The 72089-nt window shown below is 34.4% G+C and overlaps 2 protein-coding genes and 1 long non-coding RNA gene across 3 annotated transcripts in view; all 3 read right to left on the bottom strand.

The window, feature by feature from the left end:
- Positions 1-27561, bottom strand: part of LOC136041854 (uncharacterized) — a 28893-nt gene extending 1332 nt beyond the window's left edge. The window contains exons 1-4 of the mRNA XM_065726631.1: positions 27516-27561; positions 22187-22307; positions 13267-13341; positions 5982-6141 (exon numbers count right to left, since the gene is read on the bottom strand). Of these exons, the coding sequence (XP_065582703.1) occupies positions 5982-6141; positions 13267-13341; positions 22187-22307; positions 27516-27547 (388 nt within the window). The 5' untranslated portion in view covers positions 27548-27561. The remainder of the gene's footprint in view (positions 1-5981; positions 6142-13266; positions 13342-22186; positions 22308-27515) is intronic.
- A 14885-nt stretch (positions 27562-42446) lies between these two features.
- LOC136041853 (craniofacial development protein 2-like) lies at positions 42447-43298 on the bottom strand. Its single transcript, XM_065726630.1, has 2 exons — positions 42990-43298; positions 42447-42818 (listed from the first exon to the last, which is right to left on the bottom strand). The coding sequence occupies exons 1-2, from the start codon at positions 43296-43298 to the stop codon at positions 42447-42449; spliced, it is 681 nt and encodes a 226-aa protein (XP_065582702.1).
- Positions 43299-48259: 4961 nt separating this feature from the next.
- LOC136041856 (uncharacterized) lies at positions 48260-66298 on the bottom strand. The gene is made up of 3 exons (XR_010621116.1): positions 66160-66298; positions 54629-54852; positions 48260-48651 (listed from the first exon to the last, which is right to left on the bottom strand). It is a non-coding gene; the product is annotated as an uncharacterized LOC136041856 (long non-coding RNA).
- Positions 66299-72089: the final 5791 nt, after the last annotated feature.

Here is a 72089-nt window from a genome sequence, read left to right as displayed (position 1 = left end):
ATCATAAGAATATATGTGTAACCAGGTAGTCAAAAGAGCACATCTGCAATATCTTAGTAATTTCTAAGGGTATTAAGTTGAAACCTTCAATCATTGGTGAGGATGGTGTCGAACAAAATCAAAGTATACTATATACACCTAAGTAGTCGAAAGGGCGCGTCTGCAAAATTTCAAGAGCGGCTAAGAGTATTTAGTAGACGCTTTCAGAGGATGCTGGGGGAGGATTCTAAACTAAATCGAAAGACACTATGTGCATCCATTTCGTCAAAATGATGAACCTATAATATAACAAGAATTGCTTTAAGTATAAAGCTGAAACCTTCGGTGCATGTTGAGATGATTCCCGAACAAATTGTCAAAAGACAGTATCCGCAACATGCCACGAACAGCTTTTGATATGAAGTCTAACTTTCAAGGAATGATCAGAGAGCAAATTGAATTCAACGATAAAATACTACCTGCATTCAGGTTGAAAAAAGGGCATATCAAAAATATCTCAGCAACTTCTTAGGGTATTAAGGTGACTTTCAGATAATTGTACAGATGGTACTGATCAAAATCAAAACGCACTATGTGCATCAAGATTGCCAAAAAGACATATTGACAGTATCTCAGGTAGTTCCATGGACCACAGTAGACACTTTCAGGGAATAAACAAACATTGTACAACAAAGTCAAAAGCAACTGTGAACATAAAGGTAAAAAAAGGGCGCATTTATAATATTTCAGGAACAACTAACAGTATTAAGTAAAAATTTCGAGTGAATATCGAGAGGTATATTGAACTAATTCAGGAGACATTAAGTGCATTATGAATGTCAATATGGCATATATGCAATAACTCGGGAACATTTAAGAGTATTAAGTGGGAACTTTCACCGAAAGTTGAGAGAAATGTTAAACTAAATAAAAAAACACTCTGTCTTGAGGGAATGCCGATGGGGATATTGAACTAAATCGGTGAACTGTATGCATCCAGGGTGTCAAAATGGTTCATCTGCAATACGGCAGGAACGGCTAAGATATTTGAAACTTTCTGTAAATATTGAAGGTGATGTTGAGCTAAATCAAATGACACTATCTCCATCCCGGATATCAGAATGAGACGTCTTCAATAGTTCATATACGGTTAATGGTATAGATTAACGCCTTAAGTAACCTAGCTGAAACTGTGAGGGAATATTGGACGGAAAGGACAAGTAGATACTAAATTTTGATTTGTTGACCGAAGGGAGCTCATCAGCAACAAAGAATGTTAAAAAAAAATATGGTTGTATTGATTCTTAGTTTGAAAGTGTGTGTTATTAGTGTGTTATATTCTTAGTGTGATCTTTTTTTGATCTCATTAAAATTTCAGGCCGTGAAGACACCTCAATAAAAGTTTCTGAACCAAGGGAATCGCAACTGGAAACAACTAGGTGTTGGGGTGGCGCGAAGCGCCACCCCAATACCAACATATATATGTTGGTGTAACACCAACATATATATATATATATATATATATATATATATATATATATATATATATATATATATATATATATATATATATACATATATATATATATATATATATATATATATATATATATATATATATATATATATATATATATATATATATATATCTATATATATAAAAATAAGTTGTCTGTCTGTGGATGTGTGGGTCTGTCAGGTGACGTCATGTTTCTGTGTCGACTGACGTCATGAAGTTAGTTGTCGTCATTTTTGCTATGACGGTGACGTCATTAAAGATATTTAAGACATATATGTTCACGTAGAAATCTATTAATGTTTAAGTTTAAAATGACTGATGAACTTACAATGGCAAAAGCCGATGAAGATGCTCAAAGAGTCTATGCCAAAAAACTTGCTGCTGATAGAGAAAGTCAGAAAAGAAAGCGTGCCGAGGAATCAAAAGAACAGCAAGGAAACAGGCTTGAGGCTGATAGAGAAAGAAAGAACAGAAAGCGTGCCGAGGAACTACCAGAGCAACGCGAAAGCAGACTTGCTGCTAAAAGAGAAAGTGAAAAAAGAAGGCGTGCCGAGGAATCAAAAGAACAGCAAGGAAACAGGCTTGAGGCTGATAGAGAAAGAAAGAACAGAAAGCGTGCCGAGGAACTACCAGAGCAACGCGAAAGCAGACTTGCTGCTAAAAGAGAAAGTGAAAAAAGAAGGCGTGCCGAGGAATCACAAAAACAGCAAGAAATCAGGCTTGCTGCTGATAGAGAAAGTAAGAAAAGAAAGCGTGCCGAGGAGACAATGTCTAAAATTTGTCCCTATTGCAAGGCCTTGAAATTCAATGGTGAAACAATGGGAATAATAATATTTATTTCTAACCCACTTACATCAAAAAGATAAATAGTGGAGTAAAAACTTGAAGAACAACGGAAAACAAATAACAAATAAAAAAACAAATAACAAAAAAACGAGAGTCAACAATAGACATTAATCATACAAACGGATCAGACCGTGGTGAGGCGACAAACGCCGATACGCCGTTTCTGAGAGCTTTTTGTGTAGATCAGTCAGCTTCTCAGTAATGTTCGGAAGATGGAACTTTTTGATTATCTTTCGATTCTTATACCACAGAGGAAGATACAGAAGAAATTTACAGAAACGGAAATAAGAGGCTCGAATATCGCTAATATCTTTTTTCTTAAATATAGGGTAAAGCCCAGAAAGGTAAAGAACAGAATGATCTGAAAAAGTAGAATAAAGCTTACCAAGGGCAATACGATTGTATTTCCCTCGATTGGCTACAATTTTAGAGTAACCAATCTGGATTTTCACTCTAGCATCCCAGACAGCACGCTCCCGAAGAGTTTTAAGATTTTTTGTAAGTGTAATACCCAACCACCGGATCGAATCTACATGAGGGATAGAAAAATTTTGAAATAGGAATTTTGCCAATAGAGGAATTAACTTCCTCTATTGGCTGCACCACCAGAGCCATAATATTAATGCCAAGTAAAAAAATGAACTGAAAATCGAATTTATTTTGATAGGGAACGTTTTTTTTTTCTACACAGAAAATGTTAGTTTTTATATTGAAACGTACATTGAAATATATATATATATATATATATATATATATATATATATATATATATATATATATATATATATATATATATATACTAGCTGTTGGGGTGGCGCGAAGCCACCCCAACACCAAGTTAACGTCGGAACAAAAAGACATTTATGATACGATAATGCATTGTGTCGATAACAACGTTGGAGAAATTTTCTTTTTGGATGCGCCAGGAGGTACTGGTAAAACGTTTGTGATAAAACTGATTCTGGCATCAATTCGATCAAAAAATGATATAGCGTTGGCAATTGCGTCGTCCAGAATAGCCGCAACATTGCTGCCAGGTGGAAGAACTGCTCATTCCGCTTTGAAATTGCCTCTGAATTTGCATTCTACAGAAACTCCCACGTGCAATATTTCCAAATCATCTGGGATGGGTAAAGTATTGCAGAAATGCAAACTTATTATTTGGGATGAGTGCACAATGGCACACAAAAAATCACTCGAGGCTCTGGATCAATGCTTGAAAGATTTGCGAGGGAAGTCTAAACCCTTTGGCAGCACATTAATATTGCTTGCGGGAGATTTCAGGCAAACATTACCTATAATACCTAGATCAACTCCCGCAGACGAAATGAATGCTTGCCTGAAAAATTCTAATTTATGGGCACACGTAAAAATATTAAAATTAACTACAATTGCTGGCAATTGGAAACGGAAAGCTCCCAGTAGACTCAATTTCAGGACGTATACAACTACCTGCTGATTTCTGTAATTTAGTGACGTCCAAAAATGAATTGATTGAAAAAGTATTTCCGAATATTCTAAAAAATTATAAAAATAATAAATGGCTAAGTGAAAGAGCGATTCTCGCACCCAAAAATATAGACGTCCACGAAATCAACAATATTGTTTTGACCAAGATTCGAGACCAGGCAGTCCTTTACAAGTCAGTCGACACAGTTTTGGAACCAAATGAAGCGGTTAATTATCCATCTGAATTTTTAAATTCCATACCAATAATTTTTTAAATCCCCGTACCAATAATACTTTTAAGAAATATCAACCCACCAAAGCTTTGCAATGGCACGCGACTTGCCGTAAAAAAAAACAATGGAAAACCTAATAGAGGCCACAATCTTGACAGGGCCTTTTGAGGGTGAGGCTGTTCTTATTCCTCGCATTCCCATGATTCCAACGGATCTGCCTTTTCAATTTAAAAGATTGCAATTCCCAATTCGATTAGCATTTGCAATCACCATTAACAAAGCTCAAGGTCAATCATTAGAAAAATGTGGTATAGATCTTAATACTGATTGTTTTTCCCATGGACAATTGTACTTTGCATGTTCGAGGGTCGGTAAACCTGACAATCTATTTATATGCAGCGACAATTGGACAGCGAAGAATGTTGTATATTCGCAAGTTTTACGCAGTAAATTTGTATTGTATCTATCTATCTATCTATCTATATAAAAGCGAGTTGTGTGTAGGCATGTTTGTTTGTTTGTAAAAAGAGCGTTTGCATATGACGTCATTATTAGTACATACGGCTTTGTATATGCACAGACAGTATTTGTATATGCACAGACGGGTGACACGAAGCGCCACCCCAACAGCTAGTATATATATATGTATATATTTATGACCCACTTACATAAAATAAAAATAGTGGAGTAAACACAAGCGAAAATCAACAACAACATTACAGAAAAAAAAATAAATCAAACAGCATTAAGTCACCAAAAATAATTAAACGATAATAACGTTAAATAAATAATTTTAATGAAAAAAAAAAAAACAAATTAAGCCATGATGAGGCGACAATCGCCGATACGCTGTTTCCGAAATCTTTTTGTGTAAACCATTCTGCCAGTCAGCTAATAAAGGATTACAAAGAAAACCTGGATTGTGATATTTCACTGACATGGCAAATCGGGAATCCAGACTGCCAATAAAAACATTTCTTTTAAATCTCTTGTAGGAAGGATATAACAAGATATTTACTCCTTCCTTCAGACTCCTGACGCAAATAGACGAAATAATAGTAACTCAGGAGATTGAGCTCTCTAGTATTCTCAAAGATTCATGGGGAAACTACGTTTTTAACAACTTGTGACGCAAGTTAGGTTCCCATGAACTGATGTAGAGTTTTGGTTACATTCTAGGAACTCCGGATTTCAGAAATTAATCCCGCTCTGAAAAAATTAACTTGCTTCGACTGCTTTAGATTTGCTTGGACTGCAAGTTCAAGTAAGAAACGAAAAGCTAAAAAGTGCAAAGGAAAAGGCACAAACATGAAAGGTATAGAGAGAGAGAGAGAGAGAGAGAGAGAGAGAAAGAGAGAGAAGTGAGTCTGCATTACATTAAATTCTTTACCTTTTGAGACGCGACATAATATATTTTTTTTTTGAAATGGCAATTTTTTAAGAATGGATAGGGGCATGTCACATTTGTAAAGGTCTTGGCTACATTTTCAGTATAAGTCTATTTTTCTGTAATTGCAGATATTAAATACACCAGGAGTGGTACATCAGACTCAGTAAGAGCTCTCATTTGCGCAAAGGTTTCGTTATAAATACAACAAAAAACAAATAGCTATGTACAAGTTATTCATGAGCCAATGAGCTTTGGTGATACAATTTAAATTCGCGGATCGTAATTTAGACATGTCATAAATTAAAAAGTTGACTTATATACTCATACTACGCAAGTACGTTAAATTACACAAATACGTAAGCATGAACACCGATTAATATGTAGTAAGACTCCGTCCTAAATTCGAACAGCATTATAGTGCGCACAGGAGCCCAGATCTGAAAAATATATTTGGAGGCCAGATCTGAATCATGAACGTGGCACAGGTCACGCCATTATTGCTTTCTGGGGAAAAGGTTACGTTAGTGTGATGAAGTCCAAATATAAAATTTCCGCATCTACTTACCTGTTTGCCAAGGGTTTGCAATTAAAGCAAGTACAGTGAGTATTAGCGTTGCCAAAATAAATATGATTGAACAAAATATGGCCAGCCAATTAAAACGGTATTTATTAGGTTGCGTCAATCGAAGATACGGAATACAACATACTGCCAATCCGATACTAAGCTAGAATATAGGAATAGACAAATAAGAAAAGAAAAGAATAGAAGAAAAGAAAGGAACATATCGTGCTTCACTATGTCAATGGTTATATTCAACAGATCAGTTGTCATAAAGTACAAAAGGCTAAAAATCATCCAGAACCATTGATAGCACAAAGGGAGTTGACGATTTTTGACATTTTAGTTAGCTTTATTTTTCTTTTCTTTTTTTTAGAGATACTGGTAGCAACCCTTGCGACAACTGGAACAGAAACCCGGGTATAGGTATTTTGTATCATTAAAAGTGGAGATTGGTCTAGAATGTTAGATCCTTCGGAGAAAACAATCAATTCAGAGGCTAAATTTATTTTTATTTAACATTTTCCGTTGAAGGTAACAACAATTTATAGTCTTTAATGAGAATTAATTGATTAATATTATTCCCATTCCACAATGGATAATATAAACCATAAGCAACTTTTTTTTAATTATAAGTAGAAAAGGACTACATTCCATAAATTACATTCATTCCATCCATAAATACATTCCAAATATTTTATGGGCTAATTTTGCTGTTATCTGACATTTTCGACTGGAGGTAGTAACAAATAATTATGATCATTCGGAATAACTGATTATTGAGTATCATTCCCGTTTAACACAATGACTAACATAAAGTAATAGGCGATTTGTATGATTAAATGTGCATAACGGACAAGATGTTAGCCCCTTTTACATATTATGAGTGTTTTAGGGGCTAATATTTGCTGTTATCTGCAATTTTAGACTGAAGGTAATAACAATAGCTAATTATCATTCAGATTAATTAATTATTTGGTATGATTCCTGTTATAAGAAGAGGGTTCAGGTATTACTAAAAGTGCATAAAGGACTACAATGTTAGCCCGTTTAATATATTATAAGCGCTTTAGGGGTTCGATTTCTAAGTATTTTCCATTCTAGGCCGAAGGTCATAAAAATTATAAATGATCATTAAGGATTATTAACTATATGGTATCATTACTGTTCTAAGACAATAGATAACACAAAATATGGACGATTTGTAGAATTAAAAATACAAAAAGAAGCACAATGTTAGTCCATTTTATATAAAAGGGTCGTAAGGCTAAATTTGTCGTTATCTGTCATTCTAGGCCTATATAATGACAATCACAATAACTAATTATTTGGCATTCTTCCCATTCCAAGACAATGGTTGACATAAAATATGGGCTATTTGTATTATTAAAAATGCACATCAGACAAAATGTTATCCCCTTTATATGTTATAAGCATTTCATGGGCCAAATTCGTTGATACATTCCCATCAGGACTGAAGATAATAACAAATAATTAGTGATGTGCCGGGATAATTAATGATTTGGTATGATTTCCTTCCCCATATAATGGATAACATAAATATGGGCGACTTGTATTATTAAAAGTACAAAACTGACACAATGTTAGCCCTTTTTATATATTATAAGCATCTTAAGGACTAAACTTGTTGGTATCTGCTATCTTAGGCTGAATGTAATTATAAGCTAGAATAATTAATTATTCGGTATGATTTCCGTTTTAAGACGATGGATAACATAAAATATAGACGATTTGTATTTCAAAAATTTTAGAACGGAATACAATTTTAAATTTGTCAAAAGGGCTCAATTTGTTGTTAACTGCCAATTTAGACTGAAGGTTATAGGCTAATTGGATTCTGAAATACTCAACGTAAATAAAAACATAAAAATTATTAATGAAAGATCTAAAGCCGAGCTGAGCAACCATGAGAAGACTCGGACAATAAACAAGAGCTAAGAGCTATAAGATATCTGAGTTACGAGTTCCTTCTAAATATGAAGTTTCATGAAGATCCAATCACTCTTTCGTAAGTTAAAAATACGTCATTTTTTCTTATTTTTCAGAATTACCCCCCTTCCCAATTGAGCGGATCCGTTCCAATTATGTAAATCACGTATGCAAGACTTCTGCTTATTTTTCCAACCAAGTTTCACTCCAATCCCTCCAATCTAAGTGTTTCCATCATTTTAGGTTTCCCCACCCCAAACTTCCCCCAATGTCACCTGATCCGGTCAGGATTTAAAATAAAAGCTTTGAGACACGATATCCTTCTAAATATCAAATTTCATGGAGATCCGATCACCCGTTCGTAAGTTGAAAATACCTCATTTTTTCTAATTTTTAAGAATTACTCCCCCCCCCAACTACCCCAAAGAGAGCGAATCAGTTCCGATTATGTCAATCATGTATCTGGGACTTGCGCTTATTTTCCCCATCAAGTTTCATCCCGATCCCTCCACTCTAAGTGTTTTCCAAGATTTTAGGTTCCCCCCCCCCAGATGGTCAAATCAGGAAAACGACTATTTCTAATTTAATATGGTCCGGTCCCTGATACGCTTGCCAAATTTCATCGTCTTAGCTTACCTGGAAGTGCCTAAAGTAGCAAAACCGGGACCGACAGAATTGGCGACAGAATGTCACTTGGTTAATACCAAGTGCCATAAAAAACAAAGCCAAAAAACGGGGCACATTCACAGATGAAAAATGCATCACTAGTATTTCAACTACATATACAACAAGTTGACTTCACCGCAAGCAAAGAAGAATTAAAAAACAATAAGAAAACGGCAACAAGAATTTAATGAAAGTAGAACAAAAAAAAAGAATCGAAAATACATGCGAGTTATTCATTCGAAATTAATGACTGAAACGAACAAAAGTAACTCAATTTTGTATCTAATTTGTAACTCATTTTGAATTTTTTTTTTCTTCGGAAGGTTTACCTTTACTCGTATTTTATTTTTAGTCTTGAGAAATTTAAATATTTATATGTTGCAGATGAAAACAACTTTTTTTTGCTTTTTAGTGCATTTGGAGATTAAAGCACTAAAAAGGTTGTATATATATATATATATATATATTGATATTTGTTTGTATATATTGATATATTGATATTTCTTGATATTTGTTTGATCTATTAGGAAAGAAATGTATATCCTCTTTTATTTTATCCTAACAATTCCGATTCATGCTTCACACAAAGAGCTGGGGATGATGATGATAAATTTTATGTGGTGCCCAGAGGAAGTAGGATATCCCTGAGGGAAGTAGGCCTTGCTAAGACTTATCCAAAAATAAAATCCTACTAATGTTAATTTTAATCTTTACTCAAACATTGGCCGTCATGCCCAGTGTCTGGTGATGACACGGGGTATTTAGTCTAATACGCTACACAGACAAGATGAAATGAAAGTAGATGGCGTCGCGAAATGTGGCAAAGGATAATTATGACTGTGGGTGAAGATTAAGGGGAAGCGGACAATGGATAAAACTCGATAGTGACCGCACCTGGGGGCATAAACAGTGCAGGGGCCCAAACCTGTCCTAGCCAAAAAGCAGACTGCTTTATCATTTGCCGCATACTCTCGTACATTATCAATGTGCACTGACAAGCAAACCAGAAAGAGGGTTGAAATGACGCATAGGAGGCATCACCGAGTTGTACAAACGCGAGATATGAAAATATGCGTATACACACTTGTATAGCAGGAAAAACCTGACGATAGAAAACTGTAAATCAATGAATGATGTTAAAATCATGGACCCTCCACACCCAGGACGCTTGAGCATGAACTCTGATGTACTGCTGAACAGCGAAACATCTGGGTCAACAATTGTTGATCACATAGCATCACAACCGGTGCCCCTCAGGAAGGGTGCTATAAAGACCCAAGAGTAGCTAGCAATAGCTTCCAAAGTAATAGTCGGGACAGGAGGCAACAATCTCCGTGGACACGTGAAGCGCCGACATGGCGAAAGAAAAAAAATTATTGAAAAGAAATCTGAGGTGCTAGACAGATGTTATATTGCTGGTCCCTCTCTTTCTAGTGACGACTGTTACTTGCTTAAGCTGGTCCGAATCTTGCAGGTGGTACTCTCTATAAGAAATGGGAAAACAACAGCAGTGACCTTGAAACAAACAAGGAAGTCGTCTGTAGAAAGAGATAGGCAAGACCAATATAAAAACACCATGAGGGAGGGGACATCAATAGTTCATCGAACTAGGCTTGAAGATGAAAGGAATGCCCCTTTGAAGATGACCAGGGCAAAAAAACGAGTAAAACCTCATGTTGCCTGCCCAAAAATAAGCTTTTCACAAGCTGTAAACTCATCCAAACTTATACTCGGCGAACGTTCGAAGAAGAAGGACGTCCAAAGCATTGTATATGGCCTGGACGATAAAATCTAAAGTGGAACTGACTTCTGTCCTGATACTTCTCCACAAGACTGGGAGGAGCTTCATCAAGACACGAAGTCAGGACGATAAACCAGATGCATGGGTAAAAGATGTAACTAATGATGCTGGATTCTGGCATGAAGGATATGCACTTCCATAGAAGGATTTTTCTGTAAATGACCGGTCATACGAGGCATTGGAAAGGCTTATAAATCTTATTGTTTTCTGTAACAGAAGATTAATATATCGAGGCATTATATCAAGAGGGATGTCTCATAAACGCACATGGCCATTAGCGCGGATTTGATGAAAGAAATTATGAAGCAAGATTTCCAAGTCCCAAGTGAGATGAGGGAACATATGCTTCTCAGCCCGTTGTAAAAGAAAGTGGCGGAGATATCTTGTGTAAATTAGGGTATGGCTTTGCACTAAGGACAACCAAGTCGTATCTTCATCACAAACATTACTAAGTTCGTTAAATGCCGGAATAATTGTCACAAAGGCATCCTAATAAGGGTGCTGGCGAATATTCCAAAATTCATAGCAATAGTGCATAAGCCTTAGACTGTAGCAGAAATAGGCAAGGGAAACATCAAAGAAGCATGCTCCATAAACATAAAGAGGCAAGCACAAAAAAAATAAAGAATTTGAAAATAGTTGAAAAAACAAACAAAAAAACAATGACTCGAAGGATAATGAGGATTGTCATCCAAACAAATGATTCCGGGGATTTGGATGGATATCCAGAAGGATAGACACTCCTTAAGATTCCTCCAGGTCCACTTAGGGAACGTCTCGAAAGCAAATTCTATGTATAAAAGATTTTCTTCATTTTTAGCTTTATTTTCATCCTTTACACTCATTGAAAAAAAAATACATGCTGTATTTTTTCCATACTTATTTTTCATTAAAGCTCAAGTCGAACTTTAGCGTAAAGAGCAGGGATTGAAAAGAGGGGCTGACCATCCACGTATTTAGTACAATTTCTGTTTCAAGTTTTTCATTCGTTGTTTTAATTTCGAGTTTTAATTTCGTTGTTTACTTTTAGATGAAAAATACCTTTTTAATCTTAACTAGATACAACGGATAGATTCATCAAAAACTGAGTTTATACAAATATGCGCTGACATGTTTAAGTTTAATTTTCTCACTTAAAGTTTCAGACGGATTGGACATTTCTAGCACAAAATGTATATTTTTACTCATTCGACCTATTTTTTTTATTGCCAAAGATATCAGTCATGCATATGCATTGAACAACATTTAAAAAAAAATCGCCTACTGAGAATTCTAAATCACATACTGAAAATGCATAATGTCAAGTAGTTTCAGTTGGGCATTACTCCATCCATCAGCAAGTACTAAGTCACACTCCTACTTTTCCATTTCGAAATGTAGTAACAGCTTTTATCTCAATCACACGAGAGAGAAAGAGAGAGAGTGAGAAAGATAGATAGAAAGAGAGAGAGAGTAAACGTAGTTGAATAGTGACAATGAAGTAACTATAGATATAAAGCGACTGAAAAGTAACTAATCGAATTAACAGGTAGTAAGCTCTGTGATTTGCCACAATTGTTATTGCCCTGCACTTATAAACGAACTTGAAATAAGACAAAATAGAAAAAATAAGAGATGTTTTTTATAAGAATAATAGAAAGTAAAGAAACAAAACTCGACACAAAAGGTTGAAATACAATACCAAAGAAAATTTTGCTTTAATAATACGTTTAGGTCCAAGGGTATCTACAAAACTGGGGGTCAGGACAAGAAAAGACTTTCGAATCGGGTCCAAGGTTTTAGATAATACTTGTTAACTGGTAGGAGACACTGCCGGACAGTCAGTCAGTTCAAGTCCAATATCTCCAGAAATAGATGCTGTACACCCAAAGGGTTTAACAGTTAAAATAAACTTGTTGGACTCCAATAAAAAGGTTTGAGAGCCATAGCTAATTGGAGTAAAGCCAAGACAGATAGTCTGAGTGAGAGGCAAAGCTGCCATAACCCTTTTCCAGAATTGTATAAAAATTACGTCATTTCACTGGTTGATATGTAAAGAATTTTTTTTCACCTAGCGGTAAAAAGATTGGATGTAAACGCGAATTGAAACACCTTTCTCAACAACGTCATACATAGAATACGTAATGTAAAACAGTCTGATTTCGCCATTGTTCCATCAATATCGGTAAGTGCTAAACCAAATCTCTAATTATTCCAAATTGGCTCCTAAAGTGTTTTAAAGCTACTTTTAAAAGAGACCAGAATAATGCATAGGAATTAAAAAGAAAATGGAAAGAAATGAGTGTCCTAACACACAACGACATAGTAAGGTGGGGGAATAAAGACAAAGAGATAAACATAAGAAGATAATAGAGGTTTTTAAGAACAAAGCAAATAACAGGCAGAAAAAGCAAATCCGTCTAACAGGCAACAAACCAGAGATCTACCGCTATTTTAATAGTTTCATTCTTCGTAAATAGGTTTTTTTCTACATATCTCTTCGTGCTAATACTTTCCTTTGATTTAAAAAAAAAAAATACGGAAAAAATAGACTGTGCACATCATGCTTTTTTTTCTCTAATTTAAAAAATAGCCTTTATACATGAGGGATTTCCAGTTCAGATTAACCAGAAGGACCTCTGTCGTCTTGGCCAAAAAAATGGGGTATATAATTTCACACTTTTCTGAGCAACCTTGTGGCAGTCATAGCAACCCCAACTGAGAAAAGCAAAGTATGAATCTCTTACCCTGTTTCAAATGTGGATTTTTAACTGTTTTAACTAACTATTAAAAAATACTGGATAGAAGAAAAGGAGTAATAATACATATACATTAAAGCCTTCATAAAAAAGGGAAAAAAATACAGAGAGGAAAGAAAGACTAATTGTAACTTACCCAAGTTGCAGAGCCAATGGTGATTATCAGCAAATCTATATTTGTCATCGGAAGGTAGCATATTGACAGTAAAGCCTAAAAGATACACTCATAAGAAATTTGAATAAACAACGGAAACTAAAAGGCGACCCCTACCTATCACGAAATCATAGATACTCCATTCAACTTATCGCGATTTATGCTGCAGAGAAATTTGATCTTTGTTTTTTTCGTTTATAGTGGAGCATAATAGTCCCTACAAGTGTTTTAGCATACCTGCTAGGAAAACACTAAATATTATTTCAAAGGAGCTACCATTGGATCAATTTGGCCACATTGGGTTCTTTGTGGTGCTACTCGCTCTGATTGACAAAGTTGCCAACAAAAGGGGCGTAACATATCATTGTTCTTTCAGCCAAATTTCAACGCCAGATCGAAGATTCTTGACAACTCTCGAAGATGACCAGTCCCCTGCGAGAAATAGCTAATAGGCCCCTTGTCTTTGTGACAGTCAGCCGACACTGAGGCTCACAAAATGTTTTGAGAGATATTAAATCCTCTTAAAATCAAAATAAAAAATCTGAAGTTACTACAATATATGACTAATTTTACTTTTCCGTGTAAGCGAGCAGAACTGCAGCACAAGGCCAATTAAAATTAATATAACTATTTAGAATAATAATAAAAACAAAAATGATCCATCAGTAGAACAAGAGATGCAGTCGCGAAGAAAAAAAACTTTTAGATGCCTTTAACAGGAAACTGAATCGTTCTGTACACTATAAAAAATAATTACCAACATCTGTCGTATTTGGTGTCTATACAACCGAGTATTTATTAGTGTCTCCGTGAACTACTAAGAAACCATAAGGAGAAAAAGAAGGGGAAGGAAAGAACGTAAACCTTATGTTTTCATAAAGTACACCCGAAACATTGCTCGACACGCAACAATACTTAAGAAGTAAACATACTATTTAAATTTTTTTAAATTAAAATCTTCAAGCTCGGTACTAAGACCCAAAATCAGCAGGAAACACTAGTTATTAACTTTTGAGACATCCAGCATTACGATTAAAACGACATTCTTTATATATCCATTCCAAATGGAGTGCCCAATATGACCCTATACCCACTTCACTACCTGTCACTATACCATACTACCTGCCCTACACCATACCCATGTCATTCCAGACATCTATTAACAGCGAGAATTAACTTCCAAATACGTTTTCAAAGACTGATTATCAATCAACAGTAAGTGACATCGAGATCCCAGAATATACAGTCCTCAAGTGGTATTGATGTCACTGTTTAAGAATTCGAATTTACTTACTTATCTTTAAAAAAAAGCAAGTGAAACTTCGCAGTTATTACTGCAAGAAAGAGATTTGATAATATGCTCTACAGCTTCATCATAGTGTAAGAGAAGCAGTGCTTACTGATTTTCTTAGACAATTACTAGGTGAAGATCCTCTAAGCATGGTACATCGTTGACGAACAATCTGTAACATTTTTCATTCTGCGAACAGTTCGAAATATATATATTTGTTTGATTGGTTCATCACTCAGTAAACGAGAAAGTGTTTACTGGTTCTCGGCAACAGTTATCAAACGTAAATAGTGTAAGCATTTTGTTTTGAGGAGTGCGATCCATTCGAGAGAGTGGTCAACATTGTCAGTTCCTTCTAAAATTCTAGGCATATTAACAGCACCACTATGATTGGTTCTGAATTGTCAAGGTAAGCAGCAGTAAAGACGAACGATAGAGCTGTAGAACTACAGAGTAAGAGCCTTATTCGTAAAAAATAATGCACTAAATTTATTTTCAATATAAAAATCAATCATTGCCTATTTGGCAATGATTCAATGATCTCAAGCCGCCTTTTTGGCGGCTTGAAGTTCACAAAAAAAGAAATAAAAAATTTAAGTGCATAATCTATATGGAATATGGTGAATGTATATAAAGCCCGCATACAAAATCTTGAACTCAGTTCTTCCACAGAAGTATCATAGATACCCCCATTTTCCCCGAATGAAAATTGAGTTCCAAAATTTTTTTGAAAATTAACTGAAAATTTTTGAGAAATTAATATATTGTCAAAAAAAGTGAAAATCTTATCTTCTTATTTCATTCCTTCTGTTATATGTTGATAAATTGTTGCTTTATGGCATACCAAAACATTCATCAAACAAATTTGACAGTTTATTTTTGCCTATTTTTTTAGTTAGCGTTATATATACTTAATTTTGAATTCCTGGTTTAAATCCCGTTTTTTCTGTGTTATTACTTATTTATATTTTCCCCCTTTTACGGGTCGTCCAGAACACGCCCCCATGCAGCAGTGTCAATTTTTTTGCGTGCTAATGTTTTTTCTTCCTTTTTTTGCCTTCGCTCATATTTTTGTGACACGTTCTTAATCAAAGTAAAGTAATTTTATGTATTCTTTGTTGTATTTATGGATTCCTTTTACCTAGCTTTTCTGTTATACACTAAAAACTAGCGGATTTTTTTCTGTCTTTCTAATAAATAATTGTACAACAGAAGATTTAAAAATACGTTTACACAAAAAAGACCTTTCCACCACAACCTCCCTTTAATAGCTTCTAGAGATTTAGAGCAGATACACATCAGAGTGATTAAAAACTCTATATATATAAATATATATATAACACCCAATACAGACTGTAAAAAGGGGAGGATAAAAAAATACAAGCGAAAAGGATTTATATAAAAGGAGACACAGACAGACGCACACGCGTCAACTCAATACACACAAAAATCAACACTAAAACTCACATCAGAAAAAGGTAGAAAGGTAGCTCACATCAGAGAAAGACTATTCATCAGGGAATGAGTCGGATTAAATTATAAATCTAACAACTAAAGCATCCATTTAAACATAAATTTTAAAAACTTCAAAAAATCGTAATATGGACTTTTATCGTGTCCAAATACGAAAAAAAAAATGTTTAGAACATATCGATTTAGAATAAGAAGAGAATATTAACAAAAGTAAAAAACAGCGAAGAAATTTGTTTCCGTATAGAACCCATAAAAAACCTCTGAGCCGGAACCAGAAAAAAGAATCCTACTCCTCTCTATATCTCCCTAAAAGCACGGTTACGATAACTGCTCAAATCGAACTGATGGTCTAGAATATCGGAAGAAGGTTCTTTCAACCAAAATTGTAAGTGATATAGTATCCTCTTTATGAGCTGAAAATTAATGGCAGGAAACAAAGATTTGCCCTTTTAGTCCTGGGTTTTATAGTGGCGAAATATGATGTGAGATTAACATTCCAAATAATTTTTCTGATGAGGAATATTGTAATATAAAGACTTTTAGAGGACGACTTAATTAACTAAGAAGGAAAACTACGATTCCACAAGAAAAAGGCTATTCAAGACAACCTTTTCCTTCTAACAGCTTCTAAAGATTGATACTAATTGAGAAAACGAACAAAGGCTTTGACGCAAAAGGGATATATTTTTCTGACAGGATTTCTTGCCTGTATTCTGGAAAAAGATTTGATTTCCACTATGAAAAACAGATCTTGTTCTTTCTTTTTAATTTCAAGCTAGTCTTTCTACCATATGAATTTTTTTTCCACATGGGATTGAGGGTTGCCATTTTTAATTAGTTAGATTTGAATACAATAAAAAGACCCACTTTTGAATCAATTAGAACTACAATAAACCACCTTCCCACATACGTGCCTTAGTTTATTGGCACGACTTATTATACACAATTAATATTTTTAGATATATTCCTAAATACGATTTTCGAGTCAATATAAAAATGTCTTCAAGGGAGCAATTTTTTCAGCTTAGTTAAAAGGTCCAGTAACTATGCCTTTGAGGATAACATAACCCCATAGCCCCTAGGGAAATGTCTATAGGGCATGAAATTTACCCAGTGTTAACGTGTAGTATTTGCTATCCGAAGTACACAGACATTTTTCAGGAGGGGGAGGAGGAGAATTTTCTCCTGGGGAGAGCTTTCAAGGGGAGAATCTTCTGTTGGAAGGGAAGTTTCAGGGGGTGAACTTTTCAGGGTAAATTTTAAACTTGGTAGAATTTGCCAAAACTTCCTATGTGAAATAATTTTTGCTTTACTTTCTCTTTGCCGAATTAGTTATGCATGCGGAGTTGTTCAGGAGAATTGCCCGGGAAAACTTTCACCGGGTTAGAATTGTGTAGAGGACATTTCTGTAGGGAGGGATTTTCCATAGGTGAAATTCTTCATAGAGGAGTTTTACGCGGGGTAAGTTGATAAATATAAGCTTTTTCAACGGAAAGTAAGTATCAACATCAAAACTTAAAGCGAAAAAAAATTAATACGTATATGAGGGGGTTGTCCCCTCCTGAATACCTCGCTACTCACGTTAAAGTCAGACATTTGTCCCAATTCCTTAAGAACGAATCCTGAAACATAAGTGTCATTTAATAAAAACAATAAGAATTTTTCTGTTTTCAGAGAGAGGTTTTGAGAAAGGGGCAACCCCCTTCAAGTACGCAATAATTTCTGTTCGTTTTAAGTTTTGATGTTGCCCCTTACTTTCAGTTGAAAAAACAGGCTTTTTAAACAATTTAATTTCGACCCTCAAAATCAGTCCCAAGTATTATAGACTTGCTACTTGTTTTGTAATAATAATACTAATAATAATAACAGTAACAGAAACGTCGAATCGACACCCTTTGACGTCGATACGCGGGGGGGGGGGGGGGATATCTTTTTCTTTTATCCTTCTTCCATTAAAAGACAACAAGTTTCGATATAAATTTAAACGGACAGTATCAGTATGCTGACAGTAGCAAGTATGAGTTTTATTCACGGATCAAAAAAAAAAGAAGAGAAAATAAAGATGCGTTTGAAAAATTAAGCTTTTCAATCTTTTTAAGTTCAGTAAGATAGCTAAAATTGTCAACAAGATGACACAGAAATTTTCTCAGAAGAACAAGATAAAAATAAAATTTAGCAGCTAAAGACCACAAAAGCAGTAATTACAACCATATCGTGTAATGCACATGGAGTAATAGCCACCCTCAGCCAAAATGCTGAAAAAGCTGTTGTGAGTTATATTTTTCGTTGTTATCAAAAAGTTTACCACCATAGTCTCAATTCAAAAATAGATTTAATATCAATACAGGACTGAAAATGTTTCCCTTTGAGGAACTCCAAGATCTTAAAGGAGATAAAATAAAAGAAATGAAATTCGAGAATGGGTTTTTTAAGGCCATCGAAAATACTGGACGAAACCAATATTTCTGGAAGATAACTGCTTGCCTTTTTCAGCGCCGAGGTCACATTTTCTGAACGAAAACATAAAAAAAAATCGATTAAAAACAAACAACGCAGAAAGCCAAAAAAAAAAAGAATTGCAAGGATATAAACCTAAAAAAAGGTAAAACAAAAAAATAGAATAAATATTTAAAAGCTAAAAACCCTCATTTAAAAAGCAAACCACTGCCAATATCAACAATTTATAAGAAAAACAATTTATATTCCCTTTCATATACGGAGTAATTTCTGTTCGTTTTAAGTTTTAATGTCGCTCCTTACTTTCATTTCAAAAAACTTTTTTTTTTATTTAATTTCTGAAAGTTTTTGAATTAATACATATCTGATTTTGGCTCTCCGTGCATACATTATTAAAATGAAATTTGTATATTAATTCATTTTTTGGCTAAATGGCTTTCTCTTAGTTTTGATCAGACGATTTTGAGAAATGAGGGATGGGGAAGTAGGCCTATTTGCCCTCCAATTTTTCGATTACTTAAAAAGGCAACTAGAACTTTTAATTTTTAAAGAACGTTTTTATCAGTAAAAACTATACGTAACTTAACAAACTTTTATATTCTTATATTTTTGATTATATATATGAGGGGTTTTGACCCCTCGTTAATACCTCGCTCTTCACACTAAATCTTAAGTTTTGTCCCAATTCTTTAAGAATGACCCCTGAATCAGAAAGACCATAAAATAAATAGTTGAAATTACTAAAAAAAAAATTTAGCATAAAGAGCGAAGTATTTATCTCCTCCTAAATACCTCGCTCTTTATGTTAAAGTATTTTTAGAGCCCCTCATATGCGTAATAATCTCTGTTCGTTCTAAGTTTTAATGCTTCTTTACTTTCAATTAAAAAACTGTTTCATGTTTATATTTTCATTGTTTTTTTTTTAATAGTAATGCTAGAAAATCCTGCGCCCTTTTCATTGAATTTCTCTTCCCACATGAAATATTCCTCCAAGGAAAGATCCTCCCATATAGCCCCCTCTCCCGAGCCCCACGCCCAAACTAAAAGAATCCCCCTGAAAAAGTCGGTATACTTTCCAATAACCATTATTGTATATAAACATTGGTCAAAGTTTGTAACTTGCAACCCCTCTCCCAGGGACTATGGGGGGGGGTGTCATCCCCAAAGACATAGTTATTATGGTTTCCAACTATGGGGAACAAGATGGCTATCTCAAAATTTTGATCCGTTGACTTTGGGAAAAAATAAGCTTGGGAGGGGGCCTAGATGCCCTCCAATTTTTTTGGTCACTTAAAAAGGGCACTAGAACTTTTTATTTCCATTGGAATGAGCCCTCTTGCAACACTCTAGGACCACTTGGTCGATACGATGACTTCCTGTGGAAAGAAAAAACAAACAAACAATTAAACACGCACCCGTAATTTGTCTTCTGGCAAAAAATACGAAATCCCACATTTTTGTAGATTGGACCTTGAATTTTTTCTAGGGTTCTGTAATACGCCGAATGCGAAGGTGTGATTTTTGTTAAGATCCTATGATTTTTAGGGGGTGTTTCCTCCTATTTTCCCAAATAAGGCAACTTTTCTCGGGGTCGTAACTTTTGATGACAAAGACTACATTTGATAAAACGTATATATTTAAAATCATCATAAAAATTCAATTCTTTTGATATATCTTTTAGCATCGAAATTCCGTTTTTATGGAGTTTCGTTTACTATTGAGCCAGGTCGCTCCTTACTACAGTTCGTTACCACGAACTGTTTGAAATCTCTCGAGTGGAACGTTTCAAACGACGAAAAACCATAAAATTGGTTTTCGTAAAATTCGTTACTAAATTATTGGAAACAAACCATCGATTAACTGAGGTAACACTTATAGTCAGATTTTCAATCAATTTCGATGGATCCCTAGCTTTAACTGTTATAGCTGTATCATCTGCAAATAGAACTGCATGGCTAATATTCTCATGCAAACCTTGGGGAAGATCATTAATATAAAACAAAAATAAAAGTGGACCTAATACTGAGCCTTGGGGGACACCAATATCAATAAGACTTTTTAAATTGGTCATTTATCCACCGACATTTACTGTCATTTTGCGTCCACATAGGTATGATTTAATAATTTGTAATCCTTTCCCTCTTATTCCGGAATTTATCATTTTGTCAAGAAAAATTTCATAATTTAAAGTGTCAAATACTTTTTTTATATCATGGAAAACAGTAGCCACATGGAAATCATCATCTAAGCAATCATTTATTTCTAATAAAAGAGCTGCAACTGCAAATTGATATTTTATCTAAATAGCTAGAAATCCTTTCTTTTAAAATTTTTTCAAACACTTTAGATAATGGCTATAAAATTGCAATTGGACGATAATTACTTACATCAGATTTATTGCCATGTTTATACAACGGAATTACTCGGGCAATTTTCCATCTACTAGGGAACATACCTGAATTGATACTCAAATTCAAAATGTGGATAAGTGTGGATAAGTGGATAAAATGTGGAAAGTTGACTTAATCTATCTTCACTAAAATCAACAGCAGTAAAAACCAGCATTATACAATCAAGACCAATGGAAGTTGTCACATAATGTGCTACTACAAAAGTTTTCAGGTAGCAAGATCAATTTGACCAGCCGAAAACCAGAACATAATTTTGAGAAAAAAATAGAATTGTATAGAAAAGTTTAAGGATGTAAACCAATATACTAAATTATATTCTCAAAGCAGAAAATGTATTTTGTAGAATCTTCTTTAATTGGAAATATCACAAGATTCATTCAGTCTAAAGAAATATTAAAGATCTCCTTCATATTATTCTAGGTTTCAAAATAACATTTTTGTTGTTGAAATCTTAGCTTTCTCATGAAGCTAGAAAATTGTCATTTGAGCCACTCTTACATTCTTATGTGTAAAACTTACATACTGTTTTCTGACCTTGACTAACACAGACTCCTTGGTTTTTCACCGGAGTAAATACTGAAAGATCAATTGAAAGTGAATAACTTTCAGCCCCTGGAAATGAATCTTGCAAATAATACCACAAGAGTGGTAGAAAAATTATGGGTGGTATCACCTCAACTAATACAACTTGGCACAATTGAACCCTAACACTCACACATATTGATTTCTGTGACAATAGATAATGATTATATAAATTAAAATTTATAAAATAAACAATGCAAACCAATTGGTAACAACTTGCCCAATTTTACCCATTTGCCCTTTTTTAAGATCAATTTTTAATACAATTTGCCTATTTTTAAGATCTCTCTCCATCGCCCTCAAAACTTTTTATTTGCGTGTGTTGACTCTGAATTATTGATTAGGATATTATCAGCCCTGCGACACCCCACTCCGCGTAAAACAGATTTTTGAATGTTGAATTTTAAACCTTTCTTTCTTCTTTTTTTCTTTTTTTTTCAACTTTGCAACTCATGTGTTTTTGCTCGTTTTCCTTTATCAATCATTTAATAATTAAATTTTAATAGAAATTGATTTTCAGTTAGTGGTGAAGTTATTTGGTTTTGTATTAGATATTCAGCATTATTAATTAATATGACTAAATTATATTTATTTGGTAGTAACGCTAATGTTCAATGGTTGGAACGAACATTATCAAATAATAATTTGTAGCAAAAGAAAAGACGGTTTTAATACTCAAAAAACACACCTGGGCCTTGAACCATCCTGTCAGATTTCCAACCAAAAGGACGTTAAGAGGAATCCCAAGTAAAGTGTAAATATAAAAAAAGTTCTTCCACCAAGGGTGTCTGGAGAAATATGACGATAGCCTAAAAAGTATGTCTGAATCAAAACCCATGAAAAACTATTTCACGTAACCAGTTTCAATAGTTGGAGGCATATCAAGGTTTTAGAATTATGAAACTAATTTTCAGATTTAGCATCTATTTGGAATGAAAATAATGACAATATTTGGAAATGCAGTCATTTGCTTCCTCAAATAAGCACTTGTGAAAATTAAGAGTTTAGATGCAGCCTGTTTACAAGCTTTGCATTAACCAAGGTTGCCACCAGGTAAAAAAAAACACATCTAATATTTAAGAAAAATCACTAGGACTGGTAAACCTGAGGCTAACAGGAAACGACTGTGGATGTGGTGGCATTCAAAGCAGGTGCCCAGACCATCATAAAGTTTTCTCAGCTGCTTGAGTTGAATACTGAAACTGCTTTGTGAGCTGCAGAAGCTTCTTGTTGCTGACAAAGTTGGATCATTGTAGGCCCTTGATCCTCCTCATGCTATTCAACTGAAATACGTAAATTTCCCCAAGGGTTGCAGTTGATGGTTGCCATGTCTCAGCTCCCTAAATCATCACAGAGTTAACTAGAGTATTAAAGATCCACAGTTTTGTTGTACGACTGATGTTTGGTTTTTGCTGGAGGTGACAGTTCAGTCTGCCCATGGCAGAAGCCGCTTTGGATGATCTTGCTTGAAGCTTGGGGAGAAGCAAGCCATCTGTATAAATTATGGAGCCCAAGTATGTGAACTCTTGAACAACTCTGATGCCAGTGGTGCTGTCCAGGATTTTTTTTTTTTAGTTGGGTGTGCATAATAGGTTGCTTTGATAAACTTGCAAACAAACAAATACAAGTAATTTAAAGGGAACCTCAACAATTTTGTGTTGTAGGTAGGTAGTATGGTCACATATTTTATCTAAAATTTGGTCTTGGTTATAGTTCTAATAAATCTGTTGAAAAATTAATCTATAAAAGCCATTGAGTGAGCTAAGCTTTGTGTTGTCCAAAAAAACTGGTCTTGAACCATCTTTCAATGTCATTTATTCATTGTGACTTTTTTTAGAGGTCAACCCATAATAGTGGTAGTGATTATTTATTTTCAAATGCTACAGAGAAAATCCATTGGCAGCAATTGCAAGGATATACTACTACCAAAATAATCGTAAGAAATATAAGGTATAAGGAGTCGGGGAGTGAAAACATGTACCACAAACAATAAAAATGCACAATATTATGATCCTGGATCAAAAATTTTCATGTTCTTGATAACAATCACAAATAAATTAATAAACAAATTTAAGAAAAGATCTAATACCATTATTATCAATTTTATTTGTATTCAATTTCAATTCATCTCAGAGGTATAGTTACTGAGCAGCCTCCTTTTTAGCTCATGCTTGAATTGGTCAATCTGGACTTCCTTGATACTTGGTACTGATGCATCCAAGGAGAAAATACCCCCCCCCCCCCTCCCAAGATTTTTTTCCCAACCTCATTCATTTTTTTCTCTTGTAGATTCTTTTTTTAATAAATTTGTCAATTTTGTCAATTATTGGTGCCCAATTGCTTATTGACACCCTTGTCACATTACCCTCCAAGATTTCTCCACAAGATTTTGCTCTTGATCCCCTCCCTGATCCCAGTACCTAGGTTTAACCTAGCTTTAATCAGATCCCATACCTAGGACCAGTCGGGCTAGAGATCCTCCACCTGAAAATTAAGTGCTAAGAAAAGTGACAATTTAGCCTTTGATCTGGACTCCCTTTTGACCATTGTGCATCAATGGACATGTTGACAATGTCAGAAAGACTGACGGACTAAATCTTATAGATCAAAGGGGGCTATGAACAGCCACCTGGAATGTTTTGACTCTAAATGCACCTGCAAAAAGAACCTACTCTTTGAAGAACTATGCAAGAATAAAGTTTTGGTTGCAGGTCTTACAGAAACCCATCTTACCAGAAGCAGAGAAGAGCAAATAGGCAATAGTGACTCATTGCTCTGGTCTGGAGGAAGCACAAGAAGGAATGGTGTTGGCCTTTTTCTAAACAGCCTTGCAAGAAAAACCTTACTTTTACACAAAGTTGTAGCTGACAGATTAATAAAGGCCCGCTTTTGACACAAGCATGGCACAAGACAGTCATCTTGCCTAACTAGGCAACAGGGGCAAATACTACTATAACTGATACCCTGAACTTTTTAGTCATAAAATGAGCAATTAGTATTCTATCATTATTCATCAGCATTCTTATTATCATCAGCAGTAAAACTCTGAGTTTTACTGCTGATGATGAACACTGTATATGTGTTCGAAATATCCAGTTAAATAATTTTATATTTCACTGTCAATAAAAAGGTATCATCCCTATTTTGAACTGTTTTATTTTACCTGAGTAAACAAATTCTATGTCACCTAATTTCATGCTTCCTATCCTTGGGATATGAGTTTCTGAAACTCCTAATAAATCCAGTTCAAACTGTCTGAATTTGTCAGTCAAAATGTTGATGTGATAGTCATTTTTTAACATTGTAACATTCCTAGTTCCAATTTGATCCTGGATAATGATCCTGGATACCAGTGCAGGACAGGGACCAACATATCTTCTCAAGTATACACTGAAGCGCTTTAGCCAGCTTAGAACCAGATAGCAAGAAGTCCCTGGGACCTCCAGTAAGTTGGAGGCTTTGTGCAATCCTGGGCCCATCTTGGTTACAACATGGTTTTCAGCACTTGATGATACTCTTCTATCAACAAGAGTTGAAATCCTATACAGACAGTCCCAAGACTATTACCTCTGATTCATTATATATCCATGCCTACAAATATTATGCTACTACAGGGAGGCAACACATAGTAGATAAAATAGCTAGGACAAAGTTTTTCACCCCAAAAATGCCCATCAAAGCCAACCAAGCCAAGAAAAATATGCAATAATCAGAATCCTGTGTGAGTGCTGTGTTGTTTACTAGGCTATAATTTCCCTAAGGGGTGCCAGTCCTCAAGTGGGAAAAGTTGACCACAAGTTGGTATTCAATTTAATTGTGACCAATCAAAGCACAATGATAATATAAATTTAGTAAAATGGATTTTATTTTGAAATAGTAAGTTTTAAACCATTTGTTATAAGGCTGGGAGACCAGCAGTACATAAGGAAATATGTTAAGGAAACTATTCTTACTTCATAATATGCAGAGTAATTGTAGTTAACACATTTTGTAGAACCTTTATCTTAACTTCTTTCACTGTTTTAAATTTTCTTTACAAACTTTTGAAAAATAAACATGAATTTGACTGCATTTATCCATTCTCAAATAATAATAATAATTTATTTATGCCCTCTTTACATACAAAAGATGTACACAGAGGAGTATGGAAAGAAACTGAAAAATATAAAAATTACACTTCTAAAGAAAATCAAATATTTCATTATACAACATCTACCATGTAATAATTTATCACAAAATTAGAAAGAACAAAATCACATAGATCACAGCAAATGTTTACTTTATTTGTAGGTTCAGAATATAAACTACTCATTAAAAACTTGCCAAGCTTCCATTACAGCTACTTCTATTGAAAAAACAAAATTAAGCACTTTGTAAGCTATTAAAAATGATGAATTTTCAATTAAAGTATGAGTTGTTTATGATCAGCTGTTTTCTGACAAAATATTGCTGAAACCTAAATAAAAGTGAAACCATGGAAAGGGTGACCTTTGATGACCTTTAAAGATATGTGTTAAAAAAGTGAAACATTGCAAAATAGATCTTCTGCTTATTTTACTTCTTGCTATCTTGGAAAGGGTTAGGAAACTGAAACTTTCAGGGATGGGTCTACAGGCTAATGTATGTTCCAGGAAGTATTTTAAAGTACCCACATACACTCCTTCTCCCTCTAGAGGGCCCTGCAATTTGCCTACAGAACAGGTCTATACTTATTGAAATTTTGATAAAACAACATTTTACCTTAATTTTCAATTACTAGTTGCTTTTTCTCTGCCTTTTGTTCTGAAAATGTATAATTCCTGTTGTTTGAATAGAATTTTGAGCCATATTAATGTTTTTTTTTCGAAATTTAGGAAATGTATTTGCATGTCTTTAAAAACTTATAAAATAGAATTGAGCAAAGTTATGGAGCTGAAAACAATTTTGTTGTACTTTGAATAAGCAGAAGGTCTATTTTGCAAGGTTTCACTTTTATAACACACATTTTGAAAGGTCAGGGCCCTCTAGAGGGAGAAGGAGTGGAGGTAGTTACTTCAAAATACCTTCCTGGGTAAAATTTTAGTTAATTGACTTCTTGCTATCTCAGAAAGGATTAAGGTTAGGAGAATAAAACTTTCAGGGATGGGTCTATAGGCTAAATTATATCCCAAGAAGGTATTTAAAGTACCCACCTCCACTCCTTCACTTTAGAGGGCCCTGAAATTTGCCTGGGCTAAATGACAGGTCTATTGAAATTTTGACAAAACAAAATTTTACCTTAATTTTCAGTTACTAGTTGCTTTTTCTCTGCCTTTAGTACTAAAATACAATTCCTGTTATTTGGGTAGAATTTTGAGCCATATAAATGTTTTTTTTTTTAATTTAGGAAATGTATTTGCATATCTATAAAACCTTATAAAATGGAAAAAAGCAAAGTTATGAAGCTGAAACAATTTGGTTGTACTCCAATTAAGCAGAAGATCTATTTTGCAAAGTTTCACTTTTAAAACACACATATTTTTGAAGGTCATTGAAAGTCAGGGCCCTCTAGAGGGAGGAGTTGGGGTAGTTGCTTCAAAATACGTTCCCAGGACATACTTTAGTCTGTAGATTCATCCCTGAAAGTTTCATTTTCCTAACCTAAACCCTTTCTGAGCTAGCAAGAAGTCAATTAACTAGAATTTCACCCCTTCCTGGGACATAGGCTACTTTAACCTCTAGACCCATCCCTGAAAGTTTCATTTTACTTACCTAAGCCCTTTCCGAGATAGCAAAAAGTCAATTAACTAGAATTTTACCCTCATTTTGAGTAGCAGTACCTGAATACTAACATCCAACTCTAAGTTTTAACATCATTTACTAAAGAGGTGTAGGCTAAACAGACACCGTCAGTTTATTTTGAAATAGTTTATTTTGTTTATAAATAGTTTATTTTGAAAATAAAATCATTTATTTTGAAAGATTCCCTATCTTTCCCTTTAAAAAAATTAAGAAATGATAAACTCTAATCGACAAGGTCGAACAAGCATTCAACTTACAAAATAAGAATATTAAGAATGTGGCCTGCCATATCCTCCCGCCATTTTTCTTCCAAAAATTATGATGCTGCTGCTAGTGTTTCAACTTCGCAGGCTTTGGAATTCGGTGTGGCGTACCTAAAATTCGGTAGAAAACGGGTAGATGGCGTCCCGCTATCGGTAGAAAAATCAGTAGGGAACCCTCTAAGTGCATGTTAAGTTCGCAAAAATGCTCAATTTTCTGCTGAAGTCCCAGATCAATTTAGAATTAAACCATTCTACAACGGTCTATCGACTTTCGATTGATCATAAAACGATTTAAAGCAATATTTTCTTTAAAATTGCAAAAGTGTAATGAGGTGTTGTTTGATCTCGTGGTAATAATGACGGTTACAAAATATTGCAGTCGTTGCAAATGCAGAATTTGCAGTGGTTCTTGTAAATCGCTAGTATACCAATATGGTATACTCTTGAGATAGTGGCGATTCTAAATTATTGCAAAAGTGGCATTTGCAGTAGATACTGCAATTCTGCAGCACCTGTGAATCCGAATGCTCACATAAGGAAAGAACTATTTTCATGTATTAATTAAATTGGCATTTGGTTTTTATGCCTACGTTTGAACAAGATATGTTTAGACACGAGTATATTGCGTGACACGCGCGTAGACACACAAGCTAAGCTAGACGCGCAGGAGAACAGGGCTTAAGAAATACACTTTCAATATACTCAATTATTATTGATGGAATCCTATTCTACTTAATCAGGTACTGCTCCTCATAGTAAAGCACTTAAAATTGGACTTAAAACAAAAAATCAAATATTTGGTTAAAATGATTAAAGCAATTGATACGCATCTGCAAACGAAAGATACAAGCATAGGATCGCATCAGTAGAAAACGTTGATTTAAATCTAATCTATTGAATTCAGTACTTTTCATCACAATAAATCAATAAAGCATACTTTTGTCTTCAAACAACAATTCAGGAACAGCGGCAGTTTCAAATATCCAATGCAACTCAAAACAGAAACTTTTGATCTTCCACCGTAGACATATATCACTAACATTTTGAAGCATTAGCCTAGGATCGTATCGATTCATACATTGACTGAATTCTAATTTACTTAATTAGGTGCTTTTCATCACAATAAATCAACAAAACACACTTTGGTCTTCAAACTAGAATTCAGGAACAGTGGAAGTTTCAAATATCCAATGCAACACAAAACAGAAACTTTTCCTATTATAGACTAAATTTGATCACTCATGTACACTCTTCAAATGTCACAGATGCTCGTATTTCCTTCAGCCGTTTCTCTAGTTCATGATCAACTATCAGCAATGAAGAATGCATAATCAACCTCTTCGTCCCGCATTTGGGACGCAAGATGGCAGATAAGGTCAGCGTCGAAAATCTATTTTGTTTATTAGTCTTCACTTCTTTTAAAGTACTGAAAAGTTGTTCTGCAATATCATTCGAGATAGGCAATGAAAAGAAAAAGTAAATAACGTGCCTTAGATTTGCGAACCTTGGTCAGCCACTTGGGGTAACAATGGACAAAATTAATCTCCAACATTCTACTGGCGAGTGATACAGATCCTTCAGGACTTCATCAGATCTTTGTTCACACCATTCTGAGTCAATGGCAGCTCTAAGACATGTAGGAGGGAAACGCTTAACTAGAAGTGGTGCAAGACTAGAAGAATTGAGCTTAGCAGCATTTGAAGGCTCTACAAGACAGGACATCTCATTCAAATCATCATCATATTCGAGCCTGGTTTTGATCTATGGAACTGCTCCTTTGTAAAATTCTCTTACTGTGAGGTATACCTTCATCATTTCATTATGGTATACCTTAGGGTCACGCTCTACAAGCTCTAAAATACTTAGTCTAAGCCATTTAACTTACTATAAACATGTTAATAATTAATAAATAATTAATATAATTAGTTACTTAATTAACTACTACCTTTCCATTTGATTTGAGATGGTTGAAAAACAAAAAAAAATCGTTAAATTCCACCATTTTGAGTGAAATGAGAAAAGACAATGTTGGTTCTTTTGTTTCATATTCATGATGTTTTAGTTGAAGAGCAAATGCCACATAATTGAATGAATGAACTAGGTCTAAGTTGTGGCTCCGGGATTTTGATGAATGGTGTTGTTCGCAGTCACACCTATTATGTCCAATTAAAAAGAAAAAAAATTGGCAAAAAATCGCCAAAAATCGGTATTTCGGTAGGCTTGAAATTTATTCGGTTAAAAGTCTGAAAATCGGTAGATCTACCGATAAATCGGTAGAAGTGGCAACACTGGCTGCTGCTAATAATTACATTAAAATAAAGAGTACCATGAGATACGGAGAAAGAGAGTCATCTATTCTTTCTGTTAAAGGCCAGGAACTAGTTATTGAGAACAAGAAGTAAATTCTTACCAAAACTTAACGTATTTTATAATTTGTTGAAAATAAACGTCTATTTCAGTGATATCATTATTTGGGAGATAATGCCATTTTTCTTGAGCTGGAATGAAGGGTTAGGTTAGCTTTCCATTTTTATTCTCGTTATTTGCCTGATACTGTGAAGTGTCTCTGAATAGTGACTTTTAGCACACATTCAAATTATGACACTGACGACTATAACAAAACTTGGAGTTTTGACATTCTTCTTTGTTATCATAATTTTTTTTTAAAAATCAATACTGATATCGATCAATAACGCTGAATTATAGATAGAAAGTTATTATGATAATGGGAGCGTGGTCAATATTTTAAATATCGTCCTTTAACTGTCATTGTTCGCCACAAGTCTACAAATTTCACTAGCCAGTCTTACTTCCCTTCGTTTTTCTTCACGACTGGGACTTTGTCGTCGGTAAGACATTGATTTTTGCGATTAGCCCCTTTTATGCCTTAATCTCTGATAATAGGAATTGGACATTTTGGGAGTAGTTTTATGCCTTTCGCTTGAAAAATCATTTTTGTCTATAGCTAAATCCATTAGTAAGAATGGCATTTTCTATATGTATACATTTATCTAAATCCTCAAACAAAAATATGTTGCAGCAAAAGCTTAAAAACATATTTTATCAGTGCGATTGTTAATAACATCGAATCCCTCTACAGCAAAGCAATTTTGTTAAGTAGATGACAAAAACTGTGCGAACCTCTCCTAAATAAACTTTGCAGATGAACCTTTTGCTTATCTCCAAAAATTGTAAATTTAAATAGATGGTGAGTAAAGAACAAAAAACGATCTCGAGAGGACTTTGCTGCTAGTACCAGAGGGCTAATATATAATGATAGAGGTTTTATGAATGGATAGTAAAACGTAGTCTTAGAGATTTGCAGACAATGGGTTGCGGGATAATGAAGTTTGACTCCTTCACCTTAAAAAAATTAATTTGTTGAAAATATGACTGCACACAAGGATCAATTTCTGTGCGAGGGAGAGGGTGCTTATAAGTTGAATCATTTTAGCAGACAAAAAGTGCAAAAACTACTGTACATTATGAAGATAGTCTTAACAATGATATTTTGGCAAGCAGGGGAGTTTGAGCCTCTAAGCTCATGTATCTGACTGACGAAAGAGAGAGAAGTTTATTAATATTAAATAGAAGACAATACAAAATACAATTGAAAATCGAATTACAATACACTTAATTCCCCTCGAAAGGCTCCATGGGCAAGGATACAAGGGGAATAAGAAAAAAATAATATACAAGCAATAAATTCAATATAGGCAATATATTTATGGGGGATACAATATAAGCAACAAATAGGAGAAAAAAACATAGAGAACATACCTGAGGCCTAGGAGTCAAGTGCAGAGAAGACAACCATACACCACAAACAGAAAACAGGGGACATCAACTCCTCAGAGAAAAAATTTTTTATTCTATTTGATTCTTTATTAAATGATCCTTAAGAATCCTTTTAAAAGTCCCAAACGAGTTGTATATCTGCACTGAAGAAGGAAGTGAATTTCAGACCTGTTGACAAGCAATGTGGGAGTTAAAATCTGATCGAATGGTAGGGGTAGGCGGAATGCAGAGACATATAGTTGACAAGTTTATCTTATTTCAAAAGCAATCACACACCACTTTTTATATCTATTACCTAACTTAAGCATAACAGTTCAAAATAAGGTTGAAACCTTTTAATCAACAGTGAACAGATATAAAAAATTTTAACTGGATATTTCGAACATATATACAGTGTTCATCATCAGCACTAAAACCTACTTCAAAATATCCAGTTAAAAAATTCAATATCTGTTAATTAAAACGTCGATTAAAATATAATTTGTCTTGGAAAGGCAGTGTGGTCTTTGAAGTTATCTGATTATCTAACTTACAATTCCAAATTGGTTCTAACAATAAAATTCCAAATTGGACCAAAAATTCATATTTCAAATAAAAGAGCTTCCCTTTCGGTGAAATTTCAGAGCAGATCAATGACATACTTACCATAATCAAAAACAGTCAACACTTCCAAAACAGACTTGACTCTAACAGATTTAATTTAAAAAATATCCCGAAGAATACTGGTTTACTGTATTTAAATGCTAAGTGCATGTACACCAAGCCAACATTTGGTCTCAAAACAATCACATGGTGTCGTACGACAGATAACAGCTTTCAGGAGTACTTTTACAGTTGGGGTCAGTCAGTTGGTTTTAAGATGCTCACAGGAGAGCAAGAGTTTTTTTTGTTTATCAGTGAAGCCTAGAGGCAAGCGCGAACATTTAATTACTTAGATTGCATACAATCAGTAGATTTCATGGAAATATGACGAATTTTAAACGTAGTTTTTTAACTATAACCTGTTCTTTTTTCCAAATTTCAGACTGAGTTGAGACTTTTAGGATTTTTTTTGGGGGGGGGGGGAAGGGATAATCGGTAAAGGCACTTGTAGATTATTTTTGGGAGATGAGAGAAAGCTATGTTTCGGCTCTCACGAAACAGTATGCGCTATGTTTTTTTTTTCTTCTTTTTATGCCTGTCACCTGACAGGATCTTTTCCCTAGTCTTTTAGGAGACGTTATTGAACAATTCTTCATTTAGAATGAGTAATTTGCAGACAGATCCGAGAAATAACTAACAAAAATAATTTGTTTCGATAAATTACTTTTGACGAAAGTAATTCAAAAATATATTTCAATCGAAAGGAGCGGAACTATCAAGGGAGGTAAAATCGGAAAAAAATTGCACTTTTAAATTGACAGTTTAAAGGAAGCTTATACCCATTTTAACTCTTTAAAATCTAAATAACAGAATTTGACACAAAAACTCTTTATTTAACAACTAATAAAGCGTTATACGATCAAAAGCTAATAACATAAACTATTAGAACACAAATAAACAGAAAACTGGAAAGTCTTCAGAAGAACAATACAATCATTTTTAAATCTTTGTTTAACAGCCGATAATTTCAAAGCAGCTTCAATATACGTCTCTTGTCTGTAGGCGTACAAGGGGTGATATTATTTTGACTTATAAGCTCCTGAATTCTAACTTTCTTTTAAATAAGCCATTTCAACTTGACCAGTCTGCAAGAACTAGGGGGCATAGTCAGAAACCATATCAGAAGAGAGCTGCCACTAGACTACGCACTAGTTTCTTCACTAGCAAAATAGTGAGTTTATGGAATTCGCTCACCGAAGAAGCAATCACTACCCCAGTACTGCTGCCTTTAAAAGAGTCGGAGATGGAGAATGGTCATCAAAGCCGTAACGAACTGAGTGGGATGCCTTTGAGACACCCAACCATCGTCATCACTAACCAGCGATTCTACAGGATTCAATCCTTATTTCGCTGGACAATGCTATTTAAGGTAATTTAAGGTGAAATGTTCAGTGATAACCATCTTCCCTCGGGAGATTGACCCTGTAAGGTGTCATATTTCGTATCTTCCCTGTTGGATAAAGCGCATATGTGAACCGAAAATTTTCAATTTCTCCAACGGATCAGGGGTTGTTCAGACTAATATCAGGAGGAGTTCTCCCCCCCCCCCATTGAGAACAAATTTTAATATAATCCAGAAATTCAATAAGATTTAATTCAAAAAATAAATTTAATTTAAGGTGTTTAATGTGTCAGTAGTAGTAGCAGTGAAAAATAATCTTTATACAAAATTAAGTTTGCTGAAGGGGTTACAATTTGAATCTTTTCTAAGCATACGTTAAACTATATCCTAAGACCAAGTTGATGCTTCTCACCCAATTGTTAGTTAATTCAAGCTTTTAAATTCTAGCATCAAGCTCCTATTTCAGTTTCAGAGATCATACTTTCAGTAATTTCAGGAGAAACGGTGTATCCAGAATTTTTGTTGGGGAAGGAAGGTAATTTTTTTCGGGATGTGTTTTACAAAAAAAAACTAAAACATCAACAATTGGTTTTATGCCTTTTAATTACAATTTTACGAGTCTGACAAAATTCCAGGGAGGGATTCAGACCCATTAGCCCCCTCCCTCCTGGTTTCAAATTAATATAATTAATGAAAGTAAAGAGATTGAAAAAAAGAACCAAGCAAATACGAAACAAGGGAAGCCATTAAATTTTTATCTATCGTTTTCGCGACAGAACTCCAGCAAAATATCGATAAATATAATCAAAACTACGGTTTATATAGGAACACAAAAGAATCACGAGGGAACACGAAACACTCGACTAACACTTTAAATCTCAGAGCCTAACTGTGATTTAACTAAAATCCCTGTCTCTGAGGACAATTGGAGCCACCATTGACCAGGTGTAAAGGGCAAGGCAGGGCCAGCATTATCTAATTTTCACCCACAGAGAAGCCGCATGAGTAGCCAGGTCAGAATTAGTCCTAAAAATAAGAAAGTAAGAATTAGGTCTAAAAAAAAGAAGTCAGAATTAGGTCTAAAAATAAAAAAGTAAATAAGAAGTCAATTTCATATATTTTACGGAACTATGAAGAATTAAATAAATTTAACAATAAATTTTAAAAAGAGGTAGAATGCCAGTTCACAACTCCTGTTTAAAAACAGTCTAATATCATTACCAAACTCGCCTTGACCAGCCATTCCATAAATCCTAAATAAAATATGTGTCAACGAGCATTAACCGAGAAAGGTATTTTATAAAGACATATATTACACAAGGGATTTTTTCTAGGCAGTTAGTTCATAAGCATTTATAGTAAAAAATGAGAAACGAATATTTTTTAGTTGCTCGCCTTCCATCTTTTTATCCATGCACTGATACTTGAATTATTAGAACTAGGTCTAAAAATAAAAAGTAAGTATGAAGCCAACTTCAAATATTTTATGGAACTATGACGAATTAAATAAACTTAATAATAAATTTTAAAAGGAGGTAGCATGCCAGTTCACAACTCCTGTTTAAAAACAGTCTAATATCATTAACAAACTCGCCTTGATCAGCCAATCTATAAATCCTAAATAAAATATGTGTCAATGGGCATTAACCTGGATAGGTATTTTATAAAGACATAAATTGGTGGAAAAAATTAATTACTTTGGGAAAATCAACAGCTGAAAAACAGCAAAGGTTTAAAAAGGTCAAATTCGAAGGTGGATATAGTTTTTTTTTTTTTTTACAGACCATCTGTACCTGTGGAACCAATTTCATTACCAGTACTCATTCCAATTGAAGCAGCACCGACACGACCACCATTTACTGTTGCACCCACACCACAACCGTCACCCCCAGTTCCTCAACAAGTTCAGCCTTTGCCCATCCCACAGCCATCTTTACCTCCTGCTCAATTTGTATCACAATCACAACAGGCGGAACATACTGGACGAATTCAGATGGCACTGAAGGTAATGTAATATTATCAGAATTTGTCAAATTCATATGCTAACTTCCAATATTTGATGTCTTAAAGGTTTATATGAAGCTTTAGTTAACACAAATGGGGGTGAATTCTCTCCCCAAATCTCGATACGAAGAACCCTCAACATGAGTGCTGATAGTGAAGGCCTCAAAAACTGTGCTGTTTCAGTGTTTAGGACCTCCCCCATACGAGTCAAACCAAAATTTTGCAAATATTCTAACCCCATCACCCCCCTGGATACATCTTTGTTACGACACCTTTGCTTTTAGCTCGCTCATTATTAATAAACAAAACTAAGATAACTTTTTTTTCCTCTCACTCGTTGTCAAGGAGTGAACCTGCAAAGGAATTCTAGCATAAGAAAAAAACCACTTGTGGTTCTAATTCTGCAATTTACATTTCTATTTTTAGTTTATTTTGCCGGATCCTTCTTTCATGTAAGTCTTTGAATTTACCTCGTTGCAACAATGCTCCTTTAAACTAGCTATAGCATTATCTAAGCTTTCGACAAATCATCAAGCGTTTGAGCCTGATAAAACTTACATAATTTTAGAAAAAAGAGGAATTCACCTCCAAAATACAGAATAAGCTCGCTGAAAATTACATCATAAAATTCAGCATATTAAACACTTCGTGGTAACGAACTCAATAAGGAGTGACCCGGCTCAATATTAAGCAAAACTCTAAAAAATGGAATTTCGATATTAATAGGTACATCAAAAGAATCGTATTTTTATGTTGATTTTAAATATATAAGTCTCTTTACATTTAGTCAGATTCAGCGTATAAGAGAACCATACTGCAGAAGTTTTAAGCTCATATCGGAAAAAAATGTGGAATTTTATAAGAAAGATCACGAATGCGTGTTAATTTTTTTTCTCTCAGGGGCGATTATATCGACCCAGTGATCCTAGAATGCTGCGAAAGGACTCATTCGAACGGAAATTAAAAGTTTAGTATCTTTTAAGTGACCAAAAAAATTGGAGGGCAATTAGGCCCCCTTCCGCGTTAATTTATTCCCGAAGTCATCGGATCAAAATTTTGAGATAACCATATTGTTCAACATAGTCTAAAAGTCTAATAAATATGTATTTGAGGACGATTAAATCCCCTACAGTCCCCGAGGGATTGGCTGCAAGTTATGAACTTCGCCCATTGTTACATATAGTATTGGTTATTGGGAAGTATACAGATATTTTCAGGGGGATGGTTTCTGGTTGGTGTCGGGAGGGGAGGGTTACATGTGAGGTTCTTTACAAGGACAAATTTTCAATGTATGATGAGAATTTCCATGATTTCCCAGCTTTATTTAAAAAGCAACTAGAAGTTAATTAGAAAAAAAACAAGTTTTTTTAACTGAACGAAAGGAGCAGCATCAAAAGTTAAAACGTATAGAAATTATTACGTATATGAGGAGGTTCGCCCCCTTGTAAATATTTCGCTCTTTACACTAAAGTATTTTTAGTAGTTTCAAAAGACCTATTTATTCTAATTAAACGGCTTTTGGGATTCAGGAGGCATTCTTAAAGAATTGGAACAAAATTCGAACTTGAGCGTAAAGAGCGGGGTATTGACGAGTGGGAGAAGCGCCTCATATTACGTATATAGGGAGCTTTTTCCCCTTGTCAGTACGTCACTCTTTATGGTCAAGTTAGAGTTTTTTTTTTAAATAATGGCCAATATAAACAATTATTTATTTGTGTTATTTTTAGGCCAATCTTAGCATTGAATATTATCTTAAGCAGATTCCTAACTATGATTTTTATGTCATAATAAACCAAAGATATTGTATGTTTTTGGTTTGTGGTTCTTAATAAATAAAAAAACAAGATTTTTCCAACTGAAAGTAAGGAACAACATTAAAACTTAAACGAACAGAAATCATTAAGTATATGAGGGGGGTGTCCCTTTCTCAGTACCTCACTCCTTACGCTAATGTCTGACTTTTTATTCCAGTTTTTAAGAGTGACTCCTAACACAAAAGGATTGTTTAATTAGAATAATAAACTTTTTACAAATTCGCAACCATTTTAGCGTAAAGAGCGAGGTGCTCAGGAGGGGGCAACTTCCTCATATACGTAATAACAACCAAAAGAAAAATCTGAGAAAATTGTGGTTCAAACAATTCTTGGTAATGGATTGTAAGTATTGAGCGACTCAGCTCGATAGTAACCGAAACTCTAAAAAACGGTTAAAAAAAGGGATTTTGAAACAAATAGATATATTAAGAGAATCGCCTTTTATGCCGATATCAAATATGTAAATTTCATTACTTTAGTCTTACCCATCAAAGGTTACAAGCCATAGAAAATGTTCCTGATTTTAGAAAAAGGAGGAAACACCCCCTACAAGTCAATTAATCTTAATGAAAGTCACAACATCAGATTCAACGTGTCAGAAAACCCTACTGCATATGTTTCAAGGTCCTATCTTCAAAAATGTGGAAAATGTATTTTTTGCCAGAAGAAAGATAATGGATGTATTTGTTTTTCCCCCTTGGGTAATCGAATCAACCCAGTGGTCCTAGAATATCAGAAGAGGGCTCATTCAAACTGAAATTAAAAGTTCTAGAGTCCTTTTTAAGTGACCAAAAAAATTGGACTCACGAAAGAATAAAGCAGTCAAATGAAAACTAGTTTAATTTTTCGCGTCTCAAATGAAGCACTCCAAGGAGAAGGCGCTTCTCCGGAGAGCCGCCCCACTAACACACGTTTAACTACCGCATATATGGAATTTGTCGTCTGACTTTCTTAAGTGGCTGATGTGGTTTTTTGTATATTGATGATACGTATAATAAAAAGTGTGTCTCTCTCTCTATCAAAAAGCCGTATCTTCGAGTTGGAAAGGTGAGTTGGCTACAAGAATCAGCGTAAAATGATTGTAAATAGTTTTATTTACATACATTGATACCAAATTTTAAAATTAAATATCGAATCAAAATTTCGATGATTTTCAATTGAGTTCTTCGAGTAACCTATCCGAAATAAGAAATACTAAATATACAAATACCACACATATGAAATATAAAATCTTTTATCTGGCTATCAAAATGCCGTATCTTCGGTTTAGAATGATTAATTGACTAAAGGTGCTAGTCTAAAATGATTAAAAAAGCTTTTATTTGCATTATTTATGTCAATAGAGATCAAATTTCAAAGACTAATTTCTTGTCAAACTAATGACTTCCAGGCTTGTCAAGGTGAGTTCTTTGAATATCTGGGAAAAAGAAAGCCTAAATATCAAAATATCCGAACATATGGGATTTATAGTCTTTTACCAGACTATCAAGTTTTCAGTACTTTTAAAAAAGCTTCCTATAATTAAACAGCCCTTGTCTTTCTTGAGTCGATCTTTAAAAAATTGGGACAAACAGTCAAACTTTAACGCGAAGAGCAAGTTATTGAGGAAGGGGGCAATCTTTTCATATATGAAATAATTTCTGTTCGTTTTGAGGTTTAATGTTGCTTCTTAATTTCAGTTGAAAAAACTTGTTTTCTTATATTTAATTTATAATCGTCTTTCAAATAATGCTGGTGAAATCTAGCTCATCCTCCATGAAAGATTCCCTCTCCTCACTGGAAATGCCTCCGTGGAAGATTCCTCCCATGTTAAATACATCCCTTCCCTGTAAAATTTCCTACGGACTATTCCATCCTCCATGAAAATCTCCCCCTTCCCTCTGTAAAGTTTCTTGCGGACTATTCAGCCTGAAAAATTATCCTTAGCTTACTTTCATTTGAAAAAGAATAAGTTCTAGGTGTTTTTTCCGATGAATCTAGAAATCCCCTATTCCGTGGAAATTTCCCTGAAATCGAAACACGCTGATAATTTTGCATAACAATTCCCCCGGAACATCCCCACATGCGAAATTGAGAAGGCAAAGAGAAGGTAAGACAAATAAAAAGAATTTCGGAGAGAAATTTTGTCCAGTCCCCCCAGTGTGAAATTTCCCCTGTAAAGTTCATCCCTGGAAATCTCCCTCGACACGGAAAATTATGCCCAAGGAAACTTACCCCAAGAAACCCCCCCCCCCCCTCTGACAAATATCTGCATGCTTCCCAAAAACAAATACTATATGTAAACAATGGGCAAATTTTATAACTTACAGACATATATCCAGGGGAGGGGGAGGGTCAGGTTATTTGCAAAGGCATATCTTTGAGACTTTTAAACTATGTTGAACAAAATAGCTACCTGAAAATTTTGATGGGATGATTTTGGGAAAAAGGGCGTGGGAGGGAGCAAGTTGCCCTCCAATTTCTTTGGTCACTTGCAAGTCTTGATATGCATTTTAACTAACTAATCAGAAGAAATAATATTTTTCTTATCATTAAACTTCCTCCTAACTAGGTAGTAAATTGCGGAGTTACTTATAAATAAAAAATATTATTAAACGAGTCATAACATTACAGCAAAACCTTGGTATGTTGAGAAAAAGGAATCGCCAAACCTTACTTCAGGGGGAAAACAGTAAGACTTAGTTAAGTCTGTAATATGCATACAATTCTCAAGAACTAAACAATAAGCCATTTTTATAATGTAGCCTAGAAGAGATATGTACCTCCAAGACCTCCTTTGCCACCTTTAGCTAATAGAAGAAAATGTTTTCTAAAGCTCGCATTAACATCAAGCAGAAGTTTTTCAGGTTTACCTCCATTTCCTCCAGGTTTCCACCTTTTTCGCCAGGCATTGCATCAGTCGATGTATGATTAAAGCTTGTAATAGTATCATTTTTGACATAAAAAATCATATTAAAAGGAACAAAAAGACATATGACATTATTAAACAGCATTGGGGTTGGACAGGAAGTAATCCTTGAATGGCTCTCAATTGCATCATCCGCATGTTGAGAGGTTACGTTTATATCATCCTCATTTATAGTATCATAGTAGGAAATATTATAAAAACTAGAATTAATGGTTCCACTTTTTCCTTCAGCTCCCTGTGAACCAGTAAAACCATCTCCTCCTTCACCACCGTTTCCTCCACCTCCGATGATGCTCAACACACCACCACTGACTTTATAATGCACCTTTATTGATACGGTTCCTCTGCTAAAGCCAGTTCTCCCTACGTGACCAATACTTGACTTCAAAGGAGAGTTAGGGACTACTAAATAGAGAGTGGAACCCCTATCATCAATATTTAAATAAACTGTTTCGATTAACAGAAACTTTAAAGTTGTGTTGGTGTTGCCATAAATATTTAGACTTCGACTTAGACTTAGGTCCTCCCACACCTAAGGGCGCATAAGGCAGCAACAGTGGTTCGCCACGACGACCTGTCCTGAGCCTTCGACCAAAGCTCCTCCATCGAAGACCTCGCCAGCTTCGCCTCCTTCTCTAACATCCTGCCAACTGTCATTTTGGGTCTCCCTGACTTGCGGAGGCCGGGGGGTATCCAACACCATATGTCATGAGGTAGCCTTCCATCACCCATTCGCACCATGTGCCCCCAATACATCCATCGTTGCTTTCTAATAGTATCAAGGATGGGGGTATGATTTGTTATGGTATAAATCTCATCATTTCTTATTCCCTCAGTCCAATGTATATTCAAAATATATCTTAGGCAGTTATTATCCAATGCTCATAGTCGTTTTCCTAGTTGCGCAGTGATACTCCAAGTTTCACAACCATATGTAAGGACGGAGAGGACATTGCTATTATAAATTCTGAGTTTTAGCTTCTGGGAATATTTACTATTTCTCCAAACATTTCTGAGACAATTGAAGGCAGAGCCAGCCAATACTATTCGGCACAAAATTTCTCTTTCAGGATTGGCATCTTGCGTAAGAATGCTGCCTAGATATTTGAACTCTCTCACTACTTCAATTTCCTCATTGTTGACCAAAAGTCCCTCAGCTAAGTCAGGAATGACTGCATTTGACATTGATTTAGTCTTGTTAGCGTTTATGGAGAGTCCAACAGCATTTGCCACACGCTCAAGTTCATTTATATTGTGTTGTATATCTTCTGATTCGTGAGCGAAGAGTGCAATATCGTCCGCAAAAACACCATCATGGAGGGTTCTTAGTGGGTTTAATTGTAGACCCTCACTGAAGCTACATCCACGAAGCACAAAATCTATGACTATGGCAAATAACAGTGGCGATAGAATGCAGCCCTGCCTTACACCCGACAGAACGGTAAACCAGTCCGTTAGGCCACCCTCGGTTTGTACTGCACACTTAATATCGAGGTAATGCGCTTTAATTATATTTACAATTTTAATCGGGATCCCGTAATGTATTAAGATTTTCCACATGGTCTCGCGGTTTATCGAGTCGAAGGCCTTGAGAAAGTCGATAAATACTACGAGTAATTGAACCTGCCATTCGTTAGATTCTTCGAGCAGGATTCTCAGGCTAAATATTAGGTCACAACACGATCTGTTTTGGCGGAATCCATGTTGTTCATCTCTCAGAACTTTCTCCACTTTACTTTGAATTCTATTGAGAATAATTTGGCACAAAACCTTGCTGCCTACTGATTGTAAAGCGATGCCTCTCCAATTGTCACATTTATTCTTTTGTCCTTTTTTGAAGAGTTTTATAATTACTGCCTTTGACCATTCACTCGGGACTTTTTCATCTTCCCAAATACGAGACAAAAGTTCAAACATGGGCACTGCTTGGGCGTTTCTACCACATTTCAACAGTTCTGGGGGTATTCCATCGTTACCGGCTGCCTTTCTGTTTTTCAAAGTCATTAAAGCATCTTTTACTTCACTCAGCAAGAGAGGTCCGGAATATATTCCAAGATCAAACAGTGTTTCTTCAGGGATATTTAAAAAGGTCGTGGGAGGCACCTGATTTAATACCTCAGTGAAATGTTCCATCCAGCGTCGGTTTATGTCATCCGTCTGGGTTAAGAAGATGCCTTCTTTGTTTTCAACTTGAGTTGAAGAAACCTTCGAAATACCCGCAAGCTCTTTCGTTATAGCGTACACAGTACGACTATCTCCTCGCCTGGCGGCTACTTCAGCCTGATCAGCCATAGTTTCGAGGAACACCCTCTTATCATTCCTTGTCCGTGTTTTGACTTGTTTATTGAGACGCTTACACTGCGCTTTTAAATCATCAAGATATTCTCTAGAGCATGTCCTATTATGCTCATGTCTATCTACGAGAATTTTGGCTCTGCCCTTTGATCAATGATATCCCAGGTACTTTCAGATATCCACTGCTCTTTCTTCTTCCTGCTATATCCCACAACTTCTTGTGACACTTCTTTCAGGGACTCGACGATCTTTTCCCATTGATTATCAATTGACAACTCGTCCCTTAGCATGGAAAATTTATTTGACAAAGTAGATGTATACTTTTGTAATACATAAGGGTCCTGCAGCTTTCTTACATTAAACCTTTTTACTGACCGCTGGGGCTTTATGAAAGTTTTCAGTTTCAGCTTAAACTTAGCAACAGCAAGTTGATGGTCGGAATAGCAGTCGGCACCTCGAAAGGTCCTAACATCCTCTAAACAACGTCGCCTGTGCTTGGCAATTAAAATATGGTCTATTTCATTTCTTGTTACACCATCAGGCGAGTTCCAAGTATATTTATGTATTTATGTGAGGGAATAAAAGATTTTATATATATTTATGTGAGGGAACAAAGATGCGCCGACGATAAGTTCATGAGTCGCACAAAAGTCAATTAAACGTACGCCATTATCATTGATTTCCCCCTGTCCATGCCTACCAAGGATAGCTGGGGCATAGGAGGCATCACTTCCAACTTTAGCGTTAAAGTCCCCACACAAAGTCACAATATCATGCCGATGCGCTTTAGCAACAACATTTGACAACACGCGATAAAAATCATCCTTTGTCTGATCAACGGTATCATTGGTTGGGGCATACACAACAATAACTGTCAATTTGGCCTGAGAAGTGGCAAAGCGAGCCCGAAGGATTCGCTCGTAAATAGGTTCCCAGTCCACTAGGCATTTTTTGGCCCGACTACTTAATGCCATTCCAACACCTGCCTTTTTTCTAGTTTCAAGTCAAGAATAAAAAATATGGTATGTTTCACTATTCAAAGTACCAAAACCGGTAAGTCTGGTCTCAGAGAGTCCAGCAATGTCAATACGGAACTTATCAAGGGTCCTCATATCACTGTTGAGTTTTCCTGGCTGTTTCTTGATTAACTGTTCTAACATTCCAGTATCCAATACGAAAACACTCGGTCGTTTTCAAGAATCCTGTCCGGGGGCGTGCGTTAGTCATCATCAAAGAAGAAGTCAATCCGAGGCTATCTATTGCTGTTTCTTGAGTAATCAGTTTTACGGTGGTGGGTTACTAGCCCTCCGACCAACCCTCCTCCTTCTTCCAGGCTTGGGACTGGCTGTTAAACTGGCACATTCCTTATCAAATATTCTCGTTGTATTGCCGTTTAAAGTATTCCTTGGGGACAGGCTATTGAAATCGAATCGGGTTTCAGTTGAATCCATCCGTTCATGGACCATTCTTCCACTCTCTTGGAGAGTGGAATTTAATTAATTTATTTAAGTAAATAAGTGACAAAGAACTTTCACCTCTGCTGGATTTATATTTCCGAAAGAGTAGTCTCTGTGGCTAATATTTTTGAAAATTAAGCTTTGAAATCACTTCTTCTAATGTTCTAAAGGGTTAGGCTTTTTTGCATTTTTCGTCTTTTAGGATGGCAGATAGTTTAAATATTATATGTTATTTTTTTGTGATTTTGTGAAATTAAAAATTTTGGATCTGAATTATCTTGTTTGATTTGAATATATTATCTAGTATTTCTTCAAGGATGTTGGAGTGGTGGAGGTTTAATTCATAGGTCGTGTTGGTCATTTATCTGTAGAAGTTTGCCATAGACAATATTTATTGCGTGGACAATAGACAATATTTATGACAATATTTAATTGTCAATTTATGACAATAAATTGACAATCGAAAATATATGACTATATTTTATGTGTAAATTTTATGTCTAAAATTTATTTTATTTTCTAAAATTATTTTTTATTCTGTCTTACATTGCATATGCTGCATATTATCCTTCTAAGCCGGTCCAAGTCTAGTCTTGTTTCTAATTTTAATATTTTAATTAATTGTTTAAAAGGTTTGGGCCTTTATATCAGTTTTGAAAAATGTCAATTTTTTTTTTTATAATGTTTAGAGGATAATGTCAGGGCGACTCTCGATTGCGGCAATGGGGTTATTTTCAGTCATCGCCAATAGTCACTTATTTGTGATTACCTTATGCTGCTTCGAAAAGAGATTTTAAACCGGTCCTGGTTCAGCATATTCAGATGAAATTAAGCAAGGTATGTGGTCTATTAATTCGTTTTCGGGGTCTTTACCGTCGGAACATCCTTGGTCGTATGTATAGCGCTGTTGCTCTGCCTCGCGTATTGTTCCCGTCCCTCCTCTTCCGTAATTTCAGACCTTCTGATCTTTCGCCCATTAAAGTTTCTCATTTTAAATTTTGCAAATTTTTACTTGGTATCTCTTTCTTTTAGAAACACTGAGATTGTTTCAAAGATTCAAGATCTGTTCCTATTAACCCTAGGGACATCAGTGGGAGATTAATTGACCCAATTCTAGTACCGGATGCTTTTAATAATTATTTCACTAATATTCCAAATGCTAACTCCTGTTCCTTCTCACAGTCAGTACACCCTAGCAAGAATCCCAGATCCATGTTTTTCTCTCCAACTGATCGCAAAGAGATGCTTCAAGTTATCGAATCTCTCTCTAATAGTAGTACACCTGACTTCTTTGGCATAAGAAATAAGCTTCTTAGGATCGTATCTTCCTATATTTGTGAACCCATTGTGCACATAGCAAACCTGTCTATGACCAATGGAGTCTTCCCAGAAATATTTAAATCAGCAATTGTTATCCCGATTCATAAAAAAGGCGATCCGTCTGAGATAAGCAATTATCGTCCAATCTCACTTCTCCCAGTTATATCTAAGGTGCTCGAGAGAATTATATTCCGACGTCTTTCTCCCTTTGTATTTGGGAATCATTCATCAGATTCGTTGATTTCTCCTCATCAATATGGCTTCCGTGCCAAATTTTCAACTGCTCATGCACTAATAGACGCTACACAGTTTATACGTTCCCAACTTGACCTTAAAAATACTGTATTGGGCTTATTTCTGGATTTTTCAAAGGCCTTTGACATGTTTGATCACAGTGTTCTATTAAGTAAACTCAATAACCTAGGGATTCGCGGAGTTCCTTTCTCATGGTTCGGCTCTTATCTCTCTGGTAGAGTACAGAGTGTAAGACTGGGCGGGGTGACTTCACATCCCCTACCTGTCCGGAGGGGCGTCCCACAGGGCTCTGTTCTTGGTCCAATACTTTTTCTCCTTTATATTAATGATTTGATTACGGACCTGGGCCCATCAGTGCACCCAGTACTTTTTGCTGACGATAGCAACTTTTTCATCACCGGTCCTAATTTACCATCCGTCCTCACCTCTACTCAAACCCTTCTGAATAGAGTACAGGAGTGGTGTCTCGTTAACTGCATGACTATTAACAGCAAGAAAAGTCAGGTGGTATTATTTCAAACCCCTTACACAAAAAAAAGAAGTTCAGCCAGCACTTGGCCTAAAATATTCTACCAATCTCCTCCCGCAGGTCGAAGTTGCCAAGTTTTTTGGTGTCCACATAGACTCCTGCCTATCATTTGCAACACATGTGTCCTATATCAGAGCCGTAATTTTGCGACAGGTAAGGATAATTAATCGTGTGAATTATTTTCTTCCTCCCGATATCCTTGTCATCCTTTATTATTCTTTTATTTACCCATATATCTCATACTGCAGATCTGTTTGGTGCAATACTTATCCTTCAGTTACCAATAAATTAAAATCTGCTCAAAATCGTGCCGTCAAAGCAGTTTTTCGGTTGCCGCGACTATATCCCACCAAGGACTTGTGCTCCAATTTTGGTATTATCCCTTTTGAACGAATCATCAAAAAATTAAATCTATCCCTTGCATACTCCGCTTACCATAAAAATCTTCCTCCCCACTTATTATCTTATTTTAATAGTAATAATTCTGAAGGCCACTGTCTCCGTTCATCCAACCGTTCCTTCATTGTCCCCAGGTGTATCTCTAGTTCCGCCCAGCGATCTCCAATTTATAAATCTATAATTCAATGGAATTTAATACCCTCCAGTGTCGAGCTATCCACAAGTTTTCGGACGCTATATAACAATGTACTAAAATCTTGATATTATATTTCTCTAAATGTTTATTCAATTTGCTTTAATTACCCTTGTTTTCTCTTTTCTTTTTTTTCTCTCTTTTTCATTTTCAATTTTTTGTTTTTTTGATCCTTAACAAGTTCGCTTCTAGGATCTTTATTATTGTTGTTGTTATGTGTTTTCTTTCCTTTTTGAATAAATTGAATTGAAATTGAATTGAAAAGGATCCTGTAGTCTGGATAAAGAAAAAATATAAAACATTTGAAGACAAGGCGAAAATTTATCCTTTTAGGCCCCAATTTATTTCTGTTTCTTAGTAACAGTTCTGGCTCTTGATGATTTACTGGCTAAATTATTTAACAAGTGTTTTTGTATCTTTTTTCCTCTTTTTAAATATTTGATCAATATTTGATATTTTTTATTTTAAGCGTTATCATTTTACTCCTCATTTTTGAGGGAAATAAAGAAGATAAATAAATAAAATAAATAAATAAATATATATATATATATATATATATTTGAACGTTTAAGACGGCTTAGCGAAAGTCTTTGCCAAAATATTTGCTTTGATTTTTCCTTCTTTTTTTTCACTAGCTGAAAATCACCCTTGTTTGGTTTCTCGATTTTTTTTTATTTCTGATTTTCTTTGTTGGACTTCTGGTATAGCCAGGCTACTGTGATCACAAAATTTATTTATTTATAATATGTAATTGCTGTAGTACAGTGGATACGATACTCTCCTTTCGTATTATAGAACTCGGGGTCCTCGGGGTTCTTTTTTTTTCTAACATCCTGTACATATGTTAACGTGTATGTCCGAAATCTGGTTAACGCTAACATTCACCAATGAATGCCCGAAATTCCTTTTTTTCTGCTTGGATTCAATTAGCTTCACAAATCAGCTTTTTCAGTCTTATGCAAGTTATGAAAGTAAAAGTTAAAGTTAGGTTAAATTTGGTTATAAATATCAGATGGTAAAGATTGTATTGTATTGATATATAGATGATAATGATTGGTAATGATAACTAAAGATTATAATGGTAATCTTCATTAGACCTGACCATTAGGACCACTAGGACCTGAGATCAAGGAACTCTGCGGGAACAGGGCCATACAATCTGAGCCTACTATTTTTACCCGAAAAGCAAAATGCTTCAATTTTTATTAATTTCATAAAATGAAAAATAATCTTCTCATCAACTTTATCTGAAATTGATATTTTTATGATTATTTTTATCTAAAATAGCACACTACTGAAGTTTGGATTGTTTTTCTATAAATAGAAAACCATTTTCCTTGTTATGTTCACCAGGAATATTTCTAAAGAAAGCGAAAAACTAACCAAAAAGGGATATCGTTACCGCTGATTCGCCCGGTCTCTGGTCATATATAATTTTAAATATTCTGTTCGACAAGTAATTCTTCGACAAATACAAAGAAAACGAATAAAAAATTGATTAATAACGAGCATTAAAAGAGAAGATAAGAGAGAGAACTTTAAAGGCAGTGACAAAAACAGACAAACTAAAGACACGGCAAGTATTTAGGCAAGGACTTCGATTAAGTCGTTCTCAAATTTACGGAAAAGAGAAGAAAAAAGAATATAAAAAGCCATGCACATAGAATTTAAAAGATTTTGATTTATTTGAATAACAATTAAATAAAAGGACATAAAACTAGGGCTAATGCGGAAAGGGGGACACTTTAAAGCATTCACAGAGGGGGGGGGGAGTACAAAAAAGACCTCAGTCATTCAACATGATTACGGCTTTGTTTAGTAGAGATTTGGCTGTCATGAATTCTTCGTTTCCTACTAACTTTAAAAATCAGCTTAATCTCAAGTTACTAAATCCAATCGTGGTGACAATGAAATGATTTTAGAAATTTTCTCAGGGAGTTTTTCACTGACAATGAAGCCGCCTGTGTGTTTACACGACAAGTGTATTATAAAATCCTGTTCAAATTCAAAGTTAAATAATGTCAGACTTATTCAAATAGCCCAGGTTCTTGGAATAGATAATGCTCTCGTAATGAACCTCAAACATTGAACTGCTACCTCTGAAAGTAACGTCGATGTATAAATGGACCTCATCTCGTAACTCGTAATGAACCTCAAACATTGAACTGCAACCTCTGAAAGTAACGTCATATTTATTATCTTTTTAGTTTTCTTCGTCAAAATAGCTTGAACTTGAAAAACAAACGTAACTGTCGGATCGAAAATTATCAGCAATAGACTAAATTAATTTTATCCATCGTTTTTTTTTTTCATTTGTAAGCCATTGAAAACATACAGCTATTAAAAAGCATACAAGAGTGTTAAATTTAAAATAAATTAATTTATTTTAGATTATTTTATAATTCGATTCATTTTTAAATTTGTTGATAAGTCTGTAGGACTTTTACAAAGTTTTAGAGAAATTATAGAAATAAAAGAGATTATCTATGGGGGTATTAGTATCAATAGAGATGAAGGGGAATTTAAAATAAATTCAATTTATAATAGTTTAATTAAAGACCAGTCAAAAACTTCAATGAGTATTGATTTGCATAATTGTCCTGAAACAAGTAATAACCTTGCGAACGGAGGTCAAAGCATGGTCAATGCTGTAAAAAATCAACGGACGGCAGCTAAAATAGCAAATGAAAAAATCCATTCAATTTATAATTCATAATTGTATCTCATTAACCTATAAGATTTTGGTTGGATTTGGGGTTAAGTGACCTCTTTTCGTATTGTTGCAACTATTTATATTTTTCATTTTTAATAGATTCCTATTTATACATCGATTGTGGCAGAGGAAAGTGCCAATATAAACAATTACTTCAGTTTTTCTAAAGTTACAGTCAGTTGCGGGAGTGTTTATTTTAAAATGTGAGTTTTTGTTTCTTATATATTTGATTGTTTATATTTTAATGTTGGTTTAGTTGTCGTGGCATTTTTATAATGTCTTAAAAATAGTCTTAAATTGTTGTAATTTTCTCCTTTTTTGTTGTTTTTTTTCCGTTGAGAAAGGCTCCCGGACGTGGGGCCGAAATATTCGGATTATTTTTATTTTTTGGTGAGCTAAAGTGTAGTTTTTATTTTATTTTGTTGTCACTGCTTTATAAGAAATTAAACCCGTTTTTCTTCAATTATTTTTTTTATCATATATATATATATATATATATATATATATATATATATATATATATATATATATATATATATATATATATATATATATATATATATATATATATATATATATATATATATATATATATGTTTGACCTAAACATTGAATTCAGTTTATAATGGCCGGCAAAATATTTACGATGAGATTTACTATTTATTATTTTTTTTATATATTTTTTATATTTTTATTTATAATTCATAATTGTATCTCATTAACCTATAAAATTTTGGTTGGATTTGGGGTTAAGTGACCTCTTTTCCTATTGTTGCAACTATTTATATTTTTCATTTTTAATAGATTCCTATTTATACATCGATTGTGGCAGAGGAAAGTGCCAATATAAACAATTACTTCAGTTTTTCTAAAGTTACAGTCAGTTGCGGGAGTGTTTATTTTAAAATGTGAGTTTTTGTTTCTTATATATTTGATTGTTTATATTTTAATGTTGGTTTAGTTGTCGTGGCATTTTTATAATGTCTTAAAAATAGTCTTAAATTGTTGTAATTTTCTCCTTTTTTGTTATTTTTTTTTCCGTTGAGAAAGGCTCCCGGACGTGGGGCCGAAATATTCGGAGTATTTTTATTTTTTGGTGAGCTAAAGTGTAGTTTTTATTTTATTTTGTTGTCACTGCTTTATAAGAAATTAAACCCGTTTTTCTTCAATTATTTTTTTTTATCATATATATATATATATATATATATATATATATATATATATATATATATTATATATATATATATATATATATATATATGTTTGACCTAAACATTGAATTCAGTTTATAATGGCCGGCAAATTATTTACGATGAGATTTACTATTTATTATTTTTTTTATATATTTTTTATATTTTTATATTTTTTATATATTATATTATATTTATATTTTTTATATTTATATATTTTTGTTATTTTTTATTTTTATATGCTTCAGTTGTATTACTTTTAAACACTTTTTTACAGGCGTAAATATAGTTCCCCTTCTACCCAATCATCTTCTATGCTGCGGCTCAGTTACGGTAAACTTAATAATGTCATATTCTTAAAACTCATGTAATCTACGAACTTCCTTTGCGGCACTACCCTCCTTCTTTGAGACACTATTGGATTCACACATCAAATGATATACACTCGCGTTTGAACCTCCACATGAAGAACAAAATTAAGCTAATAAGGTTCTAATGGAAAAAAACTAATAAGGTTACTATTTTGGAAGTAAAAAGATGCTATAGTACTTTATTTATAGTTGCTTTATCAACAGTATATCAGCACTGTATTTATAGCATTCTAGTTATTAGCAGTCATTTTTTAGTAATGTGAGTGGAAGAGTCAGTTTTCAGACATAACCCACAATCGAGTCGTCAGTAAATTTAAACAAGTAGTAATTTCCATCAATATATTATTAAAATCATTCTAAAGACTAGGAAGTCCAATTTAGTACCCTTGGGAACCTTGCAAGATAGAAAATAGTTGTATTTCTCTCCGTTATGAAGTGGAACATACTGTTCTCCTTCAAATGATTAAATAAAAAAACAAGTTTTTTTCTATTGAAAGTAAGGAGCGACATTAAAACTAAAAACGAACAAAAATTATCTATATATGACAGGGGCTGTCCCCTCCTCAACTCCTCGCTCTTTCGCTAAAGTTTTCATTGTTTTAAAAAATAGAGAAATGAGAAAAAATCAAACTTTAGCGTAAAGAGCAAGGCATCGAAAAGGGGACAGCCCCTTTCATATATGGAATAATTTCTGTTTGTTTAAAGTAATAATGTCGCTCCCTACTTTCAGTAGAAACAAATTGTTTTTTATTTACTTTCTAACCGTTTTTTAAATAATGCAAGAAAATGTGACCCAACATCCACGGAGGAAGCCTCTCACCATGAAAATATACGCTAAACAATTCAATGCCGTCGAAAACTTACCCCTGACAATTATTGTTAACCACTCCGTGTGTAAAATTGAGACGGAAAAGAGAAAGCCAGACATATAAAAATAATGTTGTATAACATCTCTGGCAAACTCGTGCAGTGTAAAATTTCCCCTGAAAAGTTCACTCCCTTGAAACTTCCCTCTCCATAGAAATTCCTCCGTGGAAAAACCCCTGCATGCAACCCAATAACAATTACTATGCGTAAACAATGGGTAAATTTTACAACTTAAAGACCTATCCCCTGGGGCTGTGAGTGGGGGGGGGGGGGTTCATGTGATACCCAAAGGCATATTTATTGGGTCTTTCATCTATGATGAAAAAAATGCTTCAAATTGTGGTTGGACGATTTTGGTCATAGTGGCGGGGGAAGTGCCCTAGCTACCGTTCAATTTTTTTGGTCACTTAAAAAGAACTCTAGAACTTTTGATTTCAGTTTTTCATGAGCCCTCTTCTGATATTCTAGGGCCACAGGGTTGATTCGATTACCCATGGGGGAAAAATGCATCCATGATCTTTCTTCTGGCAAAAAATACATTTTCCACTGTTTTGAAGATAGGACCTTGAAACATATGCAGTAGGGTTTTCTGACACGTTGAATCTGATGTTGTGACTTCGATTAAGATTAATTGTCTTTTAGGGGGTGTTTCCTCCTTTTTTCGAAAATCAGGATTATTTTCTATGGCTCGTAGCCTTTGATGGATAAGACTAAAGTAATGAAATTTACATATTTGATATTGGCATAAAAGGCAATTCTATTAATATACCTATTTGTTTCAAAATCCCTTTTTTAAAAACCGTTTTTTAGAGTTTTGGTTACTATTGAGCCGAGTCGCACCCTACTTACAGTCCGTTACCACTAACTGTTTGAACCGCAATTTTCTCAGATTTTTCTTTTGGTTGTTATTACGTATATGAGGGAGTTGCCACCACCTCAGCACCTCGCTCTTTACGCTAAAATGGTTGTGAATTTGTAAAAAGCTTATTATTCTGATTAAACGATCCTATTGTGTCAGGAGTCACTCTAAAATAATTGGAACAAAAAGTCAGACATTAGTATAAGGAGTGGGGTACTGAGAATGGGACAACCCTCTCATATACGTAGTAATTTCTTTTTGTTTTCAGGTTTTAATGGTGTTCCTTACCTTCAGTTAGAAAAAAAACTTGTTTTTATCTTTAATACGAACCACAAACCAAAAACATACAATAACTTTGGTTTATTATGACATAAAAATCATAGTTAGGAAGCTGCTTAAGATAATATTCAATGCTAAGATTGGCCGAAAAATAACACAAACAAATAATTGTTTATATCGGCTATTATTTAACAAAACTCCAACTTGACCATAAAGAGGGACGTGCTGACAAGGGGAAGAAGCTCCCCATATACGTACTATGAGGGGCTTCTTCCCCTCGTCAATACCCCACTCTTTACGCTAAAGTTTGAATCCTGTTCCAATTCTTTAAGAATGCTCCCCGAATCCCAAAAGTCGTTTAATTAGAATAAATAGCTCTTTTGAAATTACCAAAAATAATTTAGCGTAAAGAGCGAGATATTGACGAGGGGGCGAACCTCTTCATATACGTAATAATTTCTATACGTTTTAACTTTTGATGCTGCTCCTTTCGTTCAGTTGAAAAAACTTGTTTTTTTCTATTTAATTTCTGATTACTTTGTAAACAATGCTGGGAAATCATGGAAATTTTCATTTCTATGAGAAGACATAAATAATACCCTCTTCATGGAAATTCTCATCCTCCATTAAATATTCCTCCTTGTAAAGAACCTCACATGTAACCCTCCCCTCCCGACACCAACCAGAAACCAACCCCCTGAAAATGTTCATAAAAAGTTCAATAACTTGAACAAAAAAGCCAATCCCCGGGGGACTGTAGGGGATTTAATCGTCCTGGAATACATATTTATTAGACTTTTAGACTATGTTGAACAATATGGCTATCTCAAAATTTTGATCCGATGACTTCGGGAAAAATTAACAAGGAAGGGGTCTAATTGCCCATCAATTTTTTTGGTCACTTAAAAGGACACTATAACTTTTAATTCTGTTCGAATGAGTCCTTTCGCAGCATTCTAGGATCACTGGGTCGATATAATCGCCCCTGAGAGAAAAAAAAAAAACACGCATTCGTGATCTTTCTTATAAAATTCCACATTTTTTTCCGATAGGAGCTTAAAACTTCTGCAGTATGGTTCTCTTAAACGTAAAGAGACTTATATATTTAAAATCAACATAAAAATACAATTCTTTTGATGTACCTATTAATATCGAAATTCCATTTTTTAGAGTTTTGCTTAATATTGAGCCGGGTCACTCCTTATTGAGTTCGTTACCACGAACTGGTTAATCTGCTGAATTTTATGATGTAATTTTCAGCGAGCTTATTCTGTATTTTGGAGGTGAATTCCTCTTTTTTCTAAAATTATGTAAGTTTTATCAGGCTCAAACGCTTGATGATTTGTCGAAAGCTTAGATAATGCTATAGCTAGTTTAAAGGAGCAGTGTTGCAACGAGGTAAATTCAAAGACTTACATGAAAGAAGGATCCGGCAAAATAAACTAAAAATAGAAATGTAAATTGCAAAATTAGAAGCACAAGCGGTTTTTTTCTTATGCTAGAATTCCTTTGCAAATTCACTCCTTGACAAAGAGTGAGAGGAAAAAAAAGTTATCTCAGTTTTGTTTATTAATGATTAGTGAGCTAAAAGAAAAGGTGTCGTAACAAAGCTGTATCCAGGGGGGGGGGTGATGGGGTTAGAATACTTGCAAAATTTTGGTTTGACTCGTATGGGGGAGGTCCTAAACACTGAAACAGCACAGTTTTTGAGGCCTTGACTATCAGCACTTATGTTGAGGGTTCTTCGTATCGAGATTTGGGGAGAGAATATCACCCCCATTTGTGTTAACTAAAGCTTCATATAAACCTTTAAGACATCAAATATTGGAAGTTATCATATGAATTTGACAAATTCTGATAATATTACATTACCTTCAGTGCCATCTGTAATTCGTCCAGTATGTTCCGCCTGTTGTGATTGTGATACAAATTGAGCAGGAGGTAAAGATGGCTGTGGGATGGGCAAAGGCTGAACTTGTTGAGGAACTGGGGGTGACGGTTGTGGTGTGGGTGCAACAGTAAATGGTGGTCGTGTCGGTGCTGCTTCAATTGGAATGAGTACTGGTAATGAAATTGGTTCCACAGGTACAGATGGTCTGTAAAAAAAAAAAACTATATCCACCTTCGAATTTGACCTTTTTAAACCTTTGCTGTTTTTCAGCTGTTGATTTTCCCAAAGTAATTAATTTTTTCCACCAATTTATGTCTTTATAAAATACCTATCGTGGTTAATGCCCATTGACACATATTTTATTTAGGATTTATAGATTGGCTGATCAAGGCGAGTTTGTTAATGATATTAGACTGTTTTTAAACAGGAGTTGTGAACTGACATGCTACCTCCTTTTAAAATTTATTATTAAGTTTATTTAATTCGTCATAGTTCCATAAAATATTTGAAGTTGGCTTCATACTTACTTTTTATTTTTAGACCTAGTTCTAATAATTCAAGTATCAGTGCATGGATAAAAAGATGGAAGGCGAGCAACTAAAAAATATTCGTTTCTCATTTTTTACTATAAATGCTTATGAACTAACTGCCTAGAAAAAAAATCCCTTGTGTAATATATGTCTTTATAAAATACCTTTCTCGGTTAATGCTCGTTGACACATATTTTATTTAGGATTTATGGAATGGCTGGTCAAGGCGAGTTTGGTAATTATATTAGACTGTTTTTAAACAGGAGTTGTGAACTGGCATTCTACCTCTTTTTAAAATTTATTGTTAAATTTATTTAATTCTTCATAGTTCCGTAAAATATATGAAATTGACTTCTTATTTACTTTTTTATTTTTAGACCTAATTCTGACTTCTTTTTTTTAGACCTAATTCTTACTTTCTTATTTTTAGGACTAATTCTGACCTGGCTACTCATGCGGCTTCTCTGTGGGTGAAAATTAGATAATGCTGGCCCTGCCTTGCCCTTTACACCTGGTCAATGGTGGCTCCAATTGTCCTCAGAGACAGGGATTTTAGTTAAATCACAGTTAGGCTCTGAGATTTAAAGTGTTAGTCGAGTGTTTCGTGTTCCCTCGTGATTCTTTTGTGTTCCTATATAAACCGTAGTTTTGATTATATTTATCGATATTTTGCTGGAGTTCTGTCGCGAAAACGATAGATAAAAATTTAATGGCTTCCCTTGTTTCGTATTTGCTTGGTTCTTTTTTTCAATCTCTTTACTTTCATTAATTATATTAATTTGAAACCAGGAGGGAGGGGGCTAATGGGTCTGAATCCCTCCCTGGAATTTTGTCAGACTCGTAAAATTGTAATTAAAAGGCATAAAACCAATTTTTGATGTTTTAGTTTTTTTTTGTAAAACACATCCCGAAAAAAATTACCTTCCTTCCCCAACAAAAATTCTTGATACACTGTTTCTCCTGACATTACTGAAAGTATGATCTCTGAAATAGGAACTTGATGCTAGAATTTAAAAGCTTGAATTAACTAACAATTGGGTGAGAAGCATCAACTTGGTCTTAGGATATAGTTTAACGTATGCTTAGAAAAGATTCAAATTGTAACCCCTTCAGCAAACTTAATTTTGTAGAAAGATTATTTTTCACTGCTACTACTACTGACACATTAAACACCTTAAATTAAATTTCATTTTTTGAATTAAATCTTATTGAATTTCTGGATTATATTAAAATTTGTTCTCAATGGGGGGGGGGGAGAACTCCTCCTGATATTAGTCTGAACAACCCCTGATCCGTTGGAGAAATTGAAAATTTTCGGTTCACATATGCGCTTTATCCAACAGGGAAGATACGAAATATGACACCTTACAGGGTAAATCTCCCGAGGGAAGATGGTTATCACTGAACATTTCACCTTAAATTACCTTAAATAGCATTGTCCAGCGAAATAAGGATTGAATCCTGTAGAATCGCTGGTTAGTGATGACGATGGTTGGGTGTCTCAAAGGCATCCCACTCAGTTCGTTACGGCTTTGATGACCATTCTCCATCTCCGACTCTTTTAAAGGCAGCAGTACTGGGGTAGTGATTGCTTCTTCGGTGAGCGAATTCCATAAACTCACTATTCTGCTAGTGAAGAAACTAGTGCGTAGTCTAGTGGCAGCTCTCTTCTGATATGGTTTCTGACTATGCCCCCTAGTTCTTGCAGACTGGTCAAGTTGAAATGGCTTATTTAAAAGAAAGTTAGAATTCAGGAGCTTATAAGTCAAAATAATATCACCCCTTGTACGCCTACAGACAAGAGACGTATATTGAAGCTGCTTTGAAATTATCGGCTGTTAAACAAAGATTTAAAAATGATTGTATTGTTCTTCTGAAGACTTTCCAGTTTTCTGTTTATTTGTGTTCTAATAGTTTATGTTATTAGCTTTTGATCGTATAACGCTTTATTAGTTGTTAAATAAAGAGTTTTTGTGTCAAATTCTGTTATTTAGATTTTAAAGAGTTAAAATGGGTATAAGCTTCCTTTAAACTGTCAATTTAAAAGTGCAATTTTTTTCCGATTTTACCTCCCTTGATAGTTCCGCTCCTTTCGATTGAAATATATTTTTGAATTACTTTCGTCAAAAGTAATTTATCGAAACAAATTGTTTTTGTTAGTTATTTCTCGGATCTGTCTGCAAATTACTCATTCTAAATGAAGAATTGTTCAATAACGTCTCCTAAAAGACTAGGGAAAAGATCCTGTCAGGTGACAGGCATAAAAAGAAGAAAAAAAAAACATAGCGCATACTGTTTCGTGAGAGCCGAAACATAGCTTTCTCTCATCTCCCAAAAATAATCTACAAGTGCCTTTACCGATTATCCCTTCCCCCCCCCAAAAAAAAATCCTAAAAGTCTCAACTCAGTCTGAAATTTGGAAAAAAGAACAGGTTATAGTTAAAAAACTACGTTTAAAATTCGTCATGTTTCCATGAAATCTACTGATTGTATGCAATCTAAGTAATTAAATGTTCGCGCTTGCCTCTAGGCTTCACTGATAAACAAAAAAAACTCTTGCTCTCCTGTGAGCATCTTAAAACCAACTGACTGACCCCAACTGTAAAAGTACTCCTGAAAGCTGTTATCTGTCGTACGACACCATGTGATTGTTTTGAGACCAAATGTTGGCTTGGTGTACATGCACTTAGCATTTAAATACAGTAAACCAGTATTCTTCGGGATATTTTTTAAATTAAATCTGTTAGTCAAGTCTGTTTTGGAAGTGTTGACTGTTTTTGATTATGGTAAGTATGTCATTGATCTGCTCTGAAATTTCACCGAAAGGGAAGCTCTTTTATTTGAAATATGAATTTTTGGTCCAATTTGGAGTTTTATTGTTAGAACCAATTTGGAATTGTAAGTTAGATAATCAGATAACTTCAAAGACCACACTGCCTTTCCAAGACAAATTATATTTTAATCGACGTTTTAATTAACAGATATTGAATTTTTTAACTGGATATTTTGAAGTAGGTTTTAGTGCTGATGATGAACACTGTATATATGTTCGAAATATCCAGTTAAAAATTTTTATATCTGTTCACTGTTGATTAAAAGGTTTCATCCCTATTTTGAACTGTTATGCTTAAGTTAGGTAATAGATATAAAAAGTGGTGTGTGATTGCTTTTGAAATAAGATAAACTTGTCAACTATATGTCTCTGCATTCCGCCTACCCCTACCATTCGATCAGATTTTAACTCCCACATTGCTTGTCAACAGGTCTGAAATTCACTTCCTTCTTCAGTGCAGATATACAACTCGTTTGGGACTTTTAAAAGGATTCTTAAGGATCATTTAATAAAGAATCAAATAGAATAAAAAAATTTTTTCTCTGAGGAGTTGATGTCCCCTGTTTTCTGTTTGTGGTGTATGGTTGTCTTCTCTGCACTTGACTCCTAGGCCTCAGGTATGTTCTCTATGTTTTTTTCTCCTATTTGTTGCTTATATTGTATCCCCCATAAATATATTGCCTATATTGAATTTATTGCTTGTATATTATTTTTTTCTTATTCCCCTTGTATCCTTGCCCATGGAGCCTTTCGAGGGGAATTAAGTGTATTGTAATTCGATTTTCAATTGTATTTTGTATTGTCTTCTATTTAATATTAATAAACTTCTCTCTCTTTCGTCAGTCAGATACATGAGCTTAGAGGCTCAAACTCCCCTGCTTGCCAAAATATCATTGTTAAGACTATCTTCATAATGTACAGTAGTTTTTGCACTTTTTGTCTGCTAAAATGATTCAACTTATAAGCACCCTCTCCCTCGCACAGAAATTGATCCTTGTGTGCAGTCATATTTTCAACAAATTAATTTTTTTAAGGTGAAGGAGTCAAACTTCATTATCCCGCAACCCATTGTCTGCAAATCTCTAAGACTACGTTTTACTATCCATTCATAAAACCTCTATCATTATATATTAGCCCTCTGGTACTAGCAGCAAAGTCCTCTCGAGATCGTTTTTTGTTCTTTACTCACCATCTATTTAAATTTACAATTTTTGGAGATAAGCAAAAGGTTCATCTGCAAAGTTTATTTAGGAGAGGTTCGCACAGTTTTTGTCATCTACTTAACAAAATTGCTTTGCTGTAGAGGGATTCGATGTTATTAACAATCGCACTGATAAAATATGTTTTTAAGCTTTTGCTGCAACATATTTTTGTTTGAGGATTTAGATAAATGTATACATATAGAAAATGCCATTCTTACTAATGGATTTAGCTATAGACAAAAATGATTTTTCAAGCGAAAGGCATAAAACTACTCCCAAAATGTCCAATTCCTATTATCAGAGATTAAGGCATAAAAGGGGCTAATCGCAAAAATCAATGTCTTACCGACGACAAAGTCCCAGTCGTGAAGAAAAACGAAGGGAAGTAAGACTGGCTAGTGAAATTTGTAGACTTGTGGCGAACAATGACAGTTAAAGGACGATATTTAAAATATTGACCACGCTCCCATTATCATAATAACTTTCTATCTATAATTCAGCGTTATTGATCGATATCAGTATTGATTTTTAAAAAAAAATTATGATAACAAAGAAGAATGTCAAAACTCCAAGTTTTGTTTGAGTCGTCAGTGTCATAATTTGAATGTGTGCTAAAAGTCACTATTCAGAGACACTTCACAGTATCAGGCAAATAACGAGAATAAAAATGGAAAGCTAACCTAACCCTTCATTCCAGCTCAAGAAAAATGGCATTATCTCCCAAATAATGATATCACTGAAATAGACGTTTATTTTCAACAAATTATAAAATACGTTAAGTTTTGGTAAGAATTTACTTCTTGTTCTCAATAACTAGTTCCTGGCCTTTAACAGAAAGAATAGACGACTCTCTTTCTCCGTATCTCATGGTACTCTTTATTTTAATGTAATTATTAGCAGCAGCCAGTGTTGCCACTTCTACCGATTTATCGGTAGATCTACCGATTTTCAGACTTTTAACCGAATAAATTTCAAGCCTACCGAAATACCGATTTTTGGCGATTTTTTGCCAATTTTTTTTCTTTTTAATTGGACATAATAGGTGTGACTGCGAACAACACCATTCATCGAAATCCCGGAGCCACAACTTAGACCTAGTTCATTCATTCAATTATGTGGCATTTGCTCTTCAACTAAAACATCATGAATGGGAAACAAAAGAACCAACATTGTCTTTTCTCATTTCACTCAAAATGGTGGAGTTTAACGATTTTTTTTTTGTTTTTCAACCATCTCAAATCAAATGGAAAGGTAGTAGTTAATTAAGTAACTAATTATATTAATTATTTATTAATTATTAACATGTTTATAGTAAGTTAAATGGCTTAGACTAAGTATTTTAGAGCTTGTAGAGCGTGACCCTAAGGTATACCATAATGAAATGATGAAGGTATACCTCACAGTAAGAGAATTTTACAAAGGAGCAGTTCCATAGATCAAAACCAGGCTCGTATATGATGATGATTTGAATGAGATGTCCTGTCTTGTAGAGCCTTCAAATGCTGCTAAGCTCAATTCTTCTAGTCTTGCACCACTTCTAGTTAAGCGTTTCCCTCCTACATGTCTTAGAGCTGCCATTGACTCGGAATGGTGTGAACAAAGATCTGATGAAGTCTTGAAGGATCTGTATCAGTCGCCAGTAGAATGTTGGAGATTAATTTTGTCCATTGTTACCCCAAGTGGCTGACCAAGGTTCGCAAATCTAAGGCACGTTATTTACTTTTTCTTTTCATTGCCTATCTCGAATGATATTGCAGAACAACTTTTCAGTACTTTAAAAGAAGTGAAGACTAATAAACAAAATAGATTTTCGACGCTGACCTTATCTGCCATCTTGCGTCCCAAATGCGGGACGAAGAGGTTGATTATGCATTCTTCATTGCTGATAGTTGATCATGAACTAGAGAAACGGCTGAAGGAAATACGAGCATCTGTGACATTTGAAGAGTGTACATGAGTGATCAAATTTAGTCTATAATAGGAAAAGTTTCTGTTTTGTGTTGCATTGGATATTTGAAACTTCCACTGTTCCTGAATTCTAGTTTGAAGACCAAAGTGTGTTTTGTTGATTTATTGTGATGAAAAGCACCTAATTAAGTAAATTAGAATTCAATCAATGTATGAATCGATACGATCCTAGGCTAATGCTTCAAAATGTTAGTGATATATGTCTACGGTGGAAGATCAAAAGCTTCTGTTTTGAGTTGCATTGGATATTTGAAACTGCCGCTGTTCCTGAATTGTTGTTTGAAGACAAAAGTATGCTTTATTGATTTATTGTGATGAAAAGTACTGAATTCAATAGATTAGATTTAAATCAACGTTTTCTACTGATGCGATCCTATGCTTGTATCTTTCGTTTGCAGATGCGTATCAGTTGCTTTAATCATTTTAACCAAATATTTGATTTGTTGTTTTAAGTCCAATTTTAAGTGCTTTACTATGAGGAGCAGTACCTGATTAAGTAGAATAGGATTCCATCAATAATAATTGAGTATATTGAAAGTGTATTTCTTAAGCCCTGTTCTCCTGCGCGTCTAGCTTAGCTTGTGTGTCTACGCGCGTGTCACGCAATATACTCGTGTCTAAACATATCTTGTTCAAACGTAGGCATAAAAACCAAATGCCAATTTAATTAATACATGAAAATAGTTCTTTCCTTATGTGAGCATTCGGATTCACAGGTGCTGTAGAATTGCAGTATCTACTGCAAATGCCACTTTTGCAATAATTTAGAATCGCCACTATCTCAAGAGTATACCATATTGGTATACTAGCGATTTACAAGAACCACTGCAAATTCTGCATTTGCAACGACTGCAATATTTTGTAACCGTCATTATTACCACGAGATCAAACAACACCTCATTACACTTTTGCAATTTCTTTATAGGTCATCTTTAAAGATGACCTATAAAGGTCATACATATCATACATATATCATACATTATATATATAATGTATGATATATAATATATATATATACATTATATATACATTATATATACATATATATAATATATATACATTATATATATTATATATATCATACATATCATACATTCATACATATCTTTGAAGGTCATCAAAGGTCACCCTTTCCATGGTTTCACTTTTATTTAGGTTTCAGCAATATTTTGTCAGAAAACAGCTGATCATAAACAACTCATACTTTAATTGAAAATTCATCATTTTTAATAGCTTACAAAGTGCTTAATTTTGTTTTTTCAATAGAAGTAGCTGTAATGGAAGCTTGGCAAGTTTTTAATGAGTAGTTTATATTCTGAACCTACAAATAAAGTAAACATTTGTTGTGATCTATGTGATTTTGTTCTTTCTAATTTTGTGATAAATTATTACATGGTAGATGTTGTATAATGAAATATTTGATTTTCTTTAGAAGTGTAATTTTTATATTTTTCAGTTTCTTTCCATACTCCTCTGTGTACATCTTTTGTATGTAAAGAGGGCATAAATAAATTATTATTATTATTTGAGAATGGATAAATGCAGTCAAATTCATGTTTATTTTTCAAAAGTTTGTAAAGAAAATTTAAAACAGTGAAAGAAGTTAAGATAAAGGTTCTACAAAATGTGTTAACTACAATTACTCTGCATATTATGAAGTAAGAATAGTTTCCTTAACATATTTCCTTATGTACTGCTGGTCTCCCAGCCTTATAACAAATGGTTTAAAACTTACTATTTCAAAATAAAATCCATTTTACTAAATTTATATTATCATTGTGCTTTGATTGGTCACAATTAAATTGGATACCAACTTGTGGTCAACTTTTCCCACTTGAGGAGTGGCACCCCTTAGGGAAATTATAGCCTAGTAAACAGCACTCGCACAGGATTCTGATTATTGCATATTTTTCTTGGCTTGGTTGGCTTTGATGGGCATTTTTGGGGTGAAAAACTTTTTCCTAGCTATTTTATCTACTGTGTGTTGCCTCCCTGTAGTAGCATAATATTTGTAGGCATGGATATATAATGAATCAGAGGTAATAGTCTTGGGACTGTCTGTATAGGATTTCAACTCTTGTTGATACAAGAGTATCATCAAGTGCTGAAAACCATGTTGTAACCAAGATGGGCCCAGGATTGCACAAAGCCTCCAACTTACTGGAGGTCCCAGGGACTTCTTGCTATCTGGTTCTAAGCTGGCTAAAGCGCTTCAGTGTATACTTGAGAAGATATGTTGGTCCCTGTCCTGCACTGGTATCCAGGATCAAATTGGAACTAGGAATGTTACAATGTTAAAAAATGACTATCACATCAACATTTTGACTGACAAATTCAGACAGTTTGAACTGGATTTATTAGGAGTTTCAGAAACTCATATCCCAAGGATAGGAAGCATGAAATTAGGTGACATAGAATTTGTTTACTCAGGTAAAATAAAACAGTTCAAAATAGGGATGATACCTTTTTATTGACAGTGAAATATAAAATTATTTAACTGGATATTTCGAACACATATACAGTGTTCATCATCAGCAGTAAAACTCATGAGTTTTACTGCTGATGATGAACACTGTATATGTGTTCAAAATATCCAGTTAAATAATTTTATATTTCACTGTCAATAAAAAGGTATCATCCCTATTTTGAACTGTTTTACTTTCGTCATGGAAAGGCAGTGTGGTCTTCGAAGTTATTTACTCAGGTAGGAAGGATGGGGTACATAGACCAGGAGTAGGGCTTATGATGAATAATGAAGCTGCTAAGTCTTGTTTAGGCTGGGAAGGTAATAATGATAGAATACTAATTGCTCATTTTATGACTAAAAAGTTCAGGGTATCAGTTATAGTAGTATTTGCCCCTGTTGCCTAGTTAGGCAAGATGACTGTCTTGTGCCATGCTTGTGTCAAAAGCGGGCCTTTATTAATCTGTCAGCTACAACTTTGTGTAAAAGTAAGGTTTTTCTTGCAAGGCTGTTTAGAAAAAGGCCAACACCATTCCTTCTTGTGCTTCCTCCAGACCAGAGCAATGAGTCACTATTGCCTATTTGCTCTTCTCTGCTTCTGGTAAGATGGGTTTCTGTAAGACTTGCAACCAAAACCTTATTCTTGCATAGTTCTTCAAAGAGTAGGTTCTTTTTGCAGGTGCATTTAGAGTCAAAACATTCCAGGTGGCTGTTCATAGCCCCCTTTGATCAATAAGATTTAGTCCGTCAGTCTTTCTGACATTGTCAACATGTCCATTGATGCACAATGGTCAAAAGGGAGTCCAGGTCAAAGGCTAAGTTGTCACTTTTCTTAGCACTTAATTTTCAGGTGGAGGATCTCTAGCCTGACTGGTCCTAGGTATGGGATCTGATTAAAGCTAGGTTAAACCTAGGTACTGGGATCAGGGAGGGGATCAAGAGCAAAATCTTGTGGAGAAATCTTGGAGGGTAATGTGACAAGGGTGTCAATAAGCAATTTGGCACCAATAATTGACAAAATTGACAAATTTATTAAAAAAAGAATCTACAAGAGAAAAAAATGAATGAGGTTGGGAGAAAAAATCTTGGGAGGGGGGGGGGTATTTTCTCCTTGGATGCATCACTACCAAGTATCAAGGAAGTCCAGATTGACCAATTCAAGCATGAGCTAAAAAGGAGGCTGCTCAGTAACTATACCTCTGAGCTGAATTGAAATTGAATACAAATAAAATTGATAATAATGGTATTAGATCTTTTCTTAAATTTGTTTATTAATTTATTTGTGATTGTTATCAAGAACATGAAAATTTTTGATCCAGGATCATAATATTGTGCATTTTTATTGTTTGTGGTACATGTTTTCACTCCCCGACTCCTTATACCTTATATTTCTTGCAATTATTTTGGTAGTAGTATATCCTTGCAATTGCTGCCAATGGATTTTCTCTGTAGCATTTGAAAATAAATAATCACTACCACTATTATGGGTTGACGTCTAAAAAAAGTCACAATGAATAAATGACATTGAAAGATGGTTCAAGACCAGTTTTTTTGGACAACACAAAGCTTAGCTCATTCAATGGCTTTTATAGATTAATTTTTCAACAGATTTATTAGAACTATAACCAAGACCAAATTTTAGATAAAATATGTGACCATACTACCTACCTACAACACAAAATTGTTGAGGTTCCCTTTAAATTACTTGTATTTGTTTGTTTGCAAGTTTATCAAAGCAACCTATTATGCACACCCAACTAAAAAAAAAAATCCTGGACAGCACCACTGGCATCAGAGTTGTTCAAGAGTTCACATACTTGGGCTCCATAATTTATACAGATGGCTTGCTTCTCCCCAAGCTTCAAGCAAGATCATCCAAAGCTGCTTCTGCCATGGGCAGACTGAACTGTCACCTCCAGCAAAAACCAAACATCAGTCGTACAACAAAACTGTGGATCTTTAATACTCTAGTTGACTCTGTGATGATTTAGGGAGCTGAGACATGGCAACCATCAACTGCAACCCTTGGGGAAATTGACGTATTTCAGTTGAATAGCATGAGGAGGATCAAGGGCCTACAATGGTCCAACTTTGTCAGCAACAAGAAGCTTCTGCAGCTCACAAAGCAGTTTCAGTATTCAACTCAAGCAGCTGAGAAAACTTTATGATGGTCTGGGCACCTGCTTTGAATGCCACCACATCCACAGTCGTTTCCTGTTAGCCTCAGGTTTACCAGTCCTAGTGATTTTTCTTAAATATTAGATGTTTTTTTTTTTACCTGGTGGCAACCTTGTTTAATGCAAAGCTTGTAAACAGGCTGCATCTAAACCCTTAATTTTCACAAGTGCTTATTTGAGGAAGCAAATGACTGCATTTCCAAATATTGTCATTATTTTCATTCCAAATAGATGCTAAATCTGAAAATTAGTTTCATAATTCTAAAACCTTGATATGCCTCCAACTATTGAAACTGGTTACGTGAAATAGTTTTTCATGGGTTTTGATTCAGACATACTTTTTAGGCTATTGTCATATTTCTCCAGACACCCTTGGTGGAAGAACTTTTTTTATATTCACACTTTACTTGGGATTCCTCTTAACGTCCTTTTGGTTGGAAATCTGACAGGATGGTTCAAGGCCCAGGTGTGTTTTTTGAGTATTAAAACCGTCTTTTCTTTTGCTACAAATTATTATTTGATAATGTTCGTTCCAACCATTGAACATTAGCGTTACTACCAAATAAATATAATTTAGTCATATTAATTAATAATGCTGAATATCTAATACAAAACCAAATAACTTCACCACTAACTGAAAATCAATTTCTATTAAAATTTAATTATTAAATGATTGATAAAGGAAAACGAGCAAAAACACATGAGTTGCAAAGTTGAAAAAAAAGAAAAAAAGAAGAAAGAAAGGTTTAAAATTCAACATTCAAAAATCTGTTTTATGCGGAGTGGGGTGTTGCAGGGCTGATAATATCCTAATCAATAATTCAGAGTCAACACACGCAAATAAAAAGTTTTGAGGGCGATGGAGAGAGATCTTAAAAATGGGCAAATTGTATTAAAAATTGATCTTAAAAAAGGGCAAATGGGTAAAATTGGGCAAGTTGTTACCAATTGGTTTGCATTGTTTATTTTATAAATTTTAATTTATATAATCATTATCTATTGTCACAGAAATCAATATGTGTGAGTGTTAGGGTTCAATTGTGCCAAGTTGTATTAGTTGAGGTGATACCACCCATAATTTTTCTACCACTCTTGTGGTATTATTTGCAAGATTCATTTCCAGGCGCTGAAAGTTATTCACTTTCAATTGATCTTTCAGTATTTACTCCGGTGAAAAACCAAGGAGTCTGTGTTAGTCAAGGTCAGAAAACAGTATGTAAGTTTTACACATAAGAATGTAAGAATGGCTCAAATGGCAATTTTCTAGCTTCATGAGAAAGCTAAGATTTCAACAACAAAAAGGTTATTTTGAAACCTAGAATAATATGAAGGAGATCTTTAATATTTCTTTAGACTGAATGAATCTTGTGATATTTCCAATTAAAGAAGATTCTACAAAATACATTTTCTGCTTTGAGAATATAATTTAGTATATTGGTTTACATCCTTAAACTTTTCTATACAATTCTATTTTTTTCTCAAAATTATGTTCTGGTTTTCGGCTGGTCAAATTGATCTTGCTACCTGAAAACTTTTGTAGTAGCACATTATGTGACAACTTCCATTGGTCTTGATTGTATAATGCTGGTTTTTACTGCTGTTGATTTTAGTGAAGATAGATTAAGTCAACTTTCCACATTTTATCCACTTATCCACACTTATCCACATTTTGAATTTGAGTATCAATTCAGGTATGTTCCCTAGTAGATGGAAAATTGCCCGAGTAATTCCGTTGTATAAACATGGCAATAAATCTGATGTAAGTAATTATCGTCCAATTGCAATTTTATAGCCATTATCTAAAGTGTTTGAAAAAATTTTAAAAGAAAGGATTTCTAGCTATTTAGATAAAATATCAATTTGCAGTTGCAGCTCTTTTATTAGAAATAAATGATTGCTTAGATGATGATTTCCATGTGGCTACTGTTTTCCATGATATAAAAAAAGTATTTGACACTTTAAATTATGAAATTTTTCTTGACAAAATGATAAATTCCGGAATAAGAGGGAAAGGATTACAAATTATTAAATCATACCTATGTGGACGCAAAATGACAGTAAATGTCGGTGGATAAATGACCAATTTAAAAAGTCTTATTGATATTGGTGTCCCCCAAGGCTCAGTATTAGGTCCACTTTTATTTTTGTTTTATATTAATGATCTTCCCCAAGGTTTGCATGAGAATATTAGCCATGCAGTTCTATTTGCAGATGATACAGCTATAACAGTTAAAGCTAGGGATCCATCGAAATTGATTGAAAATCTGACTATAAGTGTTACCTCAGTTAATCGATGGTTTGTTTCCAATAATTTAGTAACGAATTTTACGAAAACTAATTTTATGGTTTTTCGTCGTTCGAAACGTTCCACTCGAGAGATTTCAAACAGTTCGTGGTAACGAACTGTAGTAAGGAGCGACCTGGCTCAATAGTAAACGAAACTCCAAAAAAACGGAATTTCGATGCTAAAAGATATATCAAAAGAATTGAATTTTTATGATGATTTTAAATATATACGTTTTATCAAATGTAGTCTTTGTCATCAAAAGTTACGACCCCGAGAAAAGTTGCCTTATTTGGGAAAATAGGAGGAAACACCCCCTAAAAGTCATAGGATCTTAACAAAAATCACACCTTCGCATTCGGCGTATTACAGAACCCTAGAAAAAATTCAAGGTCCAATCTACAAAAATGTGGGATTTCGTATTTTTTGCCAGAAGACAAATCACGGGTGCGTGTTTAATTGTTTGTTTGTTTGTTTTTTCTTTCCACAGGAAGTCATCGTATCGACCAAGTGGTCCTAGAGTGTTGCAAGAGGGCTCATTCCAATGGAAATAAAAAGTTCTAGTGCCCTTTTTAAGTGACCAAAAAAATTGGAGGGCATCTAGGCCCCCTCCCAAGCTTATTTTTTCCCAAAGTCAACGGATCAAAATTTTGAGATAGCCATCTTGTTCCCCATAGTTGGAAACCATAATAACTATGTCTTTGGGGATGACACCCCCCCACAGTCCCTGGGAGAGGGGTTGCAAGTTACAAACTTTGACCAATGTTTATATACAATAATGGTTATTGGAAAGTATACCGACTTTTTCAGGGGATTCTTTTAGTTTGGGCGTGGGGCTCGGGAGAGGGGGCTATATGGGAGGATCTTTCCTTGGAGGAATATTTCATGTGGGAAGAGAAATTCAATGAAAAGGGCGCAGGATTTTCTAGCATTACTATTAAAAAAAAACAATGAAAATATAAACATGAAACAGTTTTTTAATTGAAAGTAAAGAAGCATTAAAACTTAGAACGAACAGAGATTATTACGCATATGAGGGGCTCTAAAAATACTTTAACATAAAGAGCGAGGTATTTAGGAGGAGATAAATACTTCGCTCTTTATGCTAAATTTTTTTTTAGTAATTTCAACTATTTATTTTACGGTCTTTCTGATTCAGGGGTCATTCTTAAAGAATTGGGACAAAACTTAAGATTTAGTGTGAAGAGCGAGGTATTAACGAGGGGTCAAAACCCCTCATATATATAATCAAAAATATAAGAATATAAAAGTTTGTTAAGTTACGTATAGTTTTTACTGATAAAAACGTTCTTTAAAAATTAAAAGTTCTAGTTGCCTTTTTAAGTCATCGAAAAATTGGAGGGCAAATAGGCCTACTTCCCCATCCCTCATTTCTCAAAATCGTCTGATCAAAACTAAGAGAAAGCCATTTAGCCAAAAAATGAATTAATATACAAATTTCATTTTAATAATGTATGTACGGAGAGCCAAAATCAGATATGTATTAATTCAAAAACTTTCAGAAATTAAATAAAAAAAAAAAGTTTTTTGAAATGAAAGTAAGGAGCGACATTAAAACTTAAAACTAACAGAAATTACTCCGTATATGAAAGGGAATATAAATTGTTTTTCTTATAAATTGTTGATATTGGCAGTGGTTTGCTTTTTAAATGAGGGTTTTTAGCTTTTAAATATTTATTCTATTTTTTTGTTTTACCTTTTTTTAGGTTTATATCCTTGCAATTCTTTTTTTTTGGCTTTCTGCGTTGTTTGTTTTTAATCGATTTTTTTTTATGTTTTCGTTCAGAAAATGTGACCTCGGCGCTGAAAAAGGCAAGCAGTTATCTTCCAGAAATATTGGTTTCGTCCAGTATTTTCGATGGCCTTAAAAAACCCATTCTCGAATTTCATTTCTTTTATTTTATCTCCTTCAAGATCTTGGAGTTCCTCAAAGGGAAACATTTTCAGTCCTGTATTGATATTAAATCTATTTTTGAATTGAGACTATGGTGGTAAACTTTTTGATAACAACGAAAAATATAACTCACAACAGCTTTTTCAGCATTTTGGCTGAGGGTGGCTATTACTCCATGTGCATTACACGATATGGTTGTAATTACTGCTTTTGTGGTCTTTAGCTGCTAAATTTTATTTTTATCTTGTTCTTCTGAGAAAATTTCTGTGTCATCTTGTTGACAATTTTAGCTATCTTACTGAACTTAAAAAGATTGAAAAGCTTAATTTTTCAAACGCATCTTTATTTTCTCTTCTTTTTTTTGATCCGTGAATAAAACTCATACTTGCTACTGTCAGCATACTGATACTGTCCGTTTAAATTTATATCGAAACTTGTTGTCTTTTAATGGAAGAAGGATAAAAGAAAAAGATATCCACCCCCCCCCCCCCGCGTATCGACGTCAAAGGGTGTCGATTCGACGTTTCTGTTACTGTTATTATTATTAGTATTATTATTACAAAACAAGTAGCAAGTCTGTAATACTTGGGACTGATTTTGAGGGTCGAAATTAAATTGTTTAAAAAGCCTGTTTTTTCAACTGAAAGTAAGGGGCAACATCAAAACTTAAAACGAACAGAAATTATTGCGTACTTGAAGGGGGTTGCCCCTTTCTCAAAACCTCTCTCTGAAAACAGAAAAATTCTTATTGTTTTTATTAAATGACACTTATGTTTCAGGATTCGTTCTTAAGGAATTGGGACAAATGTCTGACTTTAACGTGAGTAGCGAGGTATTCAGGAGGGGACAACCCCCTCATATACGTATTAATTTTTTTTCGCTTTAAGTTTTGATGTTGATACTTACTTTCCGTTGAAAAAGCTTATATTTATTAACTTACCCCGCGTAAAACTCCCCTATGAAGAATTTCACCTATGGAAAATCCCTCCCTACAGAAATGTCCTCTAGACAATTCTAACCCGGTGAAAGTTTTCCCGGGCAATTCTCCTGAACAACTCCGCATGCATAACTAATTCGGCAAAGAGAAAGTAAAGCAAAAATTATTTCATATAGGAAGTTTTGGCAAATTCTACCAAGTTTAAAATTTACCCTGAAAAGTTCACCCCCTGAAACTTCCCTTCCAACAGAAGATTCTCCCCTTGAAAGCTCTCCCCAGGAGAAAATTCTCCTCCTCCCCCTCCTGAAAAATGTCTGTGTACTTCGGATAGCAAATACTACACGTTAACACTGGGTAAATTTCATGCCCTATAGACATTTCCCTAGGGGCTATGGGGTTATGTTATCCTCAAAGGCATAGTTACTGGACCTTTTAACTAAGCTGAAAAAATTGCTCCCTTGAAGACATTTTTATATTGACTCGAAAATCGTATTTAGGAATATATCTAAAAATATTAATTGTGTATAATAAGTCGTGCCAATAAACTAAGGCACGTATGTGGGAAGGTGGTTTATTGTAGTTCTAATTGATTCAAAAGTGGGTCTTTTTATTGTATTCAAATCTAATTAATTAAAAATGGCAACCCTCAATCCCATGTGGAAAAAAAATTCATATGGTAGAAAGACTAGCTTGAAATTAAAAAGAAAGAACAAGGTCTGTTTTTCATAGTGGAAATCAAATCTTTTTCCAGAATACAGGCAAGAAATCCTGTCAGAAAAATATATCCCTTTTGCGTCAAAGCCTTTGTTCGTTTTCTCAATTAGTATCAATCTTTAGAAGCTGTTAGAAGGAAAAGGTTGTCTTGAATAGCCTTTTTCTTGTGGAATCGTAGTTTTCCTTCTTAGTTAATTAAGTCGTCCTCTAAAAGTCTTTATATTACAATATTTCTCATTAGAAAAATTATTTGGAATGTTAATCTCACATCATATTTCGCCACTATAAAACCCAGGACTAAAAGGGCAAATCTTTGTTTCCTGCCATTAATTTTCAGCTCATAAAGAGGATACTATATCACTTACAATTTTGGTTGAAAGAACCTTCTTCCGATATTCTAGACCATCAGTTCGATTTG

Source organism: Artemia franciscana, unplaced genomic scaffold, assembly GCF_032884065.1.
Source record: "Artemia franciscana unplaced genomic scaffold, ASM3288406v1 PGA_scaffold_47, whole genome shotgun sequence".
NCBI lineage: Eukaryota > Metazoa > Arthropoda > Branchiopoda > Anostraca > Artemiidae > Artemia > Artemia franciscana.
Note: the sequence above shows the minus strand (reverse complement) of the source record. Positions and strands in the feature narration are given on the sequence as shown.

Excerpts from the sequence above, each read along its gene's own strand:
- LOC136041853 (XM_065726630.1), bottom strand. The coding sequence starts at position 43,298 with ATGGCATTAAGTAGTCGGGCCAAAAAATGCCTAGTGGACTGGGAACCT. Across the intron at positions 42,819-42,989 it reads GGGAAATCAATGATAATGGC|CACAGGCGACGTTGTTTAGA; the intron begins GTACGTTTAATT and ends TTAATTGCCAAG.